The sequence below is a fragment of the Euleptes europaea genome, chromosome 6, assembly GCF_029931775.1.
Source record: "Euleptes europaea isolate rEulEur1 chromosome 6, rEulEur1.hap1, whole genome shotgun sequence".
NCBI lineage: Eukaryota > Metazoa > Chordata > Lepidosauria > Squamata > Sphaerodactylidae > Euleptes > Euleptes europaea.
Genome location: NC_079317.1, coordinates 18,569,431 through 18,641,519, shown reverse-complemented (window position 1 = coordinate 18,641,519; position 72,089 = coordinate 18,569,431). Strand labels below are relative to the sequence as shown.

At 45.5% G+C, this 72,089-nt stretch overlaps 1 protein-coding gene across 1 annotated transcript; it reads left to right on the top strand.

The window, feature by feature from the left end:
* Positions 1-28,010: 28,010 nt before the first annotated feature.
* Positions 28,011-44,480, top strand: DLK1 (delta like non-canonical Notch ligand 1). The gene is made up of 5 exons (XM_056851282.1): positions 28,011-28,080; positions 34,824-34,887; positions 37,774-37,904; positions 39,465-39,609; positions 43,723-44,480. Exons 1-5 carry the CDS (start codon positions 28,011-28,013, stop codon positions 44,450-44,452), a joined length of 1,140 nt encoding a protein of 379 aa, XP_056707260.1. The 3' UTR covers positions 44,453-44,480.
* Positions 44,481-72,089: the final 27,609 nt, after the last annotated feature.

The following is a 72,089-nucleotide window of genomic DNA, read 5'->3' as shown; positions in this document are numbered from 1 at the left end:
TACTTTATTCCACAAATGAGTTCAGTCCGTTTAATGGCATTTTCTGCTCTTCCAGCATTTGTATTTTTTACTCATAGTTTTTGATTATTGTTTTGTTTAAAGAAACTTTCTGCCCATACAATGGATCCACAGGGTATGTTAGAAAAAGTTAAAGACAAAAATAATCAGCGTGCAATGAAAACAAAGCCATCAGCAGGGTTGACAACCACTAGGTGGTGGCTGGCGATCTCCTGGAATTACAATTGGTCTCTGGACAACCAAAATCAGTTCCTGTGGAGAAAATGGCTGCTTTGGAAGGTGGACTCCATGGCATTATAACCCACTGAGGTCCCTCTCCTCCCCAAATCACAGGCTCCACTCCCAAAATCTCCCAATATTTCCCAACCCAGAGCTGGCAACCCTAGCCTTCAGTCAGCAAGCAGCCCATAAATCCCTGCTTAATAATAATAAAACCAGTGCAGTGTAGTAGTTAAGAGCACTGGACTCTACTTTGGAGAACCAGGTTTGATTCCCCACTCCTCCACATGAAGCCTGCTGGGTGACCTTGGGCCAGTCACAGTTCTCTTGGAACTCTCTCAGCCCCACTTACTTGTTGTGGGGAGAGGAAGGGAAGACGATTGTAAGCCGCTTTGAGACTCCTTAAAGGTAGAGAAAATCAGAATATAAAAACCACCACCACCACCACCACCACCACCACCACCACCACCACCACCACCACCACCACTACTACTACTACTACTACTACTTCAACATCAGCATTAGTCAAACCAGATCTCTGGTGTGGCATGTAGTGCCTTTTATAAGCTTTGGCAGATACATAGGGTTGCCAACCTCCAGGTACTAGCTGAAGATCTCCTGCTATTACAACTGATCTCCAGCCAATACAGATCAGTTTACTAAGAGAAAAGGGCTGCTTTGGCAATTGGACTCTATGGCATTGAAGTCCCTCCCCTCCCTAAACCCTGCCCTTCTCAGGCTCCACCCACCCAAACCTCCCGCCAGTGGTGAAGAGGGACCTGGCAACCCTATTGGCTGATCGGGCCTGTGGGAGGGTGGCCTCAGTGAGTGAGCCCGGAGCAAATTTGGGCTCGCCCATTCGGCCCTGGGTGGGTGGGTGGCAGCCTCAGCTGATGGGCTCAGAAATGGGGGGGAATGGCATTCTCCCCTGCAAGGGAGAGGTGGCATTTACACCCTGCCAGAGGGAGGGTGTAAAACTAATTAATGACTCTTTCAGTGTTGTATGGTATGGAAACAAAGGACAATAGAATATTGTTTGTGACTTCATTCAGACTTAGCTTGAAATCTCTTAAAGATGCCAAGGTGTTAAGTGTGCAAATGCATTTTAAAACTAATTATGGACATATTAGTTTCATTTGTTTTAATATCTCTGCCTAGCTGCAAAGGATTAATTTCATAGGCTTGCTTATCAGTTTCAGGTAGGCAGCCATGTTGGTAAGGGTTGCCAACCTCCAGGTGGGGCCTGGATGTCTCCTCCTGGGATTACAATTGATCTCTGGACTAGAAAGATCTATTCCCCTGGAGAAACTGGCTGCTTTGGAGGGTGGACTCTATGGCATTATATCCTGCTGAGGTCTCTCCCCTCCCCAAACCCTGCCCTTCCCAGGCTACACCCCCTAGTCTCCAAGAATTTCCTAACCCAAGCTGATAACCCTAATGTTGGTCTGCAGTAGAAAAGCAAGATTTGAGTCCAGCAGCACCTTAAGTGATCAACAAGATCTGAACGGTATAAACTTTCAAGATTCAAAGTTCTCTTTATCAGATACATTTATTAAGGTAGTTATTACTTATATAACTTATATAACACATTGGCGAACCAGTGTGGTGTAGTGGTTAAAAGTGTTGGACTAGTATCTGGGAGACCCAGGTTTGAATCTCCACTCATGCCATGGAAACTCGCTGGGTGCCCTTGGGCCAGTCACTCTCTCAGCCTAACCTACTTCATTGTGAGGGTCGTTGTGAGGATAAAACGGAGAAGAGGAGAATGATCTAAGCCACTTTGGGTCCCCATTAGCAGAGAAAGGTGGAGCATGAATGAATGAGTGAATGAATGAATAATCTGAACAGAAAAATATCCAGCATATCCACTTCCACCGGCTGTCCCCTTTCAGTTGTGCCATGTGTGGGATAACCTAACCCATGTGGTGGGAAGTGCCATCAAGTTACAGCTGACTTATGGTGACCCCGCAGGGGTTTTCAAGGCAAGAGACTTTTGGAGGTGGTTTGCCATTGCCTGCCTCCATGTGGGCTGAGAGAGTTCTGAGAGAACAAGATCACCCAGCAGGCTTCATGTGGAGGACTGGGGAATCGAACCTGGTTCTCCAGATCAGAGTCTGCCGCTCTTAACCACTACACCACATGAAGGCGCTTGGAATTTCTCCATGAATGTAGTGATGATGACATGGAGGGGAAATGATGGATGGTTTTGAATGTCTCGGCTCTACAGTTTTGCTTTGAAAATACCTATTTTCATTTCTCTTCTCCTTTGGGAGAACTGAATCCACCAGTATTTGCTTTTCTGCCATTTTCTTACTGAATGCTTAGTGCTCTTTTTTGCATCAGTGGCTGAAAGGGAAAACCTTAAGCTCGCCCCTGCCTGCATAGATGCAGTATTCATACATACAGCACTGATAGTTGGGATAGTACCCTGGAGACACACTTCCCATCTGGTTGAAAATTTTATGATGGCTGGAGAAGAAATGCCTCTCTGGAGAAGTCAGCCTGATTCTAAGTAGAAATATATATATATATACACACACACACACACACACACACACACACACGCCTTTTAAAAACGATGGTGAGGAATCAAAGAAGTCACATCTCTTCATTTCTCACAGATCTTTCTCTGATGAACAGTGTGCTTTCTGCCTAGGGACAGACAGCTTCACTTGCATGAGGATATTAATGATAATGAATTAGTTCCTTAAATCCCAGCTCCTCATTCCAGTGTAAAGCTGAGAGACCTGTCCATTTACATTCTCTCTGGAGAGAGAGTGGGTTATTCATGCAGACCCATTCCTTGTTCATTAACTCTCAAATAGCCTGAACCTTAGCTGTGCGGTGCAGCTACAGAGGGTTTTGTCCAGGGCGTGCTGATTGTTTTAATAAAGCAGAGTCACAACATGCGATGCAAGAACCGTGTCCCAGATGTGATCAGTTGACTCTAGGGTTGCCAGGTCCCTCTTCGCCACCGGTGGGAGGTTTTGGGGGTGGAGCCTGAGGAGGGTGGGGTTTGAGGAGGGGAGGGACTTCAATGCCATAGAGTCCAATTGCCAACGTGGCCATTTTTCTCCAAGTGAACTGATTTATATCGGCTGGAAATCAGTTGTAATAGCAGGAGATCTCCAGCTAGTACCAGGAGGTGGGCAACCCTCGTTGACTCGGCAAGAAGGTATTTAGATAGTAATGAAATCCACGGTAGGGTTGCCAGGTCCCTCTTCGCCACCGGCGGGAGGTTTTTGGGGCGGAGCCTGAGGAGGCAGGGGTTTGGGGACGGGAGGGACTTCAATGCCATAGAGTCCAATTGCCAAAACGGCCATTTTTCTCCAGGTGATCTGATCTCTATTGGCTGGAGATCAGTTGAATTAGCAGATCTCCTGCTACTACCTGGAAGTTGTATTCAAAAACAGCTATTAAGTGCTTACAGGAGGTTAGAATTCAAAATATGGCACTTAAACAAAAATATCCAAATCAGGACAATCACAATGCAAAACTTGCAGTTAAAGCAATGTATTAGAACATTAGAAACAAAGCCACTTCTAACACAATACAGTTAGAGCAGAGTTCCAAAACAATTACTAATATAATTTCTAAGGATATGCCGGCAACGCTCGGCGAGATTCAGTTCGTAATCTGTAGTGTGCTAAACAGTCACTTCATGCAGCACCAGGAACCAAGAGTAGAGTAGCAATGGATATCCGGTAAAATTCCATTTCGTATAGACTTTCTCAAGCCTTTTGAAAGTTCCGTGCAATATTCTGTGAAGAGATGCATAATTCCATAACAGCCCATCCGTTGTAGAGCACCAATAAATAAATAAATACATAGCAATAAATACATCGCAATAAATAGTTAAATAGTTAAAATAGGATACCATTCAGAATTTGAAGGAGTGTGCCTTTCTTCTTTCTTGGGACGACAAAAGTAAGACGCCTAATTCATTCAGTGAGCCACGTCATTAAATAGGGTCTCAGAGCAAGCGAACTCATTACCGTAATGCCCTTAAAAGTGTAGCCCAGTTATTTAAAGTGCCACGTGCAAAAAACAATTTGATAGTTATAAATAGCTGGATAAATCCATAAATGTATTTAATCCATTGGGGATGAGAGAGTTAAACATAAATATAAATCGGGACTCTTGTTGAGACATCAGACGATCAATATCAACGGTGGAAAAGGACCTGCCCTTGTATTGCCATACAACAAAGAATTGCATCTCCGAATCTAGGTGCCTTTTTTCTAGATAATGGGCGGTTAATGGCGCTTCTAAATTGCGGTTCCGAATTCTGGACCTGTGCTCTTGGATTCGAACTTTAATGGGTCTCTTTGTTTTGCCCACATAGGGGAGACCACACGGGCATCTAACGATATAAATAACATATTTACTATTACAGTTGGTAAAATTTCGTAATGTAAACTTGAAGCCTGTTTGTTCGTCCCTGAATTCTTTGACTTGCAGACGCAAGTGCCATATTTTGAATTCTAACTACCTGGAAGTTGGCAACCCTAATCCACGTGCATCACTGAATTTCTAAAATGAGGGGTGCAGACTTTGGCCTATAACTCTCTCACAGAAGCGTCTTCTCTCTAGCTTCAGAGTGGGTGGATGAGGGCACTCAGCAGCAGGGAGAGGAGATGTTCTTTTCATTTTCTCTTTGGCTTCTACTCTTCCAAAAGGAAACATACACACAGGGACTGGGAAAGCAGAAAAATGCTACAACAGTGCTGGTTATTTTCCTTGGCTGTTTGTTCGAAGCGCCCTGTCTTTGGAATTCCTATCACCAAAGTCAACTTGCGTGTGTGTGCTCAGCCTGCTTGATAAGAGGCCAGAAAAAGGTAGCCCAGTTGGGATGGATACAGGGTTAAAAGTAAACTCTGAGACGGAGGAACTCTGTCAGCCAATGCCTGCAGGCAGTGGGCGGAATCTGGTGAGCTGACAGGACTCTTCTTGGAGGTATAATGCCATAGAGTCCACCTTCCAAAGCGGCCATTTTCTCCAGGCAAACGGATCACTGTCACCTGGAGATCAGTTGTAATAGCAGATCTCCAGCCACCGCCTGGAGGTTGGCAACCCTAAGTTGAATACCGACTAAATTGACAATTTTCTACCATCTCCTCTTCCTGTTGCAGACCCTCCATCTCACTTCATTCCTCTCTCCCCCCAGGAGCAGGATTTCATGGAGATCAGTGGGCTGCAGTGGGAAGGGAGAGGCAGGGAAGTTCCCTTCTGCTGACAGAACATTTAGTCCAGGTGTAACCTCTTGGTCTCCCAATGCAACATTGGATCGGGCTCTTTCTGGTCGTGGAAAGGAGACGTTGCATCAGTAGTTCTTTCTCCTTTTCCTGACAGGAAGGCAGGGCCTGCGAGTTCATCTAGGAGACCAACACAATCTTACTCCTGAGATATAAATCATTAATATTAATCAAACTCAGTACTGATCCATAGTTTTTATGGCATGCCTATTAATGCCCAGTCTGCTCTTGAAATGTCCTTTTTGTAATCAATAATTTGACATTGGTTGGGGGAGAGATTAGGAAATGGTAACTCAGCTGTCGCATCAACAGGAAGAACAAGGGGCATTCATTCCTGAACCCCTGGAGAGCTGCTGCCAGCCAGAGCAGGCAATACTGACCTTGCTGGACCAATAGCCTGACTCAGTATAAGGCAGCTTTCTGTGCTTATAACAAACTAAAAAATAATCTTGTCAGTTCCTGCCATCATGCATTGAACATTTCCCACCCAAATTGAGATTAATACATATTATAATTATACTTGTCTTAGCACCATTAAACTTATGCAGTACAACATAATTATGCCATCATGATAGGGTTCTCATTTGCTGCCATTCGTCTGACAGGAAGGCTACTGAGCTGTACTCTCAAACATCTTTGTAATCTGTCTCTTGAGTAGATTAGTTCTGGCCATTCTTTCAGCTTCTGCTAGCTTCAGACCTGTTTTCCCCCCTCTCCTAGTAGGGTTGCCAGGTCCCTCTTCACAACCGGCAGGAGGTTTTGGGGGCGGAGCTTGAGGAGGACAGGGTTTGGGGAGGGGAGGGACTTCAATGCCATAGAGTCCAATTGCCAAAGCGGCCATTTTTTTCCAGATGAACTGATCTCTATCGGCTAGAGATCAGTTGTAATAGCAGGAGATCTCCAGCCAATACCTGGAAGTTGGCAGACAAAAGTTAGCGTGCTGTACAGTAGTTGGCAACTAAGAAACACAGCAACAATTGCAAAACTCAAATAATTGAAATAGTGTTATAGTGTTGAAATAGTTGAATAATTCAACAACAACACTATTTCAATTATTTGAGTTTTGCAATACCTGGAAGTTGGCAACCCTCTCTCCTAGTCCATGATGTTTGCCACAATTGCACAGCCATAGGCCAATGCCAGTGCCTTGAAAATGATCCTGATGACAGCATCTGGCAATATTTCTCTCTGAGGATCTAGGATTTTTCAGCTGAAGGAGACATCTTCCCAGAGTGTTTCATTTAAGAGTGACCTTTCTTCAAAGTAAGGATTTTGCAGAAGGAGCCTAGAAGATTGCTGTCAAGAACAGCAACAGTATTAATTCCTCAGACTGTCAGGCAAAGGCACATTACACACAGTGTTTCCTTGTATAGTGTGGCTTGGCTCACTTGCCCGAATCATCTGGAAGTGTTTTCTCCACAGGCAGGCCCAAGCACAATTTTTTTCTGGGTCTCAGCTAGGGTTGCCAGGTCCCTCTTCTCCACCGGTGGGAGGTTTTGGGGGAGTCTGAGGAGGGCAGGGTTTGGGGAGGGGAACAGTGGCCCTTTTCTCCAGGGGAACTGATCTCTATTGGCTGGAGATCAGTTGTAATAGCAAGAGATGTCCAGCTACTACCTGGAGGTTGGCAACCCTATCAGGCAAGCCTGAAGTTGCTCTGGGCTCACCTGCCGAAGGCGCCATCCCCTCGCCCCCCCCCCATATCCCTTCCAGTCCAGAGCAACTGCCTCTGGGCCAGTGGGAGTCAGAGGCAGCCAAAGGTAGGTGAGTTCTCTGCCCATGTGCAGAGAATGCTTTATTTAGTTTTCGGGGGATTTGTGTCATAAAATCCTCTCATGAAAAATATATTGACATTTGCTTGCTGGATCTCCCTCCTTTTGATTGTTTGTTTATGGGAACAATGGAGAATGAAATTCAGGCAGTGTTTCCTTTTTTTCAGAATCCAGTTATCACTCCAAGGCCAGTTTTCGAACAACAATGATATTATCGGTTCTTGTAGGTTATCCGGGCTGTGTAACCGTGGTCTTGGAATTTTCTTTCCTGACGTTTCGCCAGCAACTGTGGCAGGCATCTTCAGAGTAGTAACACTGAAGGACAGTGTCTCTCAGTGTCAAGGGTGTAGGAAGAGTAATATATAGTCAGAAAGGGGTTGGGTTTGAGCTGAGTATTGTCCTGCAAAAGTATTGTCCTGTAAGTATCAAGATAATGTGCTAATGAGGGTATGGTATGTTACTATGGAACCATTGTATCCTGAAGTGATCTGTTAATGTGTGTAATCCAAAACTAATCTGTATGGCTATTGTTGAATGTTGTCTTTGTCTGGAGGTTTTTCAGGGCAGGAAGCCAAGCCTTATTCATTCTTAAACTCTCCTCTTTTCTGTTAAAGTTGTGCTGATGTTTATGAATTTCAATGGCTTCTCTGTGCAATCTGACAAAATAGTTGGTAGAATTGTCCAGTCTTTCAGTGTCTTGGAATAAGACCCTGTGTCCTGTTTGTGTCAGTCCATGTTCAGCCACTGCTGATTTCTCAGTGGCTGAACATGGACTGACACAAACAGGACACAGGGTCTTATTCCAAGACACTGAAAGACTGGACAATTCTACCAACTATTTTGTCAGATTGCACAGAGAAGCCATTGAAATTCATAAACATCAGCACAACTTTAACAGAAAAGAGGAGAGTTTAAGAATGAATAAGGCTTGGCTTCCTGCCCTGAAAAACCTCCAGACAAAGACAACATTCAACAATAGCCATACAGATTAGTTTTGGATTACACACATTAACAGATCACTTCAGGATACAATGGTTCCATAGTAACATACCATACCCTCATTAGCACATTATCTTGATACTTACAGGACAATACTTTTGCAGGACAATACTCAGCTCAAACCCAACCCCTTTCTGACTATATATTACTCTTCCTACACCCTTGACACTGAGAGACACTGTCCTTCAGTGTTACTACTCTGAAGATGCCTGCCACAGTTGCTGGCGAAACGTCAGGAAAGAAAATTCCAAGACCACGGTTACACAGCCCGGATAACCTACAAGAACCAATGAACTCTGACCGTGAAAGCCTTCGACAATGATATTATCCATCGTGCAGGAAGTCTTGAATAAATGCATATATTCTATATTCATAAACAGTCTCTACAAAATGGACATTTTTGGAATTTGGATTATAAAACGTACAGTATCTAATAATAAGACACACGTTAATGACATTTCTGCCATTCTGACCTCAGCTGCAGCATGTCTCATGGCTGGAGTCGTGCTCTGCTCCACAGTGGCTTCTCCGTATAGCGAAGGTACAGAATGTTAATGAACATTCCAAATGCTCTGGAGAAAGCTTAAATCCAAAACTGGTGCAGATGGTGTGAGAGGACGTAGAAGGCTGATCTGATGGCAGAATCACTCCAGTTTGGGAGAAGGGGCTGGGAAGCCATGCAGGTGAGGCTTTGGAGCAAAGGAGTAAGGAAGGGAATGGAGAAATAGAATAGGATTTACCTTGATTTCAGTAAAGCCTTTGACAGGGTTCCCCATGATGTTCTGATGGGTAAACTGTGGACTGGACTCTAGGATAGTTCGGCGGATAGGGAACTGGTTGGAGAACCGCACCCAACGAGTAGTTGTCAATGGTATTTCATCTGATTGGAGGGAGGTGTCCAGTGGGGTGCCACGGGGCTTGGTTTTGGGCCCAGTACTTTTCAATATTTTAATAAATGATCTGGATGAGAGGGTGGAGGGACTACTCATTAAAATTGCAGATGACATCAAATTGGGAGGAGCAGCGAACACCCCAGAAGAGATAGAATTCAATGAGATCTGAACACACTGGAAAAGTGGGCAGATGTGAACAAGATGCAATTCAACAAGGATAAGTGCTGTGTTCTACATCAGGGTAACAAAAATGAGAAGCACGCATACTGGATGGGAGATATACTTCTGGGCAGCAGTGTGTGTGAACAAGATTTTGGGGTACGGGTGGATATGAACAGTCAGTGTGATGCAGCGGCAAAAAAGGCTGATGCAGTCTTGGTGTGTATTAACAGAGGCATAACATCCAAATCGCAAGATGTCATAGTCCGGCTGAACACTGCATTGCTCAGGCCACTCCTGGAGTACTGTATGCAGTTCTGGAGGCCTCACTTCAAAAAGGATGTGGACAGTATGGAGCGGCTGCAGAGGAAAGTGATGAGGATGATCAGGGGCCTGGAGACCAAGCCCTATGAGGAAAGGCTGAGGGACTTGGGAATGTTCCATCTGGGGAAGAGGAGGTTGAGGGGGGACATGATTGCTCTCTTAAAGTATTTTAAAGGCTGTCACTTAGAGGAGGGCAGATTGCTGTTCCTGTTGGCAGCAGAGGATAGGACTCGTAATAATGAGTTTAAATGACAGATGGAAAGGGACTGGCTGAATATTAGGAATTTTTTTTTTACAGTGACAGGCATTCAGCAGTGGAATCAGCTGCCTAGGGAGATGGTGAGCTCCCCCTCACTGGTGGTCTTTAAGCAGAGGCTGGACAAACACTTGTCAGGGATGCTCTAGGCTGATCCTGCAATGATGGGAGGGTTGTACTAGCTGGCCCGTATGGCCCCTTCCAACTCTTATAATTCTATGATAGAAAGGGCAGGTGGGAAGAGGGGCAGAAACATGAGGAATCTTAGATGGCTTTAAAAAGAATTTAGACAAACTCATGGTGTAAGAATATTGTCGAAGGCTTTCACAGTCAGAGTTCATTGGTTCTTGTAGGTTATCCGGGCTGTGTAACCATGGTCTTGGAATTTTCTTTCCTGACGTTTCGCCAGCAACTGTGGCAGGCATCTTCAGAGGATTAACACTGAAGGACAGTGTCTCTCAGTGTCAAGTGTGTCGGAGGAGTAATATATGACTATATATTACTCTTCCTACACACTTGACACTGAGAGACACTGTCCTTCAGTGTTAATCCTCTGAAGATGCCTGCCACAGTTGCTGGCGAAACGTCAGGAAAGAAAATTCCAAGACCACGGTTACACAGTCATGTTGTAAGGTTGCCACATGCCCGCTGGAGCTGAGAGATGTCCCACCCCCAGTGCTGGTGCCTGCCAGCACTCCAGTGGCTGTCGGGAGAAATAATATTTTTAATTGCCATTGCCGATGGTGCCTCCATGCCCCCCTCCCCCAGGACTCCCACTGGCTTCTAGGCACAGCCTGGCAACCTTATCACGGAGCATAGTTCTATTAGTGGCAATTGGCTACGGTGGCTACAGGGAACTTGCATGGTCAGAGGCAGGGTTGCCAGGTCCCTTTTTGCCACCAGCGGGAGGTTTTGGGGACAGAGCCTGAGGAGGGCAGGGTTTGGGAAGGGGAGGGACTTCAAGGCCACAGAGTCCAATTGCCAAAGCGGCCCTTTTCTCCAGGTGAACTGATCTCTATTTGCTGGAGATCAGTTGTAATATCAGATCTCCGGCTAGTACCTGGAGGTTGGCAATCCTCGTTCAGAGGCTACAGTATTGCACCCCCTAATGGGAGGCAGCATCAAGGGAAAGCAATAACCTTTGTGTCCTGCAGAGGGGCTTTCTGTTTGGCTACTGTGGGAAACAGGATCCTGGATTCAATGGGCCTTTGATTTGACCCAGCAGGTCTCTTCCTGTGTTCTCAGAGATTCAATTTGTTCGAAGTGATGCCAAGGCCTGCAGAGAAACTGGAAAATGCTCAACAGCTTATGTGAAAGATATTGGCCCAATCCATTTGCTACCTGCAGTTCTCAACTTAAAAGGCAAAGAGTTTCCCAAGCTGATAATGGAAAGCACAGGGAAAGGTTTATTAAGCACATGGCTATTCTTTCCTCTCTTGATTTGAAATCATAATTTGGCGTACTGATTGAAACACAACAGAGGAACCAGAGGATGTTGGAAAGGAACAAAACACTAAAGCCGTTAAAGGCTCTGATTCCATCATCTTAGGGTTGCCAACCTCCAGGTATTTCCTGGGGATCTCCTGCTATTACAACTGATCTCCAGCTGATAGAGATCAGTTCACCTGGAGAAAATGGCCGCTTTGGCAATTGGACTCTATGGCATTGAAGTCCCTCCCCTCCCCAAATCCCATCCTCCTCAGGCTCCACCCCAAAAATCTCCCACCGATTACGAAGAGGGACCTGGCAACCCTACATCATCTAAAAGAGTTTATCAGAAACATACTTTAATCTGGTCCCGAATTAATGTAACTGATTTGGATTCAGGGATAAGCTGTCAACTAACTCATTGCCCTTCAAAATCTCCCCACTGGGTTCCCACTTTCACCATCCCAGCAGAAGCATGGGACAGGAAGTCAGGTGACAGGAAGAAGAACTAGAGTTATGGCCTTATCAGCGGGAAAGGAAGTCCCATGCTTTGTGGGTAGAGCATTGAGGGATCAAGTGGTGGAACTGAAGGGGTGGTAGGCAAGCCATTTGAAGAGAGAGAAGGAAGGGGAAGGTTTGGTGGAGAGTCGTCTCTAAAGTTGCCTGTGCTGAAAGGAATCTTTTCTACCACCGAGTGATCTTGCTTTACTGCTTCGGTTCCTCTGGGGTTGAATGCTTTCTTTTTACACACATGCTAGGGTTGGCAGGTCCCTCTTCGTAATCGGTGGGAGATTTTTGGGGTGGAGCCTGAAGAGGGCAGGGTTTGGGGAGGGGAGGGACTTCAATGCCGTAGAGTCCAATGGCCAAAGAAAAAGACTTTGCTACCGAGATTGATGAAGTTTTCCGAGTAAACTCCAAACAAGCAAAAGATAAAGCCTTCCCGAGAGACATTTTAGTCAGTTTTGTTAAAAAATCTGTAAGGGATGCGATTTTTCATGTACATTACAAGAACAAAAGAGAAGTGCGAGGAAAGGAAATCATTCTGATGAAAGAATTACCAATACAGATTCTGCAAAGAAGAAAAGAATATAATTTTGGAGATCAGTTGTAATAGCAGGAGATCTCCTGCTAGTACCTGGAGGTTGGCAACCCTAACATATGTGCTAGGGTCAGGTACTTCCCAACGACAGCAAAAAAAAAAAAAAGACAAAAAGACAGCTCTTTGTTTTTTGTGACCCAGCAGACGGGGACTCAGAAACATACATTAATCTGGTCCCGAATTAATGTGTTCTAATTAACCGGTCCCTGAAATGAAATTTTGTTCCCTGCACGAAAAACACCTCTCCGATGAAATCATGATGAGATGCGAGACATGAACAGCGAGGCATCGGAAAATTTGATGTTAATTTCAGTCTGGTTGATGAGCAAGCTGGCATTCTTCAAACAGGGCAGAATGGGAGGGGGGAACTCGGTGTCTCGGATATGTGCGGCAGGTGTGATTCAGGAGTTACGCATCCACAAATTGTGGATGTCGCTGGTTGTGTAGGTGAGGTGAACAGCGTGTGTGGATCACCGATGAATCTTGAAATTGTCCTAACACTAAATGGATAGCTGGTGCTATCTTCACGAACAACACCACTAATGCCAAGAATGGAAATGAACAGCGGTGTGTATGCATGTCCGTGAACATAGCTGATCTCCTATTTCAGTGCCAGCGTGTTGTAGTGGTCAGAGTGTCAGACAAGAATGTAAGGGACCCAGGTTTAAATCCCCACTATGTCATGAAGCTCACTAGATGACCAGGTTGGCCCAGTAATACTGAATCAGACCCTTTTTCCATCAAAGTCAGTATTGTCTACTCAGACCGGCAGCAGCTCTCCAGGGTCTCAGGCAGGGGTCTTTCACATCACCTACTTGCCTAGTCCCTTTAACTGGAGATGCCGAGGATTGAACCTGGGACCTTCTGCATTCCAAGCAAATGCTCTACCACTGAGCCACAGTCCCTCTCTCCCTCCACCTAACCTACCTCACAGGCATGTGGTAAGGATGGAAATGAGAAGCACTTGTGCTGCTCTGAGCTCCCTGGAGAAAGGGCAAGACAAAATTGCTAGATGGAGGGATATAGATACCCACACATCAACACCCCCAATTTTAATTTCTAATTTTAGAATTTGGATTTGAGTATCTAATATCCATAAATTCCAAGATAATTTTGATCTACTTTTGAGCGCTGAGTGCTCAAAAATCCAGGGTGGCCAACTCTGTGTTGGCAAATTTGGGAGTGGTACCTGGGGAGGGCAGATTTTGGGGAGGAGAGAGAGCCTGGCAGGGATGTAATTCCATAGACTCCACCCTCTGTAGCTGACATTTCCTCCTGGGTAGACTTATTACTGCAATCTGGGGAACAATTGTAATTGCAGGAAAACTCTGGGCTCCACCTGGAGGTTGGCAACCTACACATTATACACCATCAGAGATACCCAATGGTATAATTCCTAGTGGTATGTAGAAGTGCTGCTATTAGTCCTGCATGTGATATAATGACTCTTCAACCTGAAACAGTGATTGCAGAACTGTGGCTCAGTGGTAGAGCATCAGCTTGGCATGCAGAAGGTCCCAGGTTCAAATCCCTCACATCTCCATTAAAGAATCTGGCAGTAGGTGATGTAGAAGATCTCCACCTGAGAGAGCCACGGCCAGTCTGAGTAGACAATAATGATTTTGATGGATGAACTAGTGTGATTCAGTATGAGGCAACGTCATATGTTCATTGTTGTGAACCCACACAAACCAATGCACGTGCAAAAAGAAGAGCAATGCAAATATGGATGTGACTCGTTTAAAACTATGCTTGTTTGCCCTGCATAGAAGAAGGAAAAGAAGAAGAGTTGGTTTTCATATACCGACTTTCTCTACCACTTAAGGCAGAATCAAACTGGCTTACAATCACCTTCCCTTCCCCTCCCCGCACCAGACACCCTGTAAGGTAGGTGGGACTGAGAGAGCTCTTAACAGAACTGTGACTGGCCCAAGGTCACCCAGCTGGCTTCATGTGGGAGTGGAGAAACAAATCTAGTTCACCAGATTAGTGTCTGCCACTCATGGGGAGGAGTGGTGAATCGAACCCAATTCTCCAGATCAGAGTCCACCACTCCAGACCACCGCTCTTAACCAATACACTGCGCTGGCTCTGTGTCTGTTTCTTGATACGTATGGGAATGCATTTCCCTGTTTCCTCCCTGCAGCCCCTGTGCATGGTGTGTCCCCTTCATCCTAGTTGAGGACCATGCCTTTTTGTAAGCAACTGTTTCTGAATTGGACCTACAAGGGAGCCTGCCTGAGCCTGCCAAGGGAATAACACATGCTGAAATAGGATTGTTTGCAAACCAATTGTTCTCTCTGGACTACAGGAAATGGATTTAGGCTGAAAAGGAAAGATGTAGGTTAAGCATCAGGAAGACTTTTCTGAGAAGAACAATAGTCGGGAAATGAAGTCAGGGCCCCTGAGAAGACTCTCAGAATTGAAAGGGGGGTTGGCAAACTGCTTTTATCTGCTATGGTGGGAGGGGATGCCCCCCCCCAAATGGAGAAGGGAACATTACCTTCTCCAGTAGCTAAGAAATGCCAGTTTCCAATGGAGATTGGGGGTCTGACGGGAAGGGGATTTGTTCAGACAGATTCCGTAATCAGAAATTGTCTAATTGGCTTCCTCTCCCAAAGACGATTGTTGTGTTGAGTACTGATTTGATTTGAACTTCGATTTGTTTTAATAATGTTTTTTGCGCACACGCACACATGTACACAATGCCAACTGACTTTCGCACATCACGCAAGAGAGAAACAAAGCTGTATAATTTATTCCCCCCTCCCCTCTGGCATGCTTCAAAGACAGCAAGGCAATGTGATATATTGCTTCTATTTTAGAAGACTCAAGGTTGCTTGGAATCCATGCCATTTAATTAAGGATCATTTAATTATCTAGGTTGAAAATAAAGCAGATGGCTTTGAGAGGAGAAACATCACCCTGGGATGCAAAGGCACACTCTCAGCCCGGAATTCACATTTTGATAGAAAAAGATCATTCATAGATGCATTTATATTTATTTAGGTTTTCAGGAGATGATCCTGCCTCCTTTGGATGCTGGCCTGCAAGGCTGAAGCTAGGGTAAGGCCCCTTCGAAACACTGATTTGGTCTACATTGTTGCCCCCGCCAATGGCTTTTTAATTGAGAGCATGGCTAAGTCTGTGTGTGTGTGTTAAATGCCATCAAGTCGCTTCCGACTCATGGCGACCCTATGAATCTATGTCCTCTGAAACGTCCTATCTTTGACAGACTTGCTCAGGTCTTGCAAAATAAGGGCTGTGGCTTCCTTTATAGCAGTGGCTCCCAAACGTTTTGAGTCATGGAGCACTTTTCAGGAGAGAAATTTGTCACGGAGCACTAATTTTCACCTAGCACCTATATACTAAACCGAATGACAGTAGTATTTTTCTTTCCAATCTCTTCACAGAGCACCAGGAGATGTTTCACGGAGCACCAAGTGCTCCATGGAGTACGGTTTGGGAACCACAACTTTATAGAGTCAATCCATCTCTAGTTGGGTCTTCCTCTTTTCCTGCTGCCTTCAACTTTTCCTAGCATGATTGTCTTTTCCAATGACTATTGTCTTCTCATAATGTGACCAAAGTACGATAGCTCAGTTTAGTAATTTTAGCTTCTAGGGTCAGTTCAGGCTTGATTTGATCTATAACCCACTGATTTGCTTTTCAGGAGGTCCACGGTATCCGTAAGACTCTCCTTCAACACCACATATCAAAGGTATCTACTTTCTCTCTATCAGTTAAGACTAGGGCTAGGAAAACTGGGGTTCCAATTGCCATTTGGTGTTGAGGCATTCTGGGTGACCTTGGGCCACTCACACCCTCTGACTAGCCTACCTCACAGGGTTGTTGTGAGGATAAAACAGAGGACATGTTGGCCACCTTGAGCTTCTTGGAGAATGGTCTGGCAAAAAATGTGGGTAAGTGAGGGGTCCCCAACCTTTTTGAGCTCATGGGCACGTTCGGAATTTCGACATGGCAAGGTGGGCGCAGCAACAGAATGGCTGCCACGACATGGCTGCCGCAGGAGGCGGCGCCAGCCACAAAATGATTGCCACAGCTTAACTTCAATAACACAGTATAGATCTTTGTGTTGCGTTGGCCGCCGTTGCCGAAGTAACATTTTATACAATCTGCACAGCCGATCAAATCTCCAGTAGTCAATCAGAAGCCTTGCTGGGCAGAAGCCCCACCTTGCCCCGCCCACTTCCTAAAAACACTTGGCGGGCACCAGAAAAAGTGTCATGGGCCCCATGGTGCCCATCGGCATCCCATTGTAGTCCCCTGAGGTAGGCAGACCTTAGGTCAGTCACCCTCTCCCAACTTCACAGGATTGTTGCGATGAGAAAACCGGGGAGGGAGAACCCCGTCTGCCAGGCTGACCCCCTTCGATGAAAAGGCTGGCTAAAAAATGTAGAACACTGTGGGTAAGATGCAAAGTAGGAGCAACCGCCGATTATTCTTACTGATTGAGTCACACACAGAACGACAGTCAAGGGTCGCTCCAAACTCTACAACACACCATCTGTCTATTGCCACGGGGTGATATCTATTTACTTCTAATGAGCAGAGAATGCTCTTATTTTTAAATCTTTTTTGGGTTGGTGGCTGTTTTTTTCTTTTGCATTGTCTACATAGTGTGCCGGCAGTGTTTTGCTTGACATAAGAATAAATTTATCTCTCTGTCTGAGAACATATCAGCCGCTCAAATGAATTTATGTTGCTTTCACAGCAGATGTCTGAATGGTGTGAGATACCTGCATCGCCGTGGGAAGTGACTGCTTAGGTCTCGTTACAATGAGAATGTTTTCAATTGCGGCGTTATTTAAAGATATACCCAGCGCCTGACAGCTGAGGCTGCTCCAACCGGCATTTACACCTTTCTTGGCACACCATTGTCATAGTAACCAAACATTTGGGTCAGTTCAACCTCAGCCGGTTCCAGTGTCACTAAAAGAAGGGGGGGTGCAATCTGGGCAAGAAAAGGTGCTTTTACGTGGCTGAGGAAAACGTCTTTACAAATCTCACATATATCCTCTCGGTGATTCTTACAACAGCCCTGCAAGGTAGGATGGCACTGTTAAGGAACTATGGCAGTCACAAGGCAAGTAAACATGGCGTCCATAGGTTCACCTAGTGAGATCATGGCTGAGATTAAAGGGATCACAAACCCCTGCTGGATCACAAACCCCTGTAGAACGACCTGTTCGGCTGATTTTTGTAAGGATTTGCTAATGTCCATGTGTGAAGAGCAAGAATGCCACACTGGCTGCTGAGAGGAACAGCAGGGAAGCAAAGTGAAGTCCCCTCAGCAATGAAGAGAATTCTGACTTGTATATCTCCTGATGTGTTTCTTGTCCACAGGTCTCTTGGCCTGTGGCCCACATCCGGGTCCCAACACCACTGAGATCACAGTTCTGTCTCCTTGCCACAAGGTCCTGATGTCAGTAGGTACCAGGGCAAGGGTGGATTCCAGATCTGGAAAGGTTGTGTGAAAGTCTGCCCAAAAATCAGCAAAAAAAGTGGTTCTATAGGGGTCTGTGACCCAGCAGGTGGGGTTCTGTGAAATGTGCTTGATATTATGTATTTAGTACATGGGGCTATGGCTCTAAGCCCAGGCTAGCCTGATCTTGTCAGATCTTGGAAGTAAGGTCAGCCCTGGTTTGTATTTGGATGGAAGTACACCAGGGAAGTCCAGAGTCACTGCATAGAGGCAGGAAATGGCAAAGTACCTCTGAATGTTTCTTGCCTTTTGGGTCACCATAAGTTGGGTATGAATTGACAGCATTAAAAAAAATAGATTTAGTACACTATCAGCTTGCCCTTCCCCCAAGAAGAAAAGAAGAGTTGGTTTTTATATGCCAACTTTCTCTACAACTTAAGGAAGAATCAAACCGGCTCACAATCACCTTCCCTTCCCCTCCCCACAACAGACACCCTGTGAGGTAGGTGGGGCTGAGAGAGCTCTAAGAGAGCTGTGACTAGCCCAAGGTCACCCAGCTGGCTTCATGTGGAGGAGTAGGGAAACCAACCTGGTTCACCAGGTCACAGTCAGCCGCTCATGTGGAGGAGTGGGGAATCAAACCCTGTTCTCCAGATCAGAGTCCACTGCTCCAAACCACTACAACATGCTGGCCCCCTAAGGAGCTCAAGACAACATATATCACTCCACCCTCCTCCATTTTATCATAACAACAATCCTGTGAGGGAGGTTAGGCTGAGAGTGTGTGATGGCCCAAGGGTCACCCAGGAAGTTTCACGGCACAGCGGGGATTCGAACCTGGGTCTCCCAGATCCTAGTCTGAAACTTTAACCACTACACCACACTGGCCATCCTGTGGCGGCTTCAATGTCTCCACAAAGATCCAAAAGATGTCTGCCTGTGGCTGATTTGTAGGCTCTAGTTCATCCCCCAATACTGCCACCAGGGTGATATCAGCCATCCGTTCTCTGCTTGATTGAAATCTTGACTAAAGAAGTTTACTTCTTATTTTCCACGCCGCAAAATCCGAGCCCACAAGCTGGTTATCTGAGCTCAGCACCTTGTTAAAATGTTTGGATTCTGCACTTTGCTGCAGCTTAGTTTGTAGATCTGTTTGCGTTAAGACTAATTCAAAAAATGAGAGAGAGAGAAAGAGAGATCATGGCATCCGATAGTCCTTTACCTTTCTGTGCAGCGCTTCGGACAAAAGGGAGAGCGGTGGAGTTTAATAAGAAGCGAGTCCTTGGGGGAAAAAAACAGGATTGGGCATCATAAATCTTGTGCTGGGGCTGATGCCAGCGGGGGCATTTCTATTGGCAAAATTTACGGTTTTGCTCTGCAGACCTGGAGATGATTTCACACTGAGGAATGCGAGGTGGAGGTGGGGAGGACGAGGTTCACAGATCATGTGTTCAACATTTGCAAACAATACCCCGATGATGAACATTTAATTAGTGTGCGAGAGTGCCGCAGCAGTCAGGGCGGTCCAAACCCTCTGAATACAAACTGATTACAGATGCAACATTCTTGGCTTCGGCCAAAGGGGGGACGGCGGCCTCGAAGCCAGAAATACTGCCGCAGCTGGACGGCAACGTGTCGGCATTCCCACGGGGAAACAAACCGTGCAGCAGAGGAGCTGAGATCAGAAGCGGTTTCCTTGGCTCTGCGTTCTTTTCTCTCCTCTCTAGCTGTGTGGGCACCGCCATCGGAGCACGGCTCCTTCGCATCTTGCCAGGGTAATATGGGAAGGCAGTGGAGTGGTTAGTCATACCAGGATCTGGGAGCTTTGAGTTCAAATCCTGGCTCTTCTATGACAGCCAGCATGGTGTGAGACAGCCAGTGTGGTGTAGCAGTCAGAGTGTCAGACTAGGATCTGAGAGACTCAGATTCAAATCCCCACTCTGCCATGGAAGCTTGCTGGGTGACCTTGGGCGGGTCATTTTATCCCAACCTAGGCTAGCTCTCATGGTAGTTGTTGTGCGGTTAAAATAGGGGAAGGGGGAGGGGAAGGGTGGATGCTAATCTGGAGAACTGGATTTGATTCCCCACTCCTCCACATGAGCAGCAGAGGCTAATCTGGTGAACTGGATTTGTTTCCTCACTCCTACACATGAAGCCAGCTGGGTGTCCTTGGGCTAGTCACAGCTCTCTTAGAGCTCTCTCAGCCCCACCTACCTCACAGGGTGTCTGTTGTGGGGAGGGGAAGGGAAGGTGATTGTAAACCAGTTTTATTTTCCTTAAGTGGTAGAGAAAGTTGGCATATAAAAACCAACTCTTCTTCTTCTAACGTAAGCCACGTTGAGTCCCCATTGGGGAGCAAAAAGGTAAAGGTGTGCAAGCACCGAGTTATTACTGACTAATGGGGTGACATCACATCACGACATTTACTAGGCAGGCTTTGTTTATGGGGTGGTTTGCCAGTGCCTTCCCCAGTTGTCTACTAATTTTACCAACCTCGGAAGGATGGAAGGCTGAGTCAACCTTGAGCCTGCTACCTGAAACTGACATCCATTGGGATCAAACTCAGGTTGTGAGCAGAGCTTGCACTGCAGTACTGCAGCTTACCACTCTGTGCCCTGGGGCTCCTTCTCGGGGAGAAAGGAAGGTATAAATAAAATAAAAGATGCCCAGGGTCTCAGGCGAAGGACTTTCATATCACCTGGTATCACCTGATCCTTTTAGCTGGAGATGCCAGGGATCGAACCTCAGGTTTTCTACATGCCAAGCAGATGCTCTGCCACTGAGCCACAGCCCTTCCCAAAGGCTCTGTAAAGCAGGCATGCCTAACCTTGTTGCTGCTGTCCTCTGTCCAAGCTCAAGGACTTCCTCTCATCCTCTCTCCTTCGGGACCACAAGAAATGGGGGACAAATTCTTCTCCAGGTTCAGAGGTGTGCTACTGGATTCTGGGAACAAACAACCTATTACCTTGATGTCTGGTTTCTTTGGCCATTTATGCATGGCTGTATCCTTACGGACACGCCACCAACTTAGATTTGATTATGTTTGCATTTTCCAGCCATCACTGTCGCCTCACTGTCCCTGCACGTTTTGTCCACGTTTTCTGGATTCGTGTTTAGCCAGCATCCAGAAAATGGGGTGTTAAGGGGAATGCTGGTGGTCTCCAATATTTAATGGGGGAATTATCTTATTGGAGACTGAATTTAGAGCAGTAACGAGAGGTTTGATTTAAAGCGGGGGCTTGGACCTTTGTATACGAGGGATGAGCAAATCCAGAGGAATAAACTGAACAGGAGGAAATTTAAACAGTAAAACAGGTGGTCTTTATTAAGGGGAATAAAGGGGGTACACACAGAGAGAGAAATAACGCAGTAATTCAGACACACACACACACACACACATTCCTAACAGGGATAGGGCAATTGGAGGGCATAGCTACCATCAGATGTCCAGGGAGAAGTTCCAAGGTGAATAACTGCAGCGAGGAGTCAGCAAGGTAAAAGACCGCATTAACAGCACAGGGCAAACACTTGGATTCAGTAAAATGACTACAAATTACCATTGTGAGGCTAGCTATATTTAGAGTAAAAATTCTGCCTTGAGGAAGGGTGACTCACCGGACAGGTAGTCTTGGGTGCACAAAAGTAATATTGCTTCTCAGTATTGGGGTGTTATTAGGAAATAGGATGGGAGCTAGGCTATTCAGAAAGTGATAGGATTATTGACGGCTGGCAAGTATTGGGTAATTGTGATATCAGGAAGCTGTCAGGAACTGGAGGGTGTGAAGGGGAAGAGGAGGAATTGGCAGATGGGATTAGCCTGATCCCTGGCTATCCCAGAAGAGGAATTCGAGGTGTGATAGGGTAACGCCATTGTCTCTCGTTCTAGTCGTCAGGCAGATCTTGATAGGACGGCCACATTGATGGTTATGCAAACCATGTCCTGTCTATTGTCTGGAAGGAAGCAGCTCTTCCATGACTCAAGGGGGTTTCAGGCGAGGCTGGAGAGAGTCTTTTCCTCCACTTTCCTGGATCCATAACACTGCTTGCCATCTGCAGGATCCTGCTGTACAGTCTTTTCCTCCACTTCTGTGCAGCCACATCCAAGATGGGTTCAGGCCACTTCCTTTCCTGGATCCATAACACTGCTTGCCATCTGCAGGGTCCTGCTGTACAGTCTGATCCATGGTAGTGTCTGGGTTGCTGTGTTGTAGGCTCTCTGCATAGTCTTTTGTTCCTGCACACCATTCCATGTGTGCCAGGAAAGCTGGGGTATGAAAGGCTAGGGTCACAGGGGGGAAATCCAGGGGAAACGCACGGGGAGAGTGAGGCGACCTCTGACAGTCGGGAAATGCAAACATAATTAAAAAAAAGCCCCGAAGTAGTCGGCAGGGTGACCGTGAGGAAACAGCCAAGCATAAATGGCCTTAGTTTAAAATACTTGCATGCCCCCTCCCTGCAGCGGCATCTGAGGTGGTTCACAACTTGGTAAAGCCAATACAGACCCATGAAGCAACTAGAAGCCAAACCAAGATCAAGCCTAAAGCTACCTACAGTAACCATTAAGAACAGCAGCGAATCATTTAAAAGAAAACCCAGAAAAGCCCCACCAGACTCTTGAGCACCACTTCAATATTTGGCCAGGCACAGCTGCAGATAAAACGATGCGTTGGATGGCACTCTTTCTGCTCCAGCAGCTCTCTTTCTACCGTTCGTTTGCAAGCACAGCCACAAACTCCATCAAAAACAGTCACGCTGGGGGGAGTGCGGTATAATGGTTAAAGTGTTGGGCTAGGAGCAGGGGGCCTGGGCTCTAATTCCCCCCCCCCAAACCTGGCCATCTAGCTTGCGAGGTGTCCTTGGCCAGACATCCTCACTTACCTGTTTGTTGTGATGATAAAAAGGGGGAAGGGAGATCAATGTAGGTCACCTGGAGCTCCTCAGGGGAAAGGGGGAATTGAAGGGGGGGGGAAGCATAGAAAGACACGGTGTGATCATTGTAGAAAACATATTTTGGTTGTTGCTTTAGAAAGTGTGTCCCCTGCCCCGAATATTTTAAAGGGGCGCATACATATGCATCTCTGCTTTGAGAGGTCACCTTGAATTAACTGGGACTGAGGGGCCAGTTATTTATTTATTGAAACCACTTCTGTGCTCTCTTGAACTGACCCACGTAGTAAAACAACCCAGTAAAAAGCAAATCAGCCTAGGCCGGGATGCTGTACCACAGAGATGCAAAATATCAGTAGGGGAGTGGTACCCAAAGCACATATATATAAAGAGGAAAAAAATACCACTATACACCTGAATATACATCTGAAGCATATCCGCTTCATCAGAAGTCTGTTGCAGAAAGAGAGGCGAAAGAGAGGAGAAGCCCAGAGAGCGTGGTCTGCCAATTCAAACAGAATAATCCGCTTGGTAACAGGATTTAAGAACATAAGAACGTAAGAAAGACCCTACTGGATCAAACCAAGGCCCATCAAGTCCAGCAGTCTGTTCACACAGTGGCCAACTAGGTGCCTCTAGGAAGCCCACAAACAAGACGACTGCAGCAGCACCTGCCTGTGTTCCACCACACCCAAAATAATAGGCATGCTCCTCTGATACTAGAGAGAATAGGTACGCAGCATGACTAGTATCCATTTTAACTAATAGCCACGAATACCCCTTTCCTCCATGAATATGTCTACTCCCCTTAAAGCCTTCCAAGTTGTCAGCCATCACCACATCCTGGGGCAGGGAGTTCCACAATTTAACTATGCGTTGTGTGAAAAAAATACTTCCTTTTATCTGTTTTGAATCTCTCACCCTCCAGCTTCAACAGATGACCTCACATTCTAGTATTATGGGAGAGAGAGAAAAACTTCTCCCTGTCCACTCTCTCCAAACCATGCATAATTTTATAGACCTCTATCATGTCTCCCCTCAGCCGCCTTCTTTCCAAGCTAAACAGCCCTAAGCGTCTTAACCACTCCCTAGGACAGTTGCTCTAGTCCCCTAATCATTTTGGTTGCTCTTTTCTGCACCTTCTCAAGCTCTGTAATATCCTTTTTTAGGTGTGATCAGAACTGTACACAGTATTCCAAGTGTGGTCTCACAATAGATTTGTACAAGGGCTATATGATATCAGCAGTTTTATTCTCTATTCCTTCTCTAATTATGGCCAGCATGGAATTTGCCTTTTTTTACAGCAGCCGCACACTGGGTTGACATCTTCATTGAGCTATCCACTACCACCCCAAGATCCCTTTCTTGATCTGTCGCTGCCAGCTCAGATCCCACCAGTGTATATGTGAAGTTGGGATTTTTTGCCCCAATATGCATCACTTTACACTTGATCACACTGAATCTCATTTGCCATTTTAATGCCCATTCTTCCAGTATGCAGAGATCCTTCCGGAGCTCTTCACAGTCCGATTTTGTTTTAACCACCCTAAATAATTTGGTGTCATCTGCAAACTTGGCTACTTCACTGTTTAACCCCAACTCCAGGTCATTGATGATCAGGTTGAAAAGCACCAGTCCCAACACAGATCCCTGAGGCACCCCACTGCTCACATCCCGCCATTGGGAGAACTGACCATTGATTCCTACTCTCTGCTCCCTATCTTTCAGCCAGCTCTCAATTCATAAGAGGACTTGTCCTCTTATGGACAGTGTCCACAGGCTCATTTCTGTCCATATGCTTATTGACGCTTTCAAAAAACTCTAATAGGTTAGTGAGACAGGACCTACCTTTACAGAAGCCATGTTGGGTTTTGCTCAGCAGACCCTGCCCTTCTATATGCTTGACAATTCTATCTTTAATAATGCTTTCCATCAATTTACCCGGAACAGACGTTAAGCTTACTGGCCTGTAATTTCCTGGGTCCCCCCTGGAACCTTTTTTATAAATGGGTGTTACATTGGCCATTCTCCAGTCCTCTGGTACAGAGGCTGATCTAAGGGACATATTACATATCTTTGTTAGAAGTTCAGCAATGTCCCTGTGACTTGTTAGTTTGCAGTTTGTCTAGACGTTCAAGGACTTCCTGCCTTGTTACCACTATTTGCCTCAGTTCCTCATTCTCCCCTCTCCAAAATCTCTGTTCAGGAGAAGGAATCTGCCCTGTATCTTCGACAGTGAAACAGATGAGAAGAATTCATTTAGTTTTTCAGCAATCGCTTTATCCTCCCTTAGAGTTCCCTTAGAGTTCCTTTACTCCCATTGTCATCCAATGGTCCAACCGCTTCCCTAGCTGGTTTCCTACTCCTAATATACTTAAAGTTCTTATTGTTTGTTTTGATGTGTTTAGCAATATGCCCCTCAAAATCTTTTTTTGCATCTCTAATTATCTGCTTGCATTTTTTTTGTGCAAGTTTGTGTTTGCTTCTATTTGCCTCGTTTGGGCAAACCTTCCAGTCTCTAAGGAAGACTTTTTTTCTCTAATTGCTTCCTTCACCTTACCCATTAGCCATGGGGGTGACCCCTTGGACTTATTACTACTTTTCCTGACCTTTTATCTCTTTGGCTTGACTGGAGCATACATTTATCCAATCAATATGAGGGAAGTTGAAGTCTCCCATTATTACTACTTCATTACCTTTACATGCTTCCCTAATTTCATTCTCCATCTCAAGATCACCCTGAGCCATTTGGTCAGGGGGCCGATAGAACGTCCTCAGTACTAAATCTCCTTTGGGGCCCGGAATCGTTACCCATAAGGATTCTGTGGACGAGTCTGCCCTTTTTATGGTCTCTAGCTTATTAGACACTATGCCTTCCTTTATATACATAGCAACACCCCCTCCAATACGCCCTTCCCTGTCATTTCTATACAGGGATGACCGTATCCCACTGGTTCTCTCCAGTGAGAGACTCCAGAATCAGTGAGAGACTCTCCAGAATCAGAGAGACTCAGTGGAACAGCCAAGATTCTCCTGTAATTGCACGATATAGAGCAACAGACTTCTGCTGAAGCTGATAACATGAAACAAGGATAAATCGCGAAACCTGGCATAGTTTGTTTTGTGTCGACAGAAGTGTTTTGGAAACTATAAGTTAATATTTAAAATTATAAATCACCTTTTTGGAAAATTATATAATTTATTATATTCAGGTGTATAGTGGTATTTTTTCTCTCTTTATATATATGTACCACAGAGATGGGCTGCTAGCTCTGAAAGAGGATGAGGCAAATTCACCACGGGACTGCCTGTCATCCTCCCTTATCACCAAATCTGCCATCCAAACCTTATTGCGCCGTTTATCGGATGCCTCGGCCTGTTGATCGTATTGACTTCGGCTGCGTAATCTGCCTCGAGCCTCTGCGAGAAATATTTATATTTATTTATCGTTTCGATTTCTTGCCTGCCCTCCCCGGCCAAGGCCAGGCTCAGGGCGGGTCACATCATTTAAAATGTATACCAGCCATAAAAAATTTAAAACAATAAACAATAACAGTTTAGCTAAACGGCAGGTTACAAATTATTATTATTTTTTTTAAAAATACATAAATAGAATCTTCAGATTCAGAAGCAGTCTACCTTTGAAAGGCAGGTGCTGAGGACAGGTGAAAGGGAGGAGGGCTATGGCTTCATCTTCTGTTCATAAATTTCCCCAAGAAGCCTGTTGGGGACTAGCTGGCTCTCCTTGCATGTGCCTGCAAGCTCCACAAACCTGGACAGGAGATAGGGTAGCCAGGTCCCTCTCGGCAACTGGCAGGAGGTTTTAGGGGCGGAGCCTGAGGAGGGCGGGGTTTGGGGAGGGACTTCAATGCCATAGAGTCCAATTGCCAAAGCGGCCCTTTTCTCCAGGTGCACTGATCTCTGTTGGCTGGAGATCAGTTGTAATACCAAGAGATCTCCAGCTAGTACCTGGAGGTTTGGAAACTGGCACGGGAAAAATTCAGTACAATAATACAAAATATGTATTGTGTTTCAAAACATTTCAACAAGTACAATGGACTACAAAAAGTGACAATAAACAATATAGATACAAAATATACAAAACGGGTTAGATGCAGTCTATAAATAGTACAATCTTCTTAGTATATATATGTAGGAAAATAGTTTGAAAAGTCCATCAGGTACATGTATAAATGATCACAAAGTCTTCATTAAGCATGATGGGTGGGGGACGGCCGTTTCAACCAACGCGCGCTTTCTTGCCCATCTGAGGTCTGGGTGCGGACGCGATCCGTGCGGCACGAAGCAGGGAAAGGCTATTGTTAGGGAGCCGAGCCCGAGAAGCAAAAGTTAACTCTTTCTATCCCGAGGTTGTGTTGCGCCTCTGGGTATGCGCTTGGGAATCTGGAAGCAACAAGTGGAGGGAACGGTGAAAGACTATAAACCATTTCTGCATGGGAGGTTTTGCTTTGGATTCGCCGCTCTCTAGATGCACATTTCCCCCATCCAAATCCTCAAAACTCTGCATAGGGGCTTGTTTTTGAATTCGGATAAGAAAAACGTGGATCTTTTATATATTTTTTAAAAAATAATAATTCATTTTTAATTAAGGGTACAGAAGAAAAAGGAGGGGGGAAACAGACGGGAAAGATTTTACAATTTTGCCATTCATACTTTCTCCGCGCCCAAGCTAGCTCAGACCGTCTGTCTTACACCCCATAGTAGCCTCTCCTATATTCAACTCTAAAACCATTGACGCACGGGCGGTTTCGCCTTGGATTTGCCGCTCGCTAGATGCACATTTCCCCCATCCAGATTCTCAGAACTCTACACTTATGGGGCTTACGGTTGAGTTTTGGGAATTCGGATGGGGGGAAATGTGCATCTAGAGAGCGGCGAATCCAAGGCCAAACCTCCCAGGCATCAATCTCCCATGTCAGCAGTTATACTGGGGAACACCCCCCCCCCCGCCATCCCTTTCCCGCGCGAGCTCTATCCTCTTCTCCCGCAACTGCCTTCCTTCTCTGTTCTCCCGCTTCCTCCCCCCCCCTTGTGAACCATTAAGGGGCTCGCCCAAGGTTGGGGGGGGGGGCATTCAGACGATCCCCCTCGTCTGCAGAAAGGAGCGCCGACTTGCTGCGGAAGGGAGAAGCGCGGTGGCGCCCTCCCCCCCCCCGCCACCGCCACCCCTCCCGCTTCCCCCTGCCTGGAAGAGCCACCCCGCGCCGAGCCGCTCGCCCTCTCGCCGGCGATGCCCAATGGAGCTCCCGGCGGCCGCGCTGGGCTGCTGCTGGCTCTGGCCGCTGCTGGCTCTGCCCCTGGCCCAAGGTAAGCCCCGGGCTCGGCTCGGAGTCAGCCCGCTCGGGGGACCGAGCCACGCTCCTCGGGGAGGGGGAGGGGGATGGGGAGGGGGCCCCCTTTGACTCCTGGCTCTTCCTCGGAGGTACTTTGGGAAGTTTGTCCGAAACATGTTTCCAAATTTGGGGCGAAAACGCCCGGTCGCTTTATCCTCCTTTAATCCCCTGTTTCGGCCTGGATCCAATGCATGCGTTTCGCCTAATGCGCGTTCGATCCTGGCTGAAACAAGGATTGAAGGAGGGTGAAGCGATTGGGCGTTTTCGCCCTTGAAAGAAAGAGCAGGGCTCGGCTGGGGTTCCGTTCCGTCGGAGGGAGAAAGGGGACGCGCGCGGCTGTGGGCTGCCTGGTGCATTCGGATCAGAGCGCGGAGAGACAGACGCTGTTCGCAATGCAATGTGTGTGTGTGTGTTGCGTTACATATTGCATTACATTGCGAACATACAGTCCATATGGATTGTAGCCATAGGTGTGCCTTATAATTATATCTATTGCATTAAGTTGTGAACATACAGTCCATATGGATTGTAGCCATAGGTGTGCCTTATAATTATATCTATTGCATTAAGTTGTGAACATACAGTCCATATGGATTGTAGCCATAGGTGTGCCTTATAATTATATCTATTGCATTAAGTTGTGGACATACAGTCCATATAGATTGTAGCCGTAGGTGTGCCTTATAATTATATCTATTGCATTAAGTTGTGAACATACAGTCCATATGGATTGTAGCCATAGGTGTGCATTATAATTATATAGCAGTAAATTGCGGACATAAAGTCCATATAGATTGTAGCCATAGGTGTGCATTATAATTATATAGCAGTAAATTGCGGACATAAAGTCCATATAGATTGTAGCCATAGGTGTGCATTATAATTATATCTATTGCATCAAGTTGTGAACTTACAGTCCATATGGATTGTAGCCATAGGTGTGCATTATAATTATATCTATTGCAGTAAATTGCGGACATACAGTCCATATAGATTGTAGCCGTAGGTGTGCCTTATAATTATATAGCAGTAAATTGCGGACATAAAGTCCATATAGATTGTAGCCATAGGTGTGCATTATAATTATGTCTATTGCATTAAGTTGTGAACTTACAGTCCATATGGATTGTAGCCATAGGTGTGCATTATAATTATATCTATTGCAGTAAATTGCGGACATACAGTCCATATAGATTGTAGCCATAGGTGTGCCTTATAATTATATCTATTGCATTAAGTTGTGAACATACAATCCATATGGATTGTAGCCGTAGGTGTGCATTATAATTATATATATTGCAGTAAATTGCAGACATACAGTCCGTATAGATTGTAGCCATAGGTGTGCATTATAATTATTTATATTTCATTAAGTTGCGAACATGCAGTCCATATGGATTGTAGTCATAGGTGTGCATTATAATTATATATTTTGCATTAAATTGCGAACACTTGTGTAGGATTCACAATATGAATGAAAGAGGGATTTTCTAAGTGAAGTTTGAAAAAAAACTCTCCAGTAGTAACTGAGCATGTGATTAATGTGTGGCTCACCTTATGAACACGTACACCTATGTCTTCAAGCGGACTTGCTCCAAAGAAGTGTGTAATGGATTGTAGCCACGGGTGTGCATTATAATGCACACCTATGGCTACAATCTATATCAGAGCACAGAGAGACAGACGCTGTTCACAATTTAATGCAATACATGTGTGTGTGTCTGTGTGTGTGTCTGTGTGTTGTATCAAATTGCGAACATACAGTCCATATAGATTGTAGCCATAGGTGTGCATTATTATTATATATTTTGCATTGAGTGCGCATCTATGCATTAAATGCACATCCAGTGCACACTTCTTTGCAGCAAGTCTGCAAAGCCATGGGTGTAAGTGTTCATAAGGCGAGCCACACATTAATCACATCCTCAGTTACTACTCGAGGGTTTTTTCCAAGCTTCACTTAGAAAACCCCTCTCTTTCATTCATATTGTGAATCCTAAGTGTGTGAGAATTTAAATTTATCTTGCAATCCCCAGGCAAGGTGTAAAAACTTTGCAAACCTTCCCGTGACCTCCATATTATTTTTACGCACAACAGCCTTTATTACTACTGTAAAGCTTTTTAAAAAATTGATAAGTTTCTTCCACCTATGCCAGGGGAGAGAATCTTCATAATGTATCAGCCTACTTCCATGTTATTGCCCCCCCCCCTTTAGGGCTGACTCTTCTGTACGAATTAACCTAATATGCCGTGTCTCTGGTTAAAGTCAAGAATGAGTAAACATGAAAGTTAACTAGCAACCAAAGGAGTGAGCTCTCACTCAGGAGAGATGCTGGTGGAAGACGTTTTGCTAGACCCCTGTTTTATGTTCACGGTGGAGCACTCAGTCACTTGGCAAACTAACAGTGTAGTCCTAAACAAATTTACATCCTTTTAAGTTCATTGAAGATGGTTGATTTAGAAGGGTGTAACTCCGTTCTTTGTTAATAATAAGATGAATTACTTGGCTATGCAGCTTAGTGGCTTAGATAATGCGAACAGTGATGTGTGAGTTCTCTCGCTCAGTTCTTGCCTATGATTAAAAAAAAAAAAACTGCCTAGCAGTGCAATCCTGAACATTTACACCCTTCTAAGACCACTGATGTCAATGCAGGGGGGAACACATGAACACAAGAAGCTGCCTTATACTGAATCAGACCCTTGGCTCATCAAAGTCAGTATTGTCTACTCAGACTGGCAGCAGCTCTCCAGGGTCTCAGGCAGGGGTCTTTCACATCACCTACCTGCCTAGTTCCTTTAACTGAAGATGCTGGTGATTGAACCTGGGACTTCTGCATGCCAAGCAGATGCTCTACCACTGAGCCACAGCCCCTCCCCTACCTCTTCTTCATAATGCAGATCTACTTTCTGTTTTATGGACGACAGCAAGAGTACGTGTGGATTATTATATCCGTTCCCTTCTTTGGAATCAGGTTGTATAGAAATGTTGTTACAGGCACAATATGTCTGAAGTGTGCGATCCTAAGGACACTTTTCTGGGAGTAAGCACCTTTGAATAACATGGACTTACTTCTGAGCAGACCTGTTTAGGATTGCTCCATTGAAGTCTCATCAGTGTCAATGGGTACTTGCTTAACTCCACCCTCCAAATCAATCGGACTTAAAAAGTGCCAAACTGACAACCCAGAGCTAGGCATGCTCAGGAGGAAGTTGCACAGAGTTCAAGGGACACACTGCCAGGTAAGCATGGACAAGACCGCAACAAGACTGAGAGCCAGCGTGGTGTAGTGGTTAAGAGCGGCGGACTCTAATCTGGAGAACTGGGTTGGATTCCCCACTCCTCCACATGGAGACTGCTGGGTGACCTTGGGCCAGTCACAGTTTTCCCAGAATTCTCTCAGCCCCACCTACCTCACAGGGTATCTGTTGTGGGGAGGGGAAGGGAAGGCAATTGTAAGCCGTTTTGAGACTTCTTAAATGTAGAGAAAATTGGAGTATAAAAACCCCTTCTTCATCATCAATATACATATGACAAAAGTCATACATAAGTTTTTAAAAATGGTTGAGTTAGGTTCTGTTCAGTGTAGCAAATGTAACTTCTGGTGCTATAGTGTCCCCGGACAGCTATTTGTTTGAGCATTGGTAATTGAACTTTCAAAGAGAAAAAACTCACAGAATAATGCCTGCTAAATAAATCAAGAATTAAGTCTTCTCCTTCAACTCCATATGTCAGATGAACACAATGCTCTAGATATGTGTGTCATTAAGTCATCCTTTTTTATATATACTGACCTAATGTGGCTTTTTTTTTTAGCTTAGCCCAATCCTAAAATGACTAAACTGAGGCTGTCATACTTTGGTCACATTATCAGAAGACAAGAGTCACTGGAAAAAACAGTAATGCTAGGAAAAGTCGAAGGCCGCAGGAAAAGAGGAAGACCCAACAAGAGATGGATTGACTCTATAAAGGAAGCCACGGCCCTCAATTTGCAAGACCTGAGCAAGGCTGTTAAGGATAGGAAATCTTGGAGGACATTGATTCATAGGGTCGCCATGAGTCGGAAGCGACTTGACGGCACTTAACACACACACAATCCTATATGTGTTTGTTTAGAAACCCTTGAGTTGAACTGGAGTGATACTCACAGGCTTATAGTCCCATACCCCTTTTTTTGGTAGCTAAAAGTTGCATTCCAAACAACCAGCAGCATAATGACTTTCAATCAGTTGTGGCTTATCTGTGCTTTACTCACATGAACACACACATGAAGCTGCCTTATACTGAATCAGGCCATTGGTCCATCAAGGTCAGTAGCGTGTACTCAGACTGGCAGCAGGTCTCAGGCAGACGTCTTTCACTTGCCTGGTCCTTTTAACTGGAGATGCCAGGAATTGAACCTGGGACCTTCTGCATGCCCTACTGAGCTGTGGCCCCCTCCCCAAACAATCCATATAATGAATTTTTTTTTATTTTTCCAACGAAACATCATTTTTTGACATATTCAGTAGTTTTGCTGCTGGGTGTTTTGAGGGCTAGAAGTGTGTTTTTGCATGAAAGGCAAGCTCTTTGATCCAAGGCACACTTCTTTAGGGACACGTTCCTTTGAAATCCATCCACGATATTTTCACTAAAATATGTTCAGATTTGCAGCATCAGGTTTATAATTAGGAGAGAAAACGTTATCTGATTTATTATGCATGGACTATTTTCTGAATGTAATCAATACCAACAGTGTTCAAGAATCCAACACTCAGGAGACGTTCAGTTCTTTCTGGCAAGATTTCCTGCATCTCTTTGAGCAGTGGTTCATTTTCTCCACTCCTTGTTCAGCTTGATCCACACTGCTGCTTCTCGCCTCCCCTCACCCCCTTCTCCCTCTCTTTTCTTTCTTAATGTTCCTCATTGTCTGCTCTTAGCTGCCTTAAGCCTGTGCAGCTCATTCTTTTGTTTTCTTCTTGATGTGCTATCTTGGGGTGTGTGAAGGGGGTGGCAGTGTTACAGTGAGTCTGTTATTGTGTTTAATGTCTTATATGGAAAACAATTTAAAAATTAATGGGGAGAAAAGAATTCCACATTTGGCAACAGTGTTGTTAATAATTCATATGTTAATAATTCACTAGTTTTTAATTTGTATTTTGCCTTTGACTTCTTGGCAGAGTAATTAACTCAGCAAAGGTGCATGACTTGTAGATAAAGCTTTATTCAGGAACTAACATACTTGATAATAAAGAGGAGGGGCTGTGGCTGTGGCCAGCGTAGTGTAGTTTAGTGGTTAAGAGCGATGGTTTGGAGTGGTGGAGAACCGGGGTTGACTCCCCACTCCTCCACATGAGCGGCGGACTGTAATCTGGTGAACCAGGTTGGTTCCCCCCTCCTCCACATGAAGCCTGCTGGGTGACCTTGGGCTATTCACAGTTCTATTAGAGCTCTCTCAGCCCCACCTACCTCACAGGGTGTCTGTTGTGGGTAGGGGAAGGGAAGGAGATTGTAAGCCAGTTTGATTCTTCCTTAAGTGGGAGAGAAAGTCGGCATATAAAAACCAACCCTCCTCCTCCTTCTTCATAGAGCATTTGCTTGGCATGCAGAAGGTCCCAAGTTCCATTTCTGGCATCTCCGGTTAAAGGGACTAGGCAAGTAGGTCATGTGAAAGACCTCTGCCTGAGACCCTGGAGAGCCACTGCTGGTCTATGTAGACAATACTGACTTTGATGGACCAAGAGTCTGGTTCAGTATAAGGCAGCTTCATGTGAGAGACAGAGAGAGTATGCTCACTACATGACTGACTGAGAGAGAGCATCAGAGTGAGACTTGCGAGAAGAAGGAGGATATTGCCCTAAAAGTGGCAATCTGGAGACAGACAGGGATTGATGCTTAACAGGGGAGAAGGTGCTGACCTCACTATCTGATCTAACTGCCCTCTTGAGGCCCCGTGCAGTGTCTTCTTCTTTGTACACCAGACATTGCCTATTCCAGCACACCATCTCAAGGTCTGGTGTACAAAGTCCACAAGAGCCATCTTCTTACACACACTTTCAAACTTCTCATAGAATCATAGAGATGCAAGGGACCACCAGGGTCATCCAGTCCAATGCTGGAAATTCACAACTACCTCCCCCCCCACACCCCCAGTGACCCTTACTCCATGCCCACAAGAGGGCCAAGATGCCCTCCCTCTCATGAACTGCCTAAAGTCATAGAATCAGCATTGCTGACAGATGGTAATTAACACAGCAAAGGTGCACAACCTGAGTAATGTGTAGATAAAGGTAGGTCACAGTATATCTTGAGAAGTCTTCAATTCAGGAACTAACATACTTGATGGTAAAGAGGAAAGACAGAGATAAGTGTCCTAACTACAACATTAGCTGAGAGAGAGAGACTAAGTGTGGAACATCCATGAAGAAGGAGGATATTGCCCTAAGAGTTACAATCTGGAGACAGACAAGGAATGACACTTAACAGGAGAGAAGGTGCTGACCTCACTACCCTGTCCAACTGCCCTCTTGCTGCCCTCTGCAGGGTCTTCTTCTCTTCTTCTGTGTACACTAGACATTGCCTATTCCAACAGAACTGTTATTTGAGAAGTGTAATTTAGAAAGGTGTGCCAATTGTGTATGGGTTGTCATGAAGCAGGCTATTTTGATGGAGGGTCTTCCTTCTAAAATACGGTGGTGGTAATGACTTGAAATATTACATCATAAATTTGATTCTTTCAGGGACTGACTGCAAACCTGGCTGCCATCCGCTGCATGGATTCTGCGAAGTTTCAGGGGGATGCAGGTAAATTAACTCACAACACTGCTGGCAGAGAGAGTGACACATAGATTGCCTCCGTTCAATATCCTTTGGGTTTCGGTTTAGTCACCGAGCGAAGAATAGTGTGCGAATAAGTTGTCCGAAACTGAGATTCTGCTGAAATTAGAATTGCATTACGTTTTTAAAAGAAATGTGGTCACCCCTGAGTACCTCTAGGCATTAAATTCTAAAGAGCAACCATGTTGGGCTCAGAGACACGACCCCACGCTTTTGAGGTTCTGTTGAACTATTTAGGATTTAAGATTCCGTTATTCAGCTAGGTTGGGCCAACACACATACAGGCCCTGTCAGAACAGCAGCTATCCTGCTGATTAGCTGTTTGAGAAAGGAAATAGTTTCCATTCCCTGCCTTCCTGATCACCAGTTATCAATGATCTTCCAGGAGCAGACCGAAGAGGGAAAATGGCCCTGGAAGAAGCCAAACTGAGCGGCCCGCGTGACTCTATACAGCCAGGGCTGCCGCAGGGGCCGCTGAGCTCAGCAGTTTCAGTATTGGGCATTAGCTTCTCTAGTGCTGCTTCTTTCAGACTGACAGCTAGGGCTGCCAACTCCTGGTTGGGAAATGCCTGGAGGTTTTGGGGGTGGAGCCTGGGGAGGGCAGGGCTTGGGGGGAGGAGGGGCCTCTGCAGTGTATAATGCCAAAGAATCCACCCTCCAATGTAGATATTTTTCTCCAGGTGAACAAATCTCCATTGTCTGGAGATCAGTTGTAATTCCAGGAGGTCTCTTGGCCCCGCCTGGAGGTTGGCAATCCTACTGACAGCCATGTAGGAGACAATGGATGAGCTATGAGCTAATCGGAGACTAATCTGGTGAACTGGGTTGGTTTCCCCACTTCTACACATGAAGCCAGCTGGGTGACCTTGAGCTAGTCACAGCTCTTAGAGCTCTCTCAGCCCACCTACCTCACAGGGTGCCTCTTGTGGGGAGGGGAAGGGAAGGAGACTATAAGCCGGTTTGATTCTTCCTTAAGTAGTAGAGAAAGTCGGCATATAAAAGCTAACTCTTCTCCTTCAGTGTTGCTGATGGTGAGAGCCAAGAGGCCCCTGAGGAACTTTGCCCCCAAAACCTTGGATGAAGGAATAGAGGGGATGCTTATTAAATTTGCAGATGATACTAAATTGGGAGGGGTAGCAAATACGGTAGAAGACAGAGCCAAGATGTAGGATGATCTTGACAGGCTGGAGAAATGGGATAGAACTAATAAAATGCACTTCAACAAAGACAAATGTAAAGTTCTGCATTTAGGTAGGAAAAATCAAATGCATAATTATAGGATGGGGGAGACTTGTTTGAGCAGTAGTGTGTGTGAAAAGGATCTTGGGGTCTTAGTAGACCAAACACTGAACATGAGTCAGCAGTGTGATGCTGTAACTAAAAAGGCAAATGCAGTTTTGGGCTGCAACAACAGAGGTATAGTGTCCAGATCACGCGAAGTGATGGTGTCGCTTTCCTCCACTCTGGTTAGACCTCAACTAAAGTACTGTGTTCAGTTTTGGGCACCACAATTTAAGAAAGATGTAGACAAGCTGGAACGAGTCCAGAGAAGGGCAACAAAGATGGTGAGGGGTCTGGAGACCAAGTCCTATGAGGAAAGATTGAAGGAACTGGGTATGTTTAGCCTGAAGAGGAGAAGACTGAGAGGGGATATGATAACCATGTTCAAGTACTTGAAGGGCTGTCATATAGAGGTGCCGAGTTTTCTGTTGCTCAAGAAGGTTGGACCAGAAACAACGGGTTGAAATTAAATCAAAAGAGTTTCTGTCTAGACATTAGGAAGAATTTTCTAACAGTTAGAGCGGTTCCTCAGTGGAACAGGCTTCCTCGGGAGGTGGTAAGCTCTCCATCCCTGGAGGTTTTTAAGAAGAGGTTAGATGGCCATCTGTCAGCAATGCTGATTCTGTGACCTTAGGCAGATGATGAGAAGGAGGGCATCTTGGCCATCTTCTGGTCACTAGGGATGTGGAGGGGGGAGGTAGTTGTGAATTTCCTGCATTGTGCAGGGGTTGGACTAGATGTCCCTGGTGGTCCCTTCCAACTCTGTGATTCTATGAACTGGCAGAATTGCTGGGGCTTGGGTGTGCTTACAATTGGCCACCAATGGCGCTTTAGGGCCGTGCCCCACTGGGAAATTTCCCTGTAAATTAAATGGCCCATGCGCCCGAGGCTCCTTTTGGCAATTGGGTCAGGGGAAGGGCTTCTTCTGGCAGTTGGATCAGCCTCTGTTTGCATGTATGGGTTTTCATGAGTCTCCGATGTGCAGATGGAATCCTGCTTCCATGGCACCTTGCTGGAGCAAGGCGATGTTGTTCAGACTGTTTTAACTGTCAAAAAGTATGTGGAAGGCTTTGCACTCTTGAAGCTTAAAATGTGGCCCTGAAGCTCTTCTTCCGCAAGCTTCCTTTGTTGGCCTCAGAGGAGAAGAGAGCGCCCTATATGGAAAGAGAGACATGTGGAGGTCTCTCCTGCAGTGAATGAGACAGTCTGTGTGCCTGAGATCCACATGTGAATTGGTGCACATCGGGGGCTCTGAACCAGGCATAAAAGGTGAATCTCTAGAAACTAAAAATTAAAAAGCCAATTTTGTCAGATATCTGAAAAACTGAAAAGTATTTAAAAGTATTTCTGGAGTTGCTCTGTGTAAAGCGGGTTAAAGAACCGATATTCCTTTTGTATTCTATTTGCCAGAAGCACAGGCTTTATTTATTTAAATGTGCATGTTCAGTAGCAGTCCTGAGTCATACCTGCTGGTGCTCATCTTTTGTGCTTTCCAAAGTGGGACCTGGTGAATGGTATTGGCAAAAGAGGTCTGAGCCAGGCTTAGTACCCTTTGCCTTGTGTCTCTTGCAGGTGCCAACCCGGCTGGCAAGGTCCTGTCTGTGATCAGTGCATCCCTTTCCCAGGTTGCCAGCATGGAACCTGTGCCAAACCATGGCAGTGTATCTGTGAAGAAGGATGGCTCGGCAGCCTTTGCGACGCAGGTTTACAAGTGCTTCCCTTTCTCGGGGCAGAGGGGCGTGGTGCATATAGTTCTCTGATCCTTTTAATCAATATTCCTCCTGCCCCATTTGAAACAGAATGCAGCCTCTAAAGGTGCTATTTAAACTGGGAGATTGGCATGGGGAATGAGGGCCTAAAATGTCTTCCTTAATGGTGCTTTTGGTGCTTTTGGCCCCAGGAAAAGATGAAGAACCATATCATTCTTTACTGGGGCAAATAACATCTTGCAATGCATGTCTTATCGCCCTTTTGTGAGAATAGAGATTTCAAGTCACTAAACTGAATAGTTTCAGCACCACCTGGTGTTGAAGATGTGCAAGAGTTAAAAAATTTCCTCTCGTTTTGGAATGAAGTTAGCTTTGCAGCGATTCAGACGATCAGAAGTTTGGATGAACAGAATTTTCTGCTCGGTTAGGTTTCTGTGATCAAATGGAGGTACCAGATAGATTCTCTGGACTAATTTCCCCCCAGTTTTGTATTTCAAATCCCTTTAGCCCTTTCAGACAATTTAGCTGTAATATATTCCAGAGTGATAATCGTGCTAGTCTGTGGAAGCAAAAACAAAAGACGCTGTTCCACCACAAGACTTTTGTTCTACGTAGACTTTGATCATGCTGTCCTGTTCTTGTGAAAAGCATATGTTCAGAGCTTAGACAGGGATAGAAATGGACTTAGCTGGCAGGTGTATAAGATCTATCCCTAAAACCAGAGATCTTTTTCCTAATCCTGGATTAAACGGAGGTTTTTCGTTTACCGTCAAGTCACAGCTGACTTATGGTGACCCCTGGTGGGGTTTTCAAGGCAAGAGGCATTCAGAGGTGGTTTGCCATTGCCTGCCTCCATGTCACGCCCCGGTATTCCTTGGAGGTCTCACATCCACAGATGTGCCAGGGTCGAGATTGAGAGTATGTACTTTAGCAGCACCTTAAATCCTGCATCTGAGAAGCTGATTTCCTTCTCGGCATTATGTAGTGGTTGAGAGCGGTGGTTTGGAGCAGTGGACTCTGATCTGGAGAACCAGGTTTGATTCCCCACTCCTCCACATGAGCGGCGGAGGCTAATCTGGTGAACTGGATTTGTTTCCCCACTCCTACACATGTAGCCAGCTAGGTGACCCTGGACTAGTCACAGCTCTTTTAGAGCTCTCTCAGCCCCACCGACCTCACAGGGTGTCTGTTGTGGAGAGGAGATGGGAAGGTGATTGTAAGCCGGTTTGATTCTCCCATAAGTGGTAGAGAAAGTCGGCATATAAAAACCAACTCTTCTTCTTCTCGGACTTATGAAAGCTTATGCCACAATAGATGTTGCTACAGCCTCCTTGGACCACAAGGAAAGATGGGGTAAAAATGTTTTAATAAATAAAATAAATTAATTAATACTGGGCTTCTTTTTAGTCTTTCTGCAGTGTGCCGCTGTGGCTATAGTGATCTTAAAATGCTTCTGTATATTTTGTTGCCACAAATACCACCTTGTCCTTGTTATGGATCAGAATCTCACCATGTGACCATCAGCATTTTTGTTTTTCTAAATCTCTAATCCAGCTGTTCATCCGTGTGCTTCAAAACCTTGTATGAATAACTCGACTTGCATTGAAACTGGTGAGGGCGGCGGATACATCTGCTTGTGCGTGGAAGGATATGCTGGGAAAAACTGCCACGTGAGAAAGGGCCCCTGTGTAGTTAACGGGTAAATACGGATATATATTTTTCTTACGTAAATGGTGAATGCTTATTATTATGGGGAGGTTGTCTTTTGTGAAGTTAACACTTATTTGGGCCTAACTGGGGATGCTGGGAGCAACCTCATTTGTGTATCCATTTCGTGTAGAAAATAGGTGTGCTGGGAGTGTGAAAATAGGTATGATTCTTGGAACAGGAAAAAACCTCAGAGGGCAACTCCTTATGGACCCTCCTCCACACCACCAGGTACCTTAGACACAAATGGGTTGTAAGCGTGAATAAACTGGTGAAGCTACCTCCTGTCATTGGGAACTGGAGTAGCACTAGGGTTGCTAGCTCTGGATTGGGTAACACCTGGAGATTTTGGGGGTGGAGCCTGAAGAGGGAAGGGTTTCGGGCGGGAAGGGAAGGGACTTCAGTAGGGTAGAATACCATAGAGACCACCTTCCAAAGTGGCCATTTTATTCAGGGGAACTGATCATTGTCTTCTGGAGATCAGTCTTAATCCCAGGAGATATCCAGCCACCCCCTGGAGGTTGGCAACCTTAAGTAGCACAGTAGCCTTGAGAATGGGCCCTTGTGGGTCACAGCTCTGGTTCAAGACTTGCCTCTGACTCTTGGCCATCTTCAGGCCAGATATCTCTCTTTCAGATCACCTGTTGCATTCGGGGAATAATAATAATACAGAGACAGTGTGGTGTAGTGGCTGTTGGTCTAGGATCTGGAAGGTCCCTGGCTTGAATCCCCATAACAATGAGAGCCCACTGGGTAACCTTGGGCCACTCACTCTTTTTCACCAAAGCCTACCTCACAGGAAGCGTGATGGGAGAACGACGTTGGAAGACGCTTTGGGTCCCCATTGGGGTGAATCCAATCTGAATAAAATAAATAAATATTGGCCTACCTATCTGGGCAGTTGGAACACTGAAAGTGCTGAATGTTATTATTTTGTTTAGTTAAGGGTCATTAGTTTATTGCCGAGTGGAAATGGAGGCTAACAGAGTACATTTTTTGGTCTTTTTTTTTTTTTTAAATGTAATTCTTCCATTATAAGCTATTTTTTTATAGATTTGCAAGTTACCATCGGCACCAAGTTTAAAACTTCACTTATACCCCACTTTTCTCCCTAATGAGGTTTAAAACATCATTCCCCTGCCTCCATTTTCTCCTAACAACAATCCCGTGAGGGAGGTTAGGATGAGAATGTGTGATGGCCCAAGGGTCACCTAGCAAGCTTCCATGGCAGAGTGTGGATTCGAACCTGGGTCTCTCAGATCCTAGTCTGACACCGTAGCCTCTACACTACACTAGATTTTATGGGATGTTACAAACACTCTCAGTGGATTGGCACTAGCACACAAGTCAATATCCGTTTGAAGTATTGAACATACTTGTATTATGGAATATAAGTTTACAGCAAGGGTTGAGCTTTAATTTGTGGACTGTTAGACTCATTGATCAACTGTCTCACTAATGTTAACAATATGGAATTGAATTTTTTTGAGGTCAGGGGAGGTGGGGGGAAAACAGCGAGGCTTTTCAAGTAGGGGGAAAATGTGAATATAATGATTCCTTTATAACACGGGTTATGAACAAATCACTGTAAAATGAAATATTCTGCTCAGCCTAAAGCAAGGGGAGATGCATTGGATTCAAAGTATTTTAGCCATGTTGTCATTAGTCCAGACTCCAAAGGTTTGCGTCAATAGAAACAATTTCCAGGAAGGCTGGTGTAGGGAGAAAACCTGCTCATTCCTGGAGAGCCAACGGTGGTGTCATACTTAGAGTGTTCATTTACTTCATTTATACTTAGGGTTGCCAGGTTGTACCTGGCTACCGGTGGGAGATTTGGTGGTGGGGACATGGGCAGGCCCGAAGTCCTGTGTGCCACAATGTCACTTACGGGTATCACAGAGTAGCTATAGGAATCACTGGAGACTCTATGGCTTTCCCCAGAAGTGATGTGGTGGTGCACAGGACACCTTTAAAAAAATTACCCTGCTGCTGCTTGGAATGGTGGCAGGCAAGGATGGTTGCCAGCCCTATTTATACCCTGCTTTCAAAGCAGCTTCTATCATTCTCCTCGGCTCCATTTTATCCTCACAAAAGCCCGGTGAGGTGAGGTGGGCTGAGAGCAGCCCAAGATCATCCAGCAAGCTTCTGTGGTGGAGTGAGGATTTGAACGTGGATGTCCCATATCCTAAGGTGATACTCTGACCACTACACTAGACACAGCTTTTGGTTCCACGCTTCTGAGATACTTCAGTTCTTGTAGACAGTAACAGGAGGTATACACTGTGCCTTTCCAACATGGCTGGTGTTTCCAAAAAGCAAAATTGCCAGAAATCTTGTCCAGTAGGCCAAGTCATTCCCACCTGGTAAAGTTTGGCTGATGAAGAGGTGGAGCTTAGTCATTCCAAGGATACCATGATGATCAGGAAGCACCACCTCTGGACAGGGAATGCTTATATTTTTCCTCCTACAGGCCATTGCCCAATGGGGCATAGTGGGTAGAGTGTCGGATCAGAATCTGGGAGACAGAGGATCAGCTCTCCATGTTGCCATGGAAATCTGCTGGTGACCTCGAGCCAACCACACTCGCTTAGCCTACCTCACAGGGCTGTGAGGATAAAATGGAGAAGGGGACTGCTTTGGGACCTCATTAGGAGAGAGAAAGTGGAATAGTAATATAAAATACTTATAAGTATAAATATAATAAAAGTATATAAATATAGGATGTGGAATGGTATACTATAGCCTGATGTTGTGAGATCTTGGAAGCTAAGCTGGGTCACTTGGAAGGGGGACTTCCGAGGAAGACAATGGCAGAGGCAGCCAATGGCCAACCACCTCTGCTTAATCACTTGCCTTGAAAACCCCATCTGGGGTCGCTATAAGTTGTCTGAAACTTGATTGCACTTTACACACACGCACATATAAATATATTAAAAGTATGTAAGTATATGTTAGTCTCTTGCCATGAAAACCCCAAAAGGGTCGCCATAAGCCGGCTGCGACTTGACGGCACTTTACACACACACATATAAAATAAGTGTGTGTGTGTGTACACACACACACGCACACACATATATATATCTGCATGTAAAGCAAGCAGCACCTGAGGTCCTCCCAATATGTGGCCACTGAATTGTGTGAAGACAGTGATGCGTGTCCATTCCCATGTGCATGCAGCTTTGATACAAGTGAATGCATACAATGCGGGGGGGGGGGATTTGTGTATCAAAGCTGAAAAATACCTACGTTGCCCTCTTTGCATAAAATAGTTTGTATTGGGAGGATCATGAGTGGTACAAACTAGGACAGTGTACCATTTTCCCCCAGTATTTTTGGGGTTTAATAGACCTGGAATTTTTTCAAAAAATCCATAAAAAAACCAAATACTTATTTTGGCTTTTCCTGGATAATCGAAAATTTGGGGGTTTATTAAACCCAAATCTGAAAAACTACACAGGCTAGGCTCAGAGCGAGCCCAGCCTTCAGTTTGGCCTGCGTTGCCACCACCTCCAAGGTTCACGTGGACTTTGGAGGCGATGGCGGATCCAGGCAGTAGGTACAGTAAGTGAGTGAGGGAGCAGGGTTAAAAAACAGTGTTGGGGCCAAAGTGGCCCTGAATAATGCCAAATAAATTCAGAGACCCTGTCCTTCAGTGTTACTCCTCTGAAGATGCCTGCCACAGCTGCTGGCAAAACATCAGGAAAGAAAATACCAAGACCACGGTTACACAGCCCGGATAACCTACAAGAACCAAATTCAGCATTATTCGGGATCCGCTTTTCGGCTCCCTTTTATTGCCATTATTTTTTCCCTGTATTAAAAAAATCCCTGAAAAATCCCGAAAAGCTGAAGGTATTTTTCAGGTTTTTTTCGGTTCAGCTTTATCTGATGCATACCCCTAGTACAAACTTGTCTTATGAGTGGCTGGAATGCCAAGACCAGATGTCTGTAAAGAGCTTGTATCTTCACAGGGTCTGAGGTCAGTATCCATTGGGATAAGGATGACTGTGACTTGTCCTGAGTTTGTGAGTCAAGGCAGGAAAGCAATTTAAATACAGTCAGTTGTAATTAATTTTTGGAACTCCCCCCCCATTTTGAACTGCAGCTCTCCCTGCCAGAATGGCGGCACTTGTGTGGACAATGACGGCTTTGCCCCCAGAGCCTCCTGCCTGTGTCTTCCTGGGTTCACAGGCATGTTTTGTGAAATCGAGGCTGATCCCTGCGAGTCGAACCCGTGTCAAAATGGAGGAACGTGTACCAATAGCAGCGGAGGCTTCGGCTGTCAATGCCCTGCTGGGTACGGAGGTGCGTTCTGCAGCGGCCATGTCACATTCTGTGCCAGCCACCCATGCGCAAATGGCGGGACGTGTCATGAACACCCGGAAGGAGGTTTTGAATGTTTTTGCAAGCCACACTTTGTTGGGGTCACCTGTGCTTCTCACCATAGAAATGCAAGTGGGATCACATTGGCCGAACGCAGGCAGAATCACCACCTGCACACTAAAGCTTCCCACAGACCGCTTCATCCTAAAGAACAGGACATCCTGACCATAAGAGAGACCATTGAAAACAGGCCCTCCTTCCTCAATAAGAGCCAGGTCATTTGCTTCATTGTGCTGGGCTTGCTAACCTGTCTCATCGTGCTGGGAACTGCGGGGATTGTGTTTTTTTCCAAATTTGAAATGTGGCTGGCAAACGCCCGATACACCCACCTGGTGCGCAAGGAGCGGGATTGCTACCTGAAGGCCAACAAGGGTGAGAACCTTTCGGTGAACATCATCTTCCCCGAGAAGATCAAACTGACCGACTACTCTAAGAACTATACAGCCATCTAGTTTCCACCCACAGTTTTCTCTTGAACCCCACCCTGTCAAGCTGTCTTGTTCTTGTCATCGCGGTGGCTGGTTTCTCATGTTTGCTCATGGAAACATTTGCTGGCTTTGGGGACCAGTTGATGAACCCGCAGATGATGAGAGGGAATGCATCTTAGTCATCTTCTAGGCATGTAGTGGGGGTCACTGGGGGTGTGGGGGGAGGGTAGTTGTAAATTTCCTGCATTGTGCAGGGGGTTGGACTAGATGACCCTGGTGGCCCCTTCCAACTCTATGATTCTGTGATTCTATTATCTTTTATGTGTATCTCCTGGAGAATTACCCTGTTCCCATTTTTTAAAAAAGAAGAGAGATCAAAATCATGTTGGGTTGGGTCCAGCGCAGTGTTTTCATGGGTGCAAGGACTTCCATCCATACAGCATGACTTTTGTGACTCCCACCTTCCATGACAGTCCCAGATGTCCCCTGAAGTGCTGCTCCTGGCAAAATGGGTACCCACCAGAAGAAGACTTTTTTTGGGGGGGAGGTCATTTCCAGCTGCTGCAGAAGTTGTGATGCCCAAGTGCAGAGTCCTTGCTCATGAGGAGCTGCTGCACTGGATCCAACCCATTGTAAACCAACGACTCTTAATTTCCTTTTAAAAAAAATTAAAAAGGGGAACCTTTGTAAAATAAGACTGTTGTAAGCGTATAATGTAGCATGGTTGGCCATTGTGGTTCCTCAATGTCACTTCCCGTTGCTTATTTTTAATAAACAGTGGTTAAGGGCTATGTCAAGTTTTCTTCTTTGGGAGCGCTGGTTATGTTTCATTGGCACTGACATGAGCATTAGTTTTAGTCAGATTCTGGTATTGTTGAGGCTGGTGCTGCAGCCCGCATGGCGGAGGAAGAGAAACACTCCTTTTTCTTCGGCCATATTCATAATTCAGCATTTGACAACAGGCATTCCACAAGAGGCATTCTGAATATAGGAAGGTGCCGTATACTGAGTCAGACCATTCGGCTGTTCACTCTGCTTTTAACTGAGAAGCCAGAGATCAAATCTGAGGATCTTTGTCATGAGAACGACATACCCCACCACAAGATTATGGCTTTTCAGCATAAAACCATGGTTTTGTATCCTCAGTACTGAGAGTTCCCTAGGAGGAATGAAATTTCCAGGCTTCTGCCTTTGGTTGAAACAGTTCTAATGATATAAAAAATGCTCAAGCACCTGACCAATGCATTTAGATGGGGGGGGGGGAGGGAATAAGGGTTGTTCTTTTTTAAAATCAGTCTGTACCACCATCACTGAAGCCATATATGTGCTGGTTCTACCAGAGCCCATCACTCTCAACGCTTTGAATGGAGAGGGGAAAATATTATAGGTTGCTCGCTCCTCTGCACTTGTGCTGCACATGTGCCCTGTTTGGCTAATGTCTCCATTTCCTCATATAGAAGAAGTGCATGTTCCGGAGTCACTCCTTCCAGGAATCAGCAGGGGGTGTAATGTCGTGACCCTCAAATAAATGCCTCAAAAATAATCAGGTGTCCCATAAAGAAAGAACTTACTTTAATAGCATCTCTTAAGACAGAAGGGTCCAAAACAGCCTCAGCCAGAAGACGACCACGACTGAGCTGAGAAATCATTAAGATAATAAATACAATACAGGTGTGCTGAGAGAAAGCCTCTACTTAAAGAGACATTACATCACTGGGGGAAAGATGGATGAGTGCATTCACATGCCCACTTCTTCCTGTTTTTTGTTATATGGAAAGCAGCCCAGATATACAAGTGGGCCTTGGTTATTTTGTGATGAAAGGTCTTGAACTCTCTTGCACATCGAAGTTTATTTGACCTCTTTATAATCTGCGTTTCTTCTCAAATAAGGTCTCAACACAACTGATGTGTTACATGAATATGCATGCAGTTCACCAGGTTTCTATCAACAGGATCCATCAGTGCTAAATATATACCTTCAGTCAGCCCAATCACAGCCCAATAGCTGTTTTGATTTGCAGCATGATCCAGGGAAAGCTAAACGCTTCAAACTCCCATGGATTTCTGCAAATTGCTCCTGCAGTCTATAAAGGGTAGCAAACTTATTGCAGAGTGAGCTTTTGTGGGCAACACCCTATTTTGTCAGATTCAGGAAGTGGACCGTCGTTCATCTATTGAAATAGATTATTTTATTCATTGCGTTTTTTATCCTGCTCTGCCTCTAAAGAGCTCAGGGTACATGGTTCTCTCCTCAATTTTAATCTCACAACAATCCTGTGAGGTAGGCTTCACTGAGTGACTTATTGACCTAAGCTAAGCTGGTGAGTTTTGTGACTGAGGGTTTGCATTCAGTCGGAGTGTGACACTCTGGCTCTTATCAGAGGACGTGTTTTCATTGCATCAGATGAATGCAGCTATTATTGAATCAATAATCTGTGTAAGATTGATGCGTCATTAAAACCCTCTTTAGATAATATGTCCTTGTATATTGTATTGTATAATATTGTATATTATGTCCTTGTATATTGGAAGAGCAGAGTGGTGCAGAGTGGTAAGCTGCAGTACTGCAGTCCAAGCTCTGCACATGACCTGAGTTTGATCCCAATGGAAGTCGGTTTCAGGTAGCCGGCTCGAGGCTGACCCATCCTTCCATCCTTCCGAGGTTGATTAAATGAGTACCCAGCTTGCTGGGGGTAAAGTGTAGACGACTGGGGAAGGCAATGGCAAACCACCCCATAAACATAGTTTGCCTTCAAGTACTTGAAGGGCTGTCACATAGAGGAGGGTGCCAAGTTGTTTTCTGTTGCCCCAGAAGGTCAGACCAGAAACAACGGGTTGAAATTAAATCAAAAGAGTTTCCGTCTAAACATTAGGAAGATTTTTCTAACATGCTGATTCTTCAACCTTAAGCAAATGATGAGAGGGAATGCATCTTGATCATCTTCTGGGCATGTAATGGGGGTCACTGGGGGTGTGGGGGGAGGGCAGTTGTAAATTCCATGCATTGTGCAGGGGGTTGGACTAGATGACCCTGGTGGTCCCTTCCAACTCTATGATTCTATAAACATCAGGATGTGACGCCACCCCATAGGTCAGGAATGACCCGGTGCTTGCACAGGGGACTACCTTTATCTTTTTATATTGGGAGAACACCAACCATGTATATCAGGAGCAAGCATCACTCGTGATGCACCTGATACATGTGGATACCATTTCAGTGAATTGGGTAATGCTGTACATGCACGGAAAACCCATGTGTTGTCCAACTCACAGAAAAAAAGGGCAACCACACATATCAAGTGCATCACAGGTACCATGTACTCCTCATATGCACAGGTGGTGGGCTCCCACTATGCATGGGCATAGGACCAGCTACATAGTTGCAGTGGATTCTTTAATATTTACCTGCTTTATGAAATATGGTATCTCTAGCCCCCAAAAGCCACCTTTCAGAACCCATTCATAATCCCTAATGTTCTCATAACATATCATAATGATGTCTGGAATATATGGCAGTAAAATAAATTATTATCTTTTCAGAGGTAAAAGTAAAGGGATGAGCGGGTAAGTATTACACAGTAGCTGGTGTATTATAGCACAGTTCAAACCTTGCCTCAGTTATGACCATACTTAGGCCTTTTATGCCAGGACGTTTCCCCGCAGTCACCCCGTTGACTGCTTCGGGGCTTCCTTTTGATTATGCATGCCTTTTCCAACAGTCAGAGGTCAGCTCACACTCCCTGCGCGTTTTGCTCGTTTTTTCCAGATGCCGTTTTAGCCAGAATCTGGAAAACACAGGCAAAAGACGCGGGGAGAGCGATGCAACCTGACGGGCGGAAAAGGCATACATAATCAAAAGGAAGCAGTTGTCAGGGGTGACCACAGGGAAACATCCCTACATAAACGGCCTTAGCAGGACTTAATCAGACCACCAAGCCAGTTTCCCATCTGCAATATGGGCATAATAATACTGGCCTACCTTACAATGTTGTTTAAAGATTCCAATAAGAGAAGATACAAATCATGTTTTGAAAGTGCTATACAAAAGTCAAGTAATAGATACATTAGCCTGCAGAAGAAAGAATTCAACGCCAACGATTAGCCTAACTTTTCTTTTGGGCAACATACAAGCTAGGTCCTTCGTCAGCCTGTAGCAATCATCTCCAAAAGTCCCGCCTCCAGGGCTCTGAGCCAATGCTTGTGATTATAGCCTAGGGTTGCCAGGTCTCTCTTCGCCATCGGCGGGAGATTTTGGGGGCGGAGTCTGAGGAGGGTGGGGAGACCGGCGTCCGAGCCTCCCCACTGGCATTGGGGCCACTTATGGCGGCATAAGTTGCCTGGATGCTGCTGTGGGGGGCCCCAATGCTGGTGCAGCCTCTTCCTGGCCTCCTGAGGACCTTTGTCCTCAGAAGTCAGGAGTGCGCTGTCAAGCTTGTGTATTTTGATGCTGTTGTATTTAGTAATTTGTGTTCCAGATAGGGTTGCCAGGTCCCTCTTTGCTACCGGCAGGAGGTTTTGGGGGCAGAGCCTAAAAAGTTTGGGGGTTTGGCTTTTAATAAAGCGTTTTAAAAATGCTAAAATATACACGATTAACCATATATATAAAAAAGAAGACATAACTGCACGCATGGATGCGGAAGCTGCCAGTTTAGCCTCCATTGTTGCAAAGCGAAGATGGCAGTTTTATGAAGTGTACCTCACTCCCAGGTGGGCTATACGTTAAACACAAACATGACGTTATTTCAGCTGTCTCCCTGGACAGAAGACTGAACTCTCTCTTACAAACCACATTCTCAATGAGGAATTACTACAGCCAATAGGCTTGCAGAGTACTATACTGCACAGAAACATCTGTTAAAACTTCTTCACGGTAGAATGAACTCATGGGCCCCTTTTCCAAGCTGTCTGCATTTAAGTTTTGTCTGTTCGCCAAGGATTTCCCTATGCCTTTTGGTCCCCTCTTTACAATACTTGGGTCTACAGGCCTGGCTGAATGCCACTCTGTTCTCAGCTAAAAGTCCACTTTACCTTCTAGCCATCCTAAACAATTTGTGACATTTGTTCCTCCCCACCCATACAGACATAATTTCTTGGCTATCAGCTGAAGCTCTCCTAGTTTTTTGGGGCTTCTGCAAGACCAAACATACCGTCCAAGGATATCATTAATATATTCAGTGGCTTTCCTCCAAAAGAGATATAGTGATTATAGAATGCCACATGCCGTGGGTTAGCCAGTACTTGGAAGTGTCTCATCCTCAAACATGATAGCAGCTAAAAGATGTTTTTTCACTTGAGTCCAATGAATAATTACTTGGCATCACATTTCTCTGACGTTACTGAAGGCATCAGAACAAGCTTTCATAAGCTGATTTTACTGTAGATATTGCAATAAATGTCTTCAACATGTGGAGGATCCAGAGGACACATAACTCTAGCCAAGGAAATGTTATCAAATATGTAACAAGTGATCACAGGCCGTATTCCATCTGGTAGATTCACTGTGTGTGTGTGTGTGTGTGCGTGTGTGTGTGTGCGTTTGTGTGTGCGCGCGCGTGCTGTCTAGTCACCACTGACTTATGACGACCACGTAGGATTCTCAAGGCAAGAGATGTTCAGAGGTCATTTGCCATTGCCTGCCTCTGTGTGGGCTGAGAGAGTTCTGAGAGAACTGTGACTGGCCCAAGGTCACCCATCAGGCTTCATGTGTAGGGTTGCCAGCTCTGGATTGGGAAATACCTGGAGATTTTGGGGGTGGAGACTGAGGAGGGCAGGGTTTGGGGAGGGGAGGGACTTCAATGGGGCATAATGCCATAGAGTCCACCTTCCAAAGTGGCCATTTTCTCCAGATGAACTGATCTCTGTCGTCTGGAGATCAGTTGTAATCCCAGGAGATCTCCAGTCACCATCTGGAGGTTGGCAACCATATTCGCGTGGAAGAGTGGGGAGTCAAACCCAGTTTTCCAGATTAGAGTCTGCTGCTCTTAACCACTATACCACTTTGGCTCCTAGATTCGCACTATGATGGTGCTATTCCATGCAAGAAGTAGTTTTCGCCTTTATGGTTAGATTAATAATTATTCACCATACGCAGGCTCTTCTTGATGCCATCCCCATGGCAGGGGGCATGTGTGCCCTGGTCAAACAGTGGAAAAGGTGATGGAGTTGCCATACTGCCAAACATGAACACACAAAGATGCCTTATACTACATCAGATCCTCGGTATTTCAAGACTCATACCGTAGGCTCTGACTGGCAACTGCTCTCAAAGGCCTCAGGTATTTCTGCTATGTACTCCTTTTAACTGGAGATGCCAGGGACTGAGGACTTGAACCTGGGACCTTCTGCATGCAAAGCAGATGCTCTACCACTAAGCTACAGTCTAGCCAGTTAGATGAGAACTGCATTGTTCTATATTTCCTGACTGTTCTGTCCCTCAGATGGCAAATTTATCGCTTAAAACAAATTAAGAATGTTCGAATTGGATTGTTTTCTCATAAAACAGAAGTCCAGTGACAACTTAAAGGCTGACAATGTTTATTTCAGTATGAGCTTTCATGAGCATACCTATTCTCTCCAGGATCAGAGGAGCATGCCTATTATATTAGGTGCTTTGGAACACAGGCAGGATGGTGCTGCTGCATTCGTCTTGTTTGTGGGCTTCTTAGAGGCACCTGGTAGGCCACTGTGTGAACAGACTGCTGGACTTGATGAGCCTTGGTCTCATCCAGCAGGGCCTTTCTTATGTTCTTATGAGTTACAGCCCACTTCATCAGATTGCATTCATGGATGTTACCAATGGCCACTGGATGGCAGCATTGGAACATGAAACATTCTATGACCGGCCTGAGATTGTCCGTCAATTTATGTGTGCTTTTTCCATTTTAGCAGGCAAAATAATGTAAACGTAGCTGTAGGTTAATTCCATCATTCCTGTCATGGTAACAAATTTTCAAAAGGGCCTTTCCAGATTTTTGTTTTGTTTTTACATGTGGTAAATATGCATCTAGATTCTATGCACATTTCAGCATTATGCACAAATGTGCTCTTGTTGAGATACTGCACTTTCATCCCATAAGAATAATATTGTGTCTCCCCAAGTAACCTTGAGACTAGGGTTGCCAGGTCCCTCTTCGCAACCGGCAGGAGATTTTGGGGGCGGAGTCTGAAGAGGGCGGGGTTTGGGGAAGGGAGGGACTTCACTGCCATAGATTTCAATTGCCAAAGCAGCCATTTTTCTCCAGGTGATCTGATCTCTATCGGCTGGAGATCAGTTTAATTAGCAGGAGATCTTCTGCCGCCACCTGGCAGTTGGCAACCCTACTTGAGACTGGATTGCTGCTATACATTTTACCGAAAGCTGCCTTTAAAGAATATTCTGGAGTTGCCGCTGGACCAGAATGCAATAGTATAGCTATGAGCCAGCATAAATTAGAGAGATCGCTTAAACACCAGTCTACACTGCTAGCCAGTCAGACAGGTTTAATTCAAAGTACAACTTTTAATCTTTCACAGATTTTTTCCTCCCATCTGACCTCACCCTGTATCTTGAGATCCCTGATGGAGAGTCTGTTGCGGCTGCCCTTATCAAATGAAACTCAGCAAGAGACAAACTAATGCAGGGGGTTCTTCATATTGGCAGGGCAGCTCATTCTGAAGAAAGTTAAGGCCTTCTTTTTTTTTTTTTAGAAAGTTTTCCCCAGTTAATCCTAACATTGGTGGTGGTGTTTGAGGATGTGGGGGCGGATCTTCAAATGCTGTTATCGGTGTACATCTGTTTTAATGCATTTGTCTTTGCTGTCTTCTACTGGACATCTAGGTAGAGTGTTGGCTTTGCACGCAGAATGTGACAAGTTAAATTCATGGCATTCCCAGTCAAAAGGCTCAGGTAGCAATTGATGCAAAAGTCTCCCCACTCAAGCTGCTGTCAGCCAGAGCAGGCAATACTGTGGAAACATGGCTGCTCTGCATGCAGCTGCTGTGAATGTAGAAGGCTTCAGGTTCAACCCCTGGCATCTCTATGGTTGTTTATGCATGGGTACCTCCCCTCAAGTTTGCCCCCGGTCTGTCTTGGTTGTTCCTTGGAGTTATGCGTGAGTTTTCTGTCCATTAGATATGACCTCGCTTCCAGCCCTCATAAATCCCAGGACTTCCCGTTCCTCTATTAACCTGATTCTTCCATCTCCCCTGAGCTCAGGCTGGGTGAAATCCCCATGTATAAGGCAAAGCGTGGGACATGGAAGCTTGGGGGAGTGACGTGTGTCTCACAGAAAGCACTACAGCCAATTATAAAGCTGTGTGTCAAGGGACAGGGATTCAAATGCTTCCTGCTTCTTCAGAGTTCTCTCTGAGCAGAAGAAAGGATTTTAGAAAGGAGGCTTGGGTTTCTGTCTTCCCCCACCCCCATTTCCTTTTTAAAAAATGCTTTTTCATGTGGCAATTGGGTTTCGGGGGGGGGGACTTTTCTCTCGCAGTAAGCACTACAGCCAATTACCAAGCAGCATTTCAAAGGTATGGGGACTCAAATGCTTCTTGATTTGAGCTTGGAGACTGCTGGTGCATAGATTCCCAACAGGAAAGTGTGGGTTCAGTGAGCAATGACCTAGGTAAAAGGATCAAGTTGTAGGTGCGTTGAAAGACCTCTACCTCAAATCTTGGAGAGTTGCTGCCAGCCAGAGGAGACAATACTGACCTTAATACATCAGTGGTCTGACTCAGTAAATGGCAACACTGTGTGTTTAGTGAGAAGTATCCTAAATATGATTTTAAAACAAGATTTAAAAATAAATTTGTTCAAATGACTGATCAATCAAAATTTCATACATATAATCTCAAATCCTGACTCTCTAGACCCAGAAAATATATATCTGGCCAGCACTCATTTTCCCCTGTGGATCTTTGGGTATTATAACCAAAATAGCAACAAGTATAGCAAGGTTTCCAAACAAAGTTTATCTGAACTTTCTCCCATTTCCTTTAGCATATAATCTCATGGGTTTGGCTGCCCTCCAACCGAGTGAGTTATCTCCCTTTCTAATGAGACAAAGCAGTGCTTTGGCTCGGTCTTGTACTGGAGAAGCTTGTCTTCATCTCGAGGATGAAGTTAAGCACGTTCCACAGGAAAGGTCTCACAATAAAAATGATCGATGCTCACGATGACTTGAATATTGCTGCACTTGGGGCTTTAAAAAATCTGCATTTTATTTTTTGTTTAAAAATCCATAGCAACATGCTTCCCGTGCGGAACCTCTGTTTAAAAACCAAATGTGCCCCACAAGTAAACTGAGCTGCAGAACACTTGGCTTTATTTGTGGTTTTTAAAACCTGCCTGGGGTAATTGCTGTTGGTCTCTGCGCACACGTGCCAATGTGGCGCATTTCAGTCTCTATCAAACAGCTCAACAAACTCAATTCCACGCTTACCTCAGAGCCAGCGTGGTGTAGAGGTTAAGAGCGGTGATTTGGAGCGGTGGAGTCTGATCTGGAGAACCGGGTTTGATTCCCCACTCCTCCACATGAGCAGCGGAGGCTAATCTGGTGAACTGGATTTGTTTCCCCACTCCTCCACATGAAGCCAGCTGGGTGACCTTGGGCAAGTTACAGCCCCACCTACCTCACAGGGTGTCTGTTATCGGGAGGGGAAAGGAAGGTGATTGTAAGCCAATTTTATTCTTCCTTAAGTGGTAGAGAAAGTCGGCATATAAAAACCAACTCTTCTTCTTCGTCGTCTTAAGGGGGATTTTTGCCCTGTTTATGGAAGACCGCAAACAGTGACTTGATCCTTTTGCATCAAATGAATATCTTCGAGTGAGAAATGATGACAGCTTCCAAATTACACAGCCCAGCTTGTCAGTAATACTGAAAATAGGACTGGTTCTGACCAACAATAGATGGAATGCTAAAACTAACTAGCGACACACCTACGTCACTTCCGGGTTTACCTGGAAGCGATGCGGACGCTCTAGCGATCTCGGCCAAAAATCTATGGTTTCCACAGAGTTTTATCCGAAATTGCTAGAGCATCCGGGTCACTTTCAGGTTTACCCGAAAGTGAAGAGTGCACGCGTGTGCACGCCGGGCATCAGCTGGCTGGCGGGCAGCCCGGTGGATCGGAGGGATTTTACCCGCCACCATCGGGCACTTGGCAACCCTACCCCCACTCCTTTTCAGCCCTTTCAAGGGCTTTCTTCATTTCTTTACCAAGCTGCACTGCAGATCTAACACATGGCTTGGAAAAAGAAAGAAAACCCTTGAAAGGGGGAGTTGTGGGTGGGGCTCCTAGTAGGGTTGCCAACCTCCAGGTACTAGCTCAAGATCTCCTGCTATTACAACTGATCTCCAGCTGATAGAGATCAGTTCACCTGGAGAAAATGCCCGCTTTGGCAATTGAAGTCCCTCCCCAAACCCTGCCCTCATTAGGCTCCACCCCAAAAACCTCCCGCTGGTGGCGAAGAGTGACCTGGCAACCCTAGCCCCTAGCAATGCACAAGTATAACAGGGAGGATCGGCAGGTGGTATGAGCAGCAGAGCAAATGACACAAGAATGAGGCATCTGGACACTGCTGACACCGATTTCCACACTGCTTAGTGTAGCTGCCATGCTGGGGATGCATTTTGAGGGGTGGAGTCTGAGGAGGGTGGGGTTTGGGGAGAAGAGGGACTTCAGTGTCATAGAGTCCAATTGCCAAAGAGGCCATTTTCTCCAGGTGAACTGATCACTGTCGGCTGGAGATTGTAATAGCAGGAGATCTCCACCTAGTACCTGGAGGTTGGCAACCCAAGGGAGGGGTGACCTCCCCTCCCTTCCCCTGCATTCTAAAGTACCCTCTAAAATGCTGCTCCTGGGAAACAGGGGACCCCCAGAACAGTATGAGGTGGGGGTGGCGGTCTACCATGGGAGAAGTGATTTGAAAAAATTACCCCCCCCCCAAAGAACTTACCGTACGTTTGGATCCAAGGCTTTCCTTTCTTCAGTATTTTCCCCTTATATAGTCTCCTATATATGCTTCTTTCTAAGACTGCTTCTTTCTTTGACTGATTATTATGTAGCACTGAACTAATTATCAGTTTTCAAATAGGGGTCAGCAGCCAAGCAATGTCAAAATTCAGAGAAAGATGCAATAAAGAGGCACTATAGTAAAGCTCTTTTCATATCTCAATATATCCAGTGTAACATTACTGGTGAGCAACATTTGGATTAATAACCCTTACATTGTCATTAGCCCCGACACTGGCTGTCGAAGGTGTTTATTAAGATTTGTCAAACATATGATCTCACAGTAGGTAACAAATATACACAGGAGCACCCTGCATGCACTGGCATAAATCTGTGCATGGCTGTGTGGGTCAAGTCATGGCCGACCACGGCAACCCAGTAGGGTTTTCAAGGCAAGAGATAAACACAGGTGGTTTGCCATTGCCTGACTCTGCATAGTGACTCTGGACTTCCTTGGTGGTTTCCCATCGAAACACTAACCAAAGCCAACCCTGCTTAGCTTTTGAGATCCGACAAGATCAGGCTAACCTGGGCCATCCAGGTTACGGTATGCATGGCTGGGTTAGAATTACCTTAGAATGCCTATAGAATTCCTGGCAACAGTTCTCCCCTATTTATATTCCCCTTCCAGTGTGGCCAGTGTGGTGTAGTGGTTAAGCGTGGTGGTTTGGAGCCGTGGACTCTAATCTGGAGAACCGGGTTTGATTACCCACTCCTCCACATGAGTGACGGACGCTAATCTGGTGAACTGGGTTGGTTTCCTCATCCCTACAGCTGGGTGACCTTGGGCTAGACACAGCTCTTTCAGCCCCACCTACCTCACAGGGTGTCTGTTGTGGGGTGGGGAAGGTGAAGCCGGTTTGATTCTCCCTTAAGTGGTAGAGAAAGTCAGCATATAAAAGCCAACTCTTCTTCCTCTTCCTCCTCCTCCTCTAAAGCATCTCTAAGAAGCCCTTATGTCTCATAAAAATCTTTGCCTGCCATCCCCTTCACACACTATCTGTTCAGGTATCCTTCCCACTTTTCTAATATCCCTGAACTTAAAGATTTTAAAGTGCCATCTTTGGAGCCCTTTTTAAATAACGAATGTTGTTCCACTGTATCAGTTTACTTATTGTTGACACAGGTGCATAGAAGGGCATCCTGTTATCTGCCTTGAACTTTGGGTAAAGGGGTGGCTTCAAGAAATGAAAGGGGGTCTGCATATCTGGGCCATTCTGCTGATGCTAAATGGATGTCCAAGAGGAAGGCTGCAATCTTATGGACACTTACCTGGGAGTAAGCCCTGATGAATGAACTGGGACTTACTTCTGAGTAGACCAGCTTAGATCTGCTCCCAAAAGCACTCTGAGACAATAAGATGTGACGAGAGTTGGACACCAGATATTTTGAGGATTATTTATGCCAAAATGACCCTGGTCAATTGCCTCTCTTCTGTTGTGACCCAGCTGATAATTTCTCCCAGAAAAAAAAATCTATTAAGAAAAGAAAAGGACAGATAATTTATTTTGAAAAACAATATGCTGCATCTTGAAAGGTCAGCTTGATTGAGGTTCTCCAGGATGTCTCTTTTGAAAACCACCCTATGGATTCTACATTCCAGAGTCAAATCTGTGTAGAAAAATATCCATAAATAACATCCATTTTCTCCCCGGTGCAGCACCCGTAAGGAAGCCTCGGTTCCATTACCACAGGCATAACTTTTCCCGAAGATTGCATCTCTTTTCTGTCATAAATTTAGAAAGCATGATGTGTTTGAGAATTTTTATCTTGGTCATGCCATCTGGTATCAGTCAGCTTTCTCTCCCCCCCCCCCCCCACCGCTAATGAAAAACATCAAGCTTGGACCTCTAAAAAATGTTTTCTTCTGTGAAACACAGCACAAACTTCCTTCTGCTTGAATATTTAGAAAGGTATAACACTTTTGTATCTTTAAGACACTTTTGAAGTTCCCCAAACAGTTTCCACTTGGAATTGTCTAATGAAATGTCTTTCATTTTTAAGTGCTTTCTAATTCGCTCGCAGGACAAAAAAACTGACCTTAATATCCCAAACAAATGGATCACCAACCAGGATCACTTTTTTTTTTTGCTAACATGACCTGACCTCCCCCTGTCCCCAAGCCTGACCACTGAATGAGGAATCCTTGTACAATTTACCTGCCTGCCACATCTGTACCCCACTCTTCCTCTGAGGTTTTCTGGGTGACACATATGTTTCCTCCCGCCTCCATTTTAGCTTCACAACAACCTGTGAAGTCAGTTATCCTGAGTGAAGAAGAGTTAGTTTTATACCCCCGATTTTCTCTACCTCTTTAAAGGAGACTCAAACCGGCTTACACAGCTGTCTCAGCCCCACCTACCTCACAAGGTGTCTGTTGTGGTGAAGGGAAGGGAAGGAGATAGTAAGCCGGTTTGATTCTCCTGAAAAGGTGGAGAAAATCAGCATATAAAAACCATCTCTTCTTCTTCTTCTTCCCACCACCAGTTCAACCTTAACAAAGGGGATTGTTGGTGATGCTGCAGTGCTGAAATGAAAGCTTTCCACAGAAAGTTTCCTTCCTCTCTAGTAGACCCTTCAAACAGCCCAGAAAGAGTTAACCATTTTTTAAAAAAATGATAATATAAACATCAGCAGTTATTCAGATTCTCTCAGATACTAATTGGAACACACCCTTGGATTGTACTTCTTTAGATCACAGGTTCACATGCTTTAACACTCCTCCATGTGCAAAGCCTCCTACAAGACTACAAGGGGCAGTGGATCAGTGGTAGAGCATCTGCTTGGCATGCAGAAGGTAGAAGTTCAATCCCCAACATCTCCATTTAAAGGGACTAGGCAAGTAGGTGATGTGAAAGACCCCTGCCTGAGACCCTGGAGCGCCGTTGCTGGTCTGAGTAGACAATACTGACTTTGATGGACCAAGGGTCTGATTCAGTATAAGGCAGCTTCATGTGTTCATGTGTTCAAGACTAGATGAAAGAGCGAAGGACTCTCATCCACTATTCAACCATAAGATCACCAGCAGTTAGAACTGAAGCTCAGGACCCCATTGGTCCTTTGCAAAAACGTCCACTCGCAACTTCCAACCAAACCAGAACAAACTCAGTTGTTATTTCATCTGCTAAGGTTATCTCTGCACAACTTAGATGTTGACAGGTCATCTGAAACCACTCCAATTGCTAGGGTAAGAAAATAGCAGCTTAGCTTTTCTACATGATGTAGCACCAGATGTGGGGGAAGCACTTCTAGGAAGAGGCATCTCCTAGGGAGGACATTTGCATTTGTAATGTATTACAGTTGGGATTTGGAGACATGCTGAGAGATTACAGCCCGCCATTGGACTGATAGGCATGGAATCAGAACAGTCCTTAAATCCGTTGCACACCCTTCTGTAGGAAATGCCCAGATACTTTACTTTCAATTCCTGTTTCTAGCTGTAACCAGGACTGTTAAAGGTAATTTGTCACCCCAAACAAGGTTCCCCCATTGTTTCTGCTTGTTCCATGGCTGCCCAGGAGAAAACCAGACCTCCAAGTCATTGGAATTGGTACAGGGTTTAGTTGGCAGTGGTAGAGATCCAGAAGGCAAGGATATGGGGGTGGATCCTACCCTCAACCTACTACTCCACTGAGCAAAGTCTGAAGCCTTCCTCCAGCCTAAGAAGCCTTCCTCGAGCTGAATTGGTTTTTGCTCCAATGGTAAAGCCACTAAAGTTGGAAGAAGGATCCTTAAGATGGAGGAAGGATCCTTAGAAGATGGCTGGATTCACCCCAGTGTGTATACTATACCCATCACTTCCTCCTAACCATTATCACCCAGGAGCAAACCAAACCCCAGGGGATCTAGCCATGCTGCAAGAGCTCAAATCAGACCCAGTTGCTAGCAGTGTGGGTCTGGGACCTAATAACTTTTACTTGCAACATTGCAGCATGGTGTAGTGGTTAAGAGCGGTGGACACTAATCTGGAGAACCAGGTTTGATTCCTCACTCCTCCTCATGAGGACTCTAATCTGGAGAACCAGGTTTGATTCCCCACTCCTCCTCATGAGCGGCAGACTCTTATCTGGTGAACCGGGTTGGTTTCCCCACTCTCACACATAAAGCCTGCTGGGTGACCTTGGGCCAGTCACCATTCTCTCGGAACTCTCTCAGCCCCAGCTTCCTCACAAGGGGTGACTGCTGTGGGGAGGGGAGGGGAAGGCAATTGTAAACTGCTTTGAGACTCCTTAATGGTAGAGAAAAGTGGGGTATAAAAACCAACTCTTCTTATATCTGGAAACAATTCAGCTTCCTATAGCACCTCTTCAGGATGTCACTCAAAAGCAGTGTCCTGTTTGGCTTCCTGCCCTTCCTGTAATAAATCCTACTCCTATCTGAGAATTCATCAGCCCTCAAGAGCTTTGACTATGGCTGAAATATTAAGCACCCTTGCTTGAATCCCTTTTATATATGAATAAATATTCATAGGCTCGCGCTGCAAATTATTTAACATTATAGAGAGGAGAACAGACAATGAATCTGTTTTATCTTCCACCCTGGCCACATTTCTCCCTGCTTCCCCTCCTCTACAGTTTTATGAATGCACATAATAGATGTAAGCTCTTGTTAACATTTTAATAGCATGATTTACGAGTGTTGTTGCTCCTCAGGGATCCGTTCCCTCCCCAGAGTTTCTAGAAATTACATGTCTGCATGGAGAAGGAATAATCTTGCCTCTAATGTTCATGTAAGAAAACGTGTGCGCGTGAATGCTGAGGAGCCATGCAATACATTGCCTGCCATTTTACAGACCACAGCTGCCACACTATGTTTTGAACCGTTCAGAATATAATGTTTGAACAAGCACGTTTTTAGTGTATATTTAACCTGAAGAGCAAACATTGTCATGATTCTTAAATCAGTGGCAAACAGGCTGTTGCAGAGTAAATGAATACAACAAACAGCAGGCAGTCCAGAACTTTCAACAACGTATATTATGGAGAGAACAGGGTTTGTGAACCGATTCTTGGTTTGAGCGTTGGGGTGTTGCGTATCCTTACTCTCATCTGGAAAATGGTGGAGGAGATGAAAACAGAAAGAGGCTGATAAGGAACCGAACGATTTTGGGGGCAGTAAGTAATTAGGGTCCGTGTGAGCCACACAAGTCATACGTTGTGAGGGACCATGGCTCAATGGTAAAACACCGGCTTTGCATGCAGAAAGGTTCGATCCTTGGCATCTGCAGTTCAAAGAATCAGGTAGTGGGTGATGTGAATGACTTCTGCCTGTGACCCTAGAGATCCAAGACCAGTTAGAGCAAACAATAGTTACTTTGATAGACTGAATATAAGACTGCTTCGTGTGTTGGGGTGGAAATATGACTCAGAAGAAGAAGAGCTGGTTTTTATACCCTACTTTTCTCTACCTTTAAGGAGTCTCAAAGTGGCTTACAATCGCCTTCCCTTCCCCACAACAAACACCTTGTGAGGTAGGTGGGGCCAAGGGAATCCTGAGATAATTGTGACTGGTCACCTAGCAGGCTTCATGTGGAGGAGTGGGGAATTGAACCCAGTTCTCCAGATTAGAGTCCACCCCTCTTAACCACTATACCATGCTGGCTCTCTCAGTGGTGCAGCATCGTCTGCTTTGTGCTCAAGTCTTTAGTCTCTGGCATCTCCAGTTCAAAGGATCAGGTAGCAGGCGATGGGAAAGACCTTGACTAGAGAACCTGTAGTTAGCCATAACAAGACTGACCTTGATAGACCAGTGGTGTGATTCAGTAGAATGCAGCTTCGTATGTTCATGCTTAGCACACCTTTGAACCTCGCCTTTGCCATATGTATGATTTCGACAAAAAGATTATGGAGACCCGATAAGGAGACAGATGGAGCTGTTATGTGAATCTGCTGACATGGTGCCATTTTAAGAGAATAGTGATTACAGGGATTCTTTGTGTTGTCCATTTATTCTTCAGTCTCAGCTATGCCAACATTTGTTTTCACCACAGCAGCATGTAGCCAAAAATCCATTAAAATACCAAACTTTGTCACAGGGGAAAGGGAAATGGTGTATCTCCTGTGGGATCTGAAACAGAAGAAAGTGTCAGGAAGCACTCTAGATTGCCAATGTCTGTCAGAAATCCTCAGAAGGAGCACAAACAAAGAAAGACTCAAAGGACAAGGCCTCGCATCTGTTCTGTGCTTTCATAATAGAGAGCCAGCATGGAGTAGTGGTGTAGTGGTTATAGTGTCAGATTAGGATCTGGGAGACCCAGATGTTTAGAGTGTCAAACTAGGATCTGGGAGGCCCACGTTCAAATTCCCACTCTGCCATGGAAACTTGCTGGGTGATCTTGGCCAGTCGCACACTTTCATCCTAACCTAGCTTATTTACACAAAAGGAAGGCCACCTTGAATGTAAGATGATCCCCCTATCTCAGGTTCATACTCCTGTTCATCAATGTGATTTATGCCATCACATGCCAGCAATGCCCTTCCACCCTCTACATTGGACCAACAGGCCAGTTCCTGCGACAAAGATTAAATGGACACAAATCTGACATCAGAAACCACAACATTCAGAAACCAGTGGGGGGACATTTTAATCTTCCAGGACATATTTGCTCATTTAACAGCCCATTCCTGAAAATTTGGGCTGAAAGTCTTTAGGAGGTGGTGTGACCCCGCCGCCAGCGTAAGTGCATGTAAAACCGTAATTACACACAATTATGCTGGTGGCGAGACGGCCGAGCACCGTAGGACCGCGCCTCCCCCCTCTGCCAGCGCATCCTCTCCGTGGCGCAGGGCACGACGTAGAGAGGCCATGCTGGCACAGGGAGGAATTCCGGGGGGAGGAGCTGCCGGTTAGGCAGCTTCCTATCCCAGTCTGGCTGCTTACACCAGCGCCGGGAATGGCGGTGCTGTGCCTGCTTTTGAGCAGGTGCAGCCTTGCTGTTTTCAATGGGGCTTTTAGCCCCGGTAAAACAAAAAAACCCCTGCAAAACGGCTTTTTTTTTTTTATTACGTGTGCAAATCAGCTTAGGAAGAGGCGCCACTGCGCCTCTTCCCCGCCGACTCCGCACTCCATCATTTCAGGAATGGGCTGTAAGAGTAGCAGTTCTCTTACAAAGGGATTTCAAAGGGAGATTAGAAAGAGAGACTGCTGAATTGCAACTAATACTGAAACTCAAGACTATGCATTCTCCTGGACTTAATAGAGAGCAAGGATTCCTGTCTCATTACCAATGCTAATTTCTCCATGCCTACCACCTCTCTACATATTACACCTAACCCAATCAGGCCTGCTAATGTCATTTACCTGCTTTTGACATTGACATTGATATTGTGTGTCTAATTCACTCCTCTCTACTTAAGGATAGATGGACTCACATTCTAGCTGTATCTGAAGAAGTGAGCTGTGGCTTAGGAAAGCTCATACCCTGCCAGAAATTCTGTTAGTCTTTAAGGTGCTGCTGGACTCTTGCTCTTTTCTCCCCTTAAAATTGTTATACACAAAAAGGATTTTCTTTACTGAACATAACTGTAACGTGCATGAGAATTTAAAATATCCCCCCTTTTTTCTTGAAGGAAAAACTCCCTGAAAGAAAGATCACCGTTAGACATGGTAAACGGACTTGCTCAGTGCTGCACATGTCCAGGCCAAGGCAGCTATTGGATTGGTCTGGGTCACTACTAGGGCAAAGAATGGAACTGTGACCTATTTACTCATTAGTCAGTTTTTCCAAAATTCTAATCCATGATGGTGGTGAAAAGTGCCATCAAGTCACAGGTGACTTATGGTGACCTCTTAGGGTTTTCAAGGCAAGAGACATTCAGAGGTGGTTTGCCATTGCTTGCCTCTGCATAGTGACCCTGGACTTCCTTGTGTTGGAACAGTTGTAATGTATAGCATGCAAAGGAACTGGGGAGGAGCTGTGGCTCAGTGGTAGAGCCTCTGCTTTGCATGCAGAAGGTCCCGGGTTCAATCCCCAGCATCTCCAGTTAAAGGGACTAAGCAAGTAGGAGATGTGAAAGACCTCTGCCTGAGACCCTGGAGAGCCGCTGTAGGTCTGAGTAGACAATACTGACTTGGATGGACCAAGGGTCTGATTCAGTATAAGGCACCTTCATGTGTTCAAGAAGACCCAGCAGGGGGTGGGCAAGTGGTCAGCTAGTTAGGGCTGTAAGGTTAGAAACCTTTCCACCCTTTTTTCACACCTCTTGTCTGCCCTTAGACTAATATTCTTAGGGGACAATTTCCTCCTTCTTCTCAGAAGTCATTCTACCCTCTATCTCCCTCCTTTGCTAGATAGACAGTTAGAGGCTTTTTTCTCAGCCTCCCTATCCTAAAATGTAGTTCCCTCAATAAAAGCAACTTTATCTTTAATCAATGAGTCTGACACTTCTCTGTGTACTTAGCATACTCTGCCAACAACATGTTAGTGGTCTCCCATCCAAGTACTAACCAGGGCTAACCCTGCTTGGCGTCCAAGGTCTGATGAGATTGGGCTATCCTGGGCCATCCAGGTCAGAGAAAATCCAAGGCAAATCCATGATAAAGTACCTTATTATAATATTGTCGAAGGCTTTCACGGTCAGAGTTCATTGGTTCTTGTAGATTATCCGGGCTGTGTAACCGTGGTCTTGGAATTTTCTTTCCTGACGTTTCGCCAGCAACTGTGGCAGGCATCTTCAGAGTAGTAACACTGAAGGACAGTGTCTCTCAGTGTCAAGTGTGTAGGAAGATATAGTCAGAAAGGGGTTGGGTTTGAGCTGAGTCATTGTCCTGCAAATGATTACTTTTGCAGGACAATGACTCAGCTCAAACCCAACCCCTTTCTGACTATATCTTCCTACACACTTGACACTGAGAGACACTGTCCTTCAGTGTTACTACTCTGAAGATGCCTGCCTCAGTTGCTGGCGAAACGTCAGGAAAGAAAATTCCAAGACCACGGTTACACAGCCCGGATAACCTACAAGTACCTTATTATACTATGACTGAAAACTAAAGGACTTAAAGGGATAGCAGGATACATTTGGGGGACAGCACCTGCTATGCTTTGTTCTCCTTTGAAGTCATCTTTACCAGCTCCTCAAAATGCCAAAATGCCATAATGATGCCCCTAATTTTTCAACAGACTTTAATAAAAATCTGTTTTCAGTATATGTAAAATTCATCTCAATAAGATGTGAACCATTCCTGCCCAACTAAAGCAGAGCTACAGTTAAGTCCTTATGACATGACTCGTTTGAACATAGAACCATCCCACGGATATCCGATTCTTGACTGTGCTTCTGTGGAAGAGTAACATTCACAAAAGTTGAAGTGTCCTTGAAGTGTAAGCCACTTTGAGACTCCTTTCGGTAGAGAAAAGTGGGGTATACAGACTGATTCTTCTTCTTCTTCTTCAAAACAGTTAGCCCACTGTTAGCTACAGTACACAAATGATGCATCTTATAGTGCATTCCTAAGACTGTGCTGTTACCCAAGTAAGGCCCTTCTGGGGGTGGGGGGGAGAATCTTTTAAAACATAGTGGGTTGGATCCAATTTTGCTAAATTGGTGAAGCCTGGTTGGATCCTGTGATTCTCTTTCAGTCAGTCTTCCTTCATCAGTGAAAGACATCCTCCAGTAGAGAATTACTTTTTTTGATGGAGGAGGGCTTGCTCTGTTGAAGTAACATCCTTCTTTGTTGAAGGAAACGTTCCTCAGTTGGAGCAAAACATGATGGAAAAGATCCTACTTAATGGGTGCCACAGGATTTAAACCAATGTTTCTGGACCTCACGGTTATGATAAAATTAGTGAGGGCATTCGATGAATGATATAGTGCTGTCCATGTCTCGCTGGTGCTAATCCGCTTAAGGAGGAGCTAGAAGGCAGTGCAAGATCTTTCATCTGACTGCTGGCCTCAAGTCAGGGTACCTATGTGTAGAATATCCCCAGTGCTTAAAGCAAGTAAACAGGGTAAGATTTGTCAGAGACTGTCTGTTTCTAGATGTTTCACTGGACTCCTCCCAGTCTCAATTACTTTCAGTGGGAACTACTTATTTGACCCTTTGACCCTTTTGCTGATCATTGATAGCCATTTGGACATAAAAGGGACCACAGGATCAAATTAAGTTTTTTTAAATGGAAGGTACAATGACTGAGGGTTTTTTGGGGTGGTGTGGGGGTGAGAATTGCACCCAAGAGAACTCTTCAAATAATTCCCAGTTACCCCTGGTAAAGAACAGCATGGGACTGAATTGTGCAAGGAGAAACATGTGTCATTAAAATTTGCTTCTAAACTTAGAAATACAACCGTGGGGTTTGTCTTTCCTCCCCCCTACAAACGAAATTCTCAGTTCATTTGAACTTGTTTGAAGAGGTTCACAAGCGGCTGATGAAAGTTCAGCTCCGCTTTGATGCAGTCCGCTGTGGCCTCATTAACAGGTATGAACTCACTGCTTGGTCCAGGTCCTTCGCTTTCAACTCCCAAGTACACTTTCAGTCTGTTCGCTTACTGACCCTGTACCGATTTGCAAGAGCTTTTCACTACTCCCCTCCCCAGCCCAGCTTAGCCAAAAAGGCCTCCCCTCCCAGTCTCACTCTAAATCTCAATAGAAGCTATTTACTGCTCTCGGGACTGACAGCCAAAATCCAGAGTCCTTTGTGCTATTTGGAGAAGGATAATTCAAAGACGATCGACATGTCCTTTCTCTGAACTGCCAAGTGGGAAAAGAATCAGGCTTGCACAACTAGAGACAGGGCTTGTCAAACTGGTGTAGCATAGCATTTGCAAGCATGAGTAACGACCCCCACCCCACAAGGACCCAGTCCCAGGTTGTAATCTCTAAGGACAACTCAACCATAGGGAGCAAGGAGGTGAAGAAGAAGAAGAAGAGTGATCAAACGTAACTGCCCCTACTTTGCAGAATGATCATTAGGAAATGTTGTGATTCATCACATTTGATGCAGGATGGTTTTGAAGAAAACCTCAGTGCCCTATTGATTTCTTATTGATAACCAGAGGTTAAGGACAGTTTAGTGACTGTTACACTTGTCTAATCCCATTTATGTCAGTGGTCTAAGAAGAGTGTAGCTCTGTTTAAGACTGCATGGCTAGACCAGAACTTTTCAAACCTTGTAGCTCTAGGGAACCCTTTCGTATTGACTCATCTGCTATGGAGGCTCACAAGGGGGAAAGTGTTGTAGGACACATGTCCAGTCGGCACAGGATGGTAGTAATTTCCATTGGACCTCACTGTCTGGGCTGAAAGCACGTACAGACCAACCTCGACACTCCATTTCCGCTATGCATTGCCTGGGAAGACTGGTAGTACCAAGAGCATGAATTCTTTGTGGGGGAGCATAACTGTTTTAGTAGGTGTCATGAGCTCTATTTAAGTGAGCTAATCATCCTTAGGCACAGGGTCTAGCACGTTTAAGAACAATCTGGCATACCCCCTTTTACCACCTATGGGGGGGTCTATCCATCTGTTCGCCCTGCTGTAGCTCTACATTACAGTGGGAGGGCACCACTGGATATTTTTAGGCAACTTAGGATTTTATAGGGCTGTTTTAATTGTGTTTTAAATGTTTTATACTATTCTAATATTTGTTGGAATGTTATGGGAGCCGCTTTGAGCCCAGCCTTTGGCTGGGGAGGGTGGTGTATAAATGAATGAAAGAATACAGTCCAGTGTTGATGAATGATCTCTCATTTCCTGAAGGAAGAGTCACCAGGTTGCAGAAGAGTGGAAAACATGAGAGGGATATGGTTCTGCCCTTCCTGTGTTGCCAGCGACTCCTTCCATTTGAAAATAAGAGATTACCCCAGACACCCCCTGTCCTTCTGGGGTGATTTGTGGATGGGCAGTAAAGAGTGAAGCTTGACTCTCTTATGTTTTTTTTAGTCCTGCCAAGGCCCGACATCCCTAACCGGGAAGGCCCAGGCTAGCCCCATCTCGTCAGATCTCGGAAAGTAAATAGGGTCAGCCCTGGTTAGTACTTGGATGGGAGACCACCAAGGGTTGCTATGCAGAGGAAGGCCACAGCAAACCGCCTCTGTTAGTCTCTTGCCTTGTAAACCCCATAAGGGCTTACGGCTGCGACTTGATGGCACTTTACACACACACACGTCCTCCATTAAAAAACAGGAGGGCAGAGGAAACTGAATTCAATTCTCTTGCCATTCCTTTGGCCCCTGCCATTAACAACCTTCTTGTTGATAATGGTGGAGAATGGAGAAGGAACTAGGTATGCATTATGACTAGTATCCATTTTGACTAGTAGCCACGAATAGCCCTCTCCTCCATGAACATGTCCACTCCCCTCTTAAAGCCTTCCAAGTTGGCAGCCATCACCACATCCTGGGGCAGGGAGTTCCACAATTTAACTATGTGTTGTGTGAAGAAATACTTCCTTTTATCTGTTATGAATCTCACCATGTGGCTTCCCTTCACACAGTGCCTTTTCCCTTATCACATATTCTCTCCAAGATCAGAGGAGCATGCCTATTATTTTAGGTGCTGTGGAACATAGGCAGGACAGTGCTGCTGCAGTCGTCTTGTTTGTGGGCTTCCTAGAGGCACCTGTTTGGCCACTGGGTGAACAGGCTGCTGGACTTGATGGACCTTGGTCTGATCCAGCATGGCCTTTCTTATGTTCTGGTGAGACCAGAAGAATAGCCCTGCTGGATCAACCCAGGGTGAAAATGCATGGTCACTTTATCCTCCTTTAATCCCTTTTTTAGCCAGGATCGAACGCACATTAGGTGAAATGCATGCGTTCAATCCTGGCTGAATCCTGACTGAAACAGGGATTAAAGGAGGATAAAGTGACCATGCGTTTTCGCCCCCATTGACCCATCTAACCCAGCATCCTGTTCCACACAGTGGCCAACCAGTTGCCCTGCAGTAGGCCCATCTGGAACTGGCCCGAGGCCAACCCAGATCCCGATCCGTATTATCATTAAGCGCGAAGGATGGCAGTTAGGAGGATCACTGCAATGAAGCTTTGTTGCCTGACCTTGCTTGCCACAGTCCCTACCAGCCAAAGGTAAGGAAACCAGCCAGTTTCAATTAGGTGAGCAGGCTGTTCTTTTCCCAAGGCTATTTAACCACTTGAACCATTGGTAGAAAACATACTCGGAGAGGTTATTTCTGACTCCAGCTAATTATCCACTCCTGAGCTGAAGAGGAACAATTCTGGAAAGAATCGTAACCCATCACAAAGTAACGTACCTAAACAAGAGAAAGGAGGGGGGAAAGAGAAATTTTAAGTGCTTGCTTTGTATGAGAGCCTCCACCAATTTATCTGGCACTTTCTCGAAATGGAATCTTAAACTGTGTGACCCCTGAAACACAAAGGTTCCTGGGATTAGCTTTATAAAGCATTTCCATTTATTAGGAACAAAAGTACAAGAGAGGATTTTTGGCAATGAATTCTGGCATACTTTTCTTTATTCAACAGGTAGGAAGTATTTGACCTCACGCAAACCCTGCTATTTCTGTCGACAAGGCATTCTATTTTGGGCCACCTAAACAAGACATTTTAATCAAAGCAAATCCTTTAAAACCTCTTTCCAGAACTAAAACTTTCAAACATTTACTTGTAAGGGGGGGGGGGGGGAGAAAGACGTGGGTTTAACTTGGTGTGTCTTTTTCAAAGGAGTACTTTTTAAAAATCTCTTTGAGAATGTCTCTTGGTATTTAAAGGCTAAGGTTTAACCCTTCGCTAATAATCCCACAGCAACTTCTACGTTACAAACTTGTCTCAAATAAGGAATGAAAGATTATTATTTTATAATTTACTTCATTTGTACAGTGCTTTTCCCCCAGTGGGAACCAGAGGGGCCTACACCATTCTGCTCTATTCCATTTGGTTTTCACAACAACACTGTGATGGAGATCAGGCTGGGAGTGTGTGACTGGCCCAAGGTCGCCCAGTGAGTTTCCATGGCAGAAAAGAATAATAGTTGGTATTTATACCCCGTTTTTCTCTACCTTTTAAGGTGTCTCAAATAGGGTTGCCAACTGCCCGGTTGTGGCGGGCAGTTGCCTGCCAATCAACCGGGCTGCCCACTGACCAGCTGATGGGACAGTGGGTGGAAGCAGGAAGGGGAGAGCGATCCCGGGAACACTCCAGCCTCCCGTTCCAAACTGCATGACATCAGCTGGTCAGTGGGGAGCCCAGTGGGTTGACAGGCAATTGGTGCTCCACGGAGCATGTGCACAGCAGGGCTAGGAAACCAGAAGTGGAATCGGGAGCGTGCAGGAATCCCGCCCATAAGAAGCTCCCACCCAAGGCAAGTGGGGGCCTGGCAACCCAAGTCTCAAAGCAGCTTCCAATCGCCTTCTCTCCCCCACAGCAGACACCTTGGGAGGTAGGTGGGGCTGGGAGAGTCCACAGAGAACGGTGACTGGCCCAGGGTCACCCAGCAGGCTTCATGAGGAGGGAGTGGGGAATCGAGCCCGGTTGTCCAGATTAGAGTCCGCCGCTCTTAGCCACTACGCCACGCTGGCTCTCTGGTATTTGAGCCTAGCGGTGCTTGGGAAAGGCAGAGAAGAGGCAGGGAGCTCAGGGGGGGGGGAGTGAAATTACATCCTTTGGTGTCACATACAGGTCAAAGGTCACCACCTTCAGTCCCTCTCCCCCTCCCGTGAAGTCACTTCCTCTCACCCAATTTCTATAGAGCTGACAGCTGTGGGTTGGGAAATTCCTAGAGATTTGGGGATGGGGCTAGGTAGGGTGAGGTTTGGGGAAGAGAGGAAGATCAGGAGGGTATAATGCGTTGAGACCACCCTCCAAAGCAGCCATCTTTCCCATGGGAATTGTCTGGAAATCCGTTGCAGCCCTATTAGATGTAGACTATGCTATCTCAGATTCAGTTTACAGAATTTTACGCTCTATATATGTATATGTATTTTTTTCTTTTTATATGTATTTTTTGTTTGTTTTGATTTATTATAAAAATGCAATAAAAATTTTAAAAAAAAGATTCAGTTTACAATGGAAGGGACATATTTGTAGCCCTTGAAACTGCAGAAGGAAAAGCCAAAGTAGAACAGACCTTTATGCCTCAGCCAACAGTCTTCCGCTTAGCTAAGTGAGCCTCTCTTATCTCTCTATCTCTGTCTGTCTGTCTGTTGAAAAGAGCAAGAGTCCAGTAGCACCTTAAAGACTAACAAAACTTTTGGCAGAGTATGAGCTTTCTTGAGCCTCAGCTCACTTCTTCAGATACCCTCTACCTCTCCTACCCTATCAGAAATTTTGTTCATCTTTAAGGTGCTACTGGACTCTTGCTCTTTTCTACTGCTACAGACAGACGAACATGGCAACCGATCGTGATCTCTCTCTGTCCATGTATCCATCTGTCCATCCGTCCATCCATCCATCCATCCATCCATCCATCCATCCATCCATCCATCTGTCTATCTGGCCATCCATCCATCCATCCCAGGGTTGCCAACCTCCAGGTAGCTGGAGATCTCCTGCTATTACAGCTGATTTCCAGCCGATAGAGATCAGTTCCCCTGGAGAAAATGGCCCCTTTGGCAATTGGACTCTATGGCATTGAAGTCCCTCCCCAAACCCCGTCCTCCTCAGACTCCGCCCCAAAAACCTCCCGTCGGTGGTGAAGAGGGACCTGGCAACACTAACTGAACATCTACAACTGTTATGGGTATAGGGATGGAGCCAGACCACGTAGGTGTCATGATAAACATGCCAGGGATGGATCCCCTAGGCTTGCCTTGACCCTGGCTTACCTCTGCTCCTTTCCCATTTTCAGACAGAGAGAGGAAGAGAAGCTGAAGCTGACTCAGATACAGCATCATCCAAGCTCATTCCCCACACCATTTTCTTTTGTCTCTTCCCCCCTCCCTCGTTCGACAGGGGAAGATCCTGGGGAGGTGGACATTAAATGCGATGGGAAAACAATCCTCTTGAGAAAGTGTGACTTTGCATGTTGCCTTCACCATACACATAGACACAGATGGGGAGGGGGGGGAAACGAGCAAGGAATGACAGATCAAGGGCCAGCCATGCTTTCAAATAGGAGAAGCAGCAGCAACCACAGCTGAGGGCAGCCAAAGTTTACTAAGTGAATCTGTGCATATAGGGAACAGAGATGGCCTTTTTATGGATTGTAGGTCTGTATAGTGGAGTTTCTCAGTGTCGGCTACGCTTCATAGCCTTCCTCATATATCTCAGGACTACTTAAAAAAAATCAATACAGCAAGACCACCAAATGCCACAGTGTACAACTACCCTGTAAGATTTGCCCATGTTTTACTTGCACCTCCAGGCCAGCCATTTTTGTGTGCGCAAGTGCTGTCAAGTTGCAGCTGACTTATGGAAACCCCATAGGGTATTTCAAGGCAAGAGAGGATCAGAGGTTGTTTGCTACTACTGTATGCATGTGCATTTTTGCACAACCAGCGTGAGGAGCCAGCATGATGTAGTGGTTAAGAGTAGTGGTTTGGAGTGGTGGACTCTAATCTGGAGAACCAGGTTTGATTCCCCACTCCTCCACATGAGCGGCGTATGTTAATCTGGTGAACCGGGCTGGTTTTCCCACTGCTACACATAAGGCCAGCTGGGTGACCTTGGGCTAGTCACAGATTTCTCAGCCCCACCTACCACACAGGGTGTCTGTTGTGGGGAGAAGGGAAGGTGATCGTATGCCGGTTTGATTCTCCC

What these genes read in the sequence shown, in the direction of transcription:
- DLK1 (XM_056851282.1), top strand. Translation starts at nt 28,011, where the DNA reads ATGGAGCTCCCGGCGGCCGCGCTGGGCTGCTGCTGGCTCTGGCCGCTG. An exon ending in GAAGTTTCAGGGGGATGCAG is followed by an intron (nt 34,888 to 37,773) that starts GTAAATTAACTC and finishes TGTCTCTTGCAG; the next exon opens with GTGCCAACCCGGCTGGCAAG. An exon ending in CGGCAGCCTTTGCGACGCAG is followed by an intron (nt 37,905 to 39,464) that starts GTTTACAAGTGC and finishes TCTCTAATCCAG; the next exon opens with CTGTTCATCCGTGTGCTTCA.